At 40.8% G+C, this 70,658-nt stretch overlaps 4 protein-coding genes across 11 annotated transcripts in view; 2 read left to right on the top strand and 2 right to left on the bottom strand.

Moving 5' to 3' along the window:
* Positions 1-19,233, top strand: part of slc11a2 (solute carrier family 11 member 2) — a 26,319-nt gene extending 7,086 nt beyond the window's left edge. For 2 of the 7 annotated variants that reach the window (XM_015959731.3, XM_015959733.3), the window contains exons 2-17: positions 4,217-4,298; positions 5,277-5,413; positions 5,523-5,642; positions 5,952-6,071; positions 6,765-6,871; positions 6,947-7,017; positions 7,098-7,165; positions 7,241-7,396; positions 7,525-7,683; positions 7,774-7,860; positions 8,551-8,670; positions 8,766-8,915; positions 8,996-9,069; positions 9,567-9,720; positions 10,163-10,216; positions 18,964-19,233. In XM_015959731.3, the coding sequence (XP_015815217.1) occupies positions 4,217-4,298; positions 5,277-5,413; positions 5,523-5,642; positions 5,952-6,071; positions 6,765-6,871; positions 6,947-7,017; positions 7,098-7,165; positions 7,241-7,396; positions 7,525-7,683; positions 7,774-7,860; positions 8,551-8,670; positions 8,766-8,915; positions 8,996-9,069; positions 9,567-9,720; positions 10,163-10,216; positions 18,964-19,041 (1,737 nt within the window). In that variant the 3' untranslated portion in view covers positions 19,042-19,233. Of the gene's footprint in view, positions 1-1,548; positions 1,617-1,803; positions 1,905-4,071; positions 4,091-4,216; positions 4,299-4,654; positions 4,789-5,276; positions 5,414-5,522; positions 5,643-5,951; positions 6,072-6,764; positions 6,872-6,946; positions 7,018-7,097; positions 7,166-7,240; positions 7,397-7,524; positions 7,684-7,773; positions 7,861-8,550; positions 8,671-8,765; positions 8,916-8,995; positions 9,070-9,566; positions 9,721-10,162; positions 10,217-18,574; positions 18,630-18,963 lie in introns of those variants that run through there. The other 5 variants (XM_015959732.3, XM_070549256.1, XM_054749442.2 and 2 more) reach the window with 5 other exon arrangements.
* A 12,916-nt stretch (positions 19,234-32,149) lies between these two features.
* gpr84 (G protein-coupled receptor 84) lies at positions 32,150-34,639 on the top strand. Its single transcript, XM_015959739.3, has 2 exons — positions 32,150-32,280; positions 32,678-34,639. The coding sequence occupies exon 2, from the start codon at positions 32,679-32,681 to the stop codon at positions 33,903-33,905; it is 1,227 nt and encodes a 408-aa protein (XP_015815225.1). The 5' UTR covers positions 32,150-32,280; position 32,678; the 3' UTR covers positions 33,906-34,639.
* Positions 34,640-37,303: 2,664 nt separating this feature from the next.
* Positions 37,304-49,783, bottom strand: stat2 (signal transducer and activator of transcription 2). The gene is made up of 24 exons (XM_070549254.1): positions 49,615-49,783; positions 49,254-49,385; positions 49,013-49,157; positions 48,690-48,785; positions 48,349-48,441; positions 48,171-48,249; positions 47,955-48,034; positions 47,730-47,881; positions 47,471-47,629; positions 46,436-46,525; positions 46,124-46,183; positions 45,983-46,003; positions 45,808-45,901; positions 45,627-45,674; positions 45,465-45,548; positions 45,293-45,391; positions 45,034-45,169; positions 44,367-44,419; positions 41,180-41,265; positions 40,313-40,449; positions 40,053-40,241; positions 39,905-39,959; positions 39,692-39,783; positions 37,304-38,090 (listed from the first exon to the last, which is right to left on the bottom strand). Exons 2-24 carry the CDS (start codon positions 49,382-49,384, stop codon positions 37,864-37,866), a joined length of 2,406 nt encoding a protein of 801 aa, XP_070405355.1. The 5' UTR covers position 49,385; positions 49,615-49,783; the 3' UTR covers positions 37,304-37,863.
* A 3,183-nt stretch (positions 49,784-52,966) lies between these two features.
* On the bottom strand, positions 52,967-55,564 carry apof (apolipoprotein F). Of its 2 annotated transcripts, none has more exons than XM_070549259.1 (2): positions 55,443-55,564; positions 52,967-54,464 (listed from the first exon to the last, which is right to left on the bottom strand). In XM_070549259.1, the coding sequence occupies exons 1-2, from the start codon at positions 55,536-55,538 to the stop codon at positions 53,100-53,102; spliced, it is 1,461 nt and encodes a 486-aa protein (XP_070405360.1). In that variant the 5' UTR covers positions 55,539-55,564; the 3' UTR covers positions 52,967-53,099. The 2 variants fall into 2 exon arrangements, with proteins under 2 accessions (XP_070405360.1, XP_070405361.1); XM_070549260.1 differs by lacking the exon at positions 55,443-55,564 and adding an exon at positions 54,579-54,718.
* Between the last annotated feature and the right edge of the window lie 15,094 nt (positions 55,565-70,658).

Genomic DNA, 70,658 nt, shown 5'->3' with positions numbered 1-70,658 from the left:
GTTTAAATTGCATCCAACCGGCAGCCATTTTCACTCTCCTGTTAGCTCTGCATTAGCCTGCTAGCCAACCACTCAATATTATGGTGTCTGAATTCCCCTGCTGCCTTAAACTGTGCGATGTTGATGTCGTCTTTGCAACAATGAATACTGATGTAGTGGAACTTCTCCAAACAAAACTAAGCCATTGTTATGACGTTGTTCATCTCAGGATGAATTATGAGGTCTTGCATGTTGTTTTATAAAAGTTTTTTGATTCAGTCTTTTCCACCGGTTTTCGGTCTTTTGAAAATCGCTCGATCTGGTCCGATTCCCGATCATGTGAGTAAATTGGAGCATCCGTAGAATGAACGAAGCCTAACCCGAAGGCTTTATCGGCTGGATTGATTTATTTGTTAAACAAATCAAGCAAATGCCCTTTAAGGCCTTCCAAGGTGAGATTAGACAAATTATTATGTTGAACTGAATAATCAGATAACTTTAATGTTTAGAGTGAAGTGTGGGAGTCTTTAGGGGGTCCTTCGGTGGTATTTTACCTGTTCCAAGTTGGAGTCACTTCAGAAGTCATAGTTTTGGTGTGTGGAGTTTTTAGTTTAGGGTTGTTGTTTAACTTAAAAGCAACACTAATGGTGCACAATAATAGGACATTGTTGGCAGAACAAATTTGATTTTTAATATTCATTTTTCCACCCAGTGTCTTTAGCAACACTGTCTGCTGACTGTGATCACATGAAAGCATATGACAAGTATTTGGTGTAAGTCGGAGAGGATTTAAGGGTTCTGTGGCCCAGTTTTGTGGCAGTATTTGACAAAATGATGGCTTGCTCTCTGTTTTATTTCTTCTTTTGATTTTTACTTCCAACATCATCATGATTAATATATTTATAGAAAAGTACAAAAATGTGCCAGAATTCTTGTTTTATAAATAGAAAAGTTTTCCTTCTTTTTGAAGAGTAGAAATTATTTGAGGAAACCTCAAAAATAATGTTTAGTTTTCCTAAAAGAAAAATATTCTCATTGGTGCAGAGAGCACAATGCATTCCCTCAAATAAGCGATTTGTTCCTGCTTTTCTTCTCATTTTTGTAATTAATCAGTGATTTTAAATGTTTCCAGTCATTTTTAAAAAGAGAAACATGTAAAGGACTAATGCGTCTCTAAGTGTGGATCATTATTCCAAGCACTTGTTCAGCTTGAGGAGGTGTTTGTTTGCTGGAAACCTTGAGTGCTGGAAAAGTTGCCTCAGCTCGTCCTTTGCCTCATGATCCCACAGTCATGTGCTGGGGTTGCAGTCTGATAAGTCAGAGTTATAAAATAAAGCTGATTTATTTTGCTGCGATTTTTGGGTATCATAATATCAGTGATTAGTAGGGTTGGGCATTGAGCATCGATTGGAACCGGTTAAACTGTTCATTTTTCCCGGAATCGCTCAACGTTTTTTTTTTTTTTTTTTCGATTTCCAGAATGCCGGTGGAAGAGGAATCCGCGGCCGATCTCCATGAAAAATAAATGTGATCTGCAAATTGTGATCAACGCTTTTCAGAGCTGATCACACCAGCCGTCTGTGTGCAGCACCGAGCCCCCCCCACCCCACCCGGTGTCGGTGCAAGATCGGCTCGGGGTCCGTCGACTCTCTCTGTTTGTCAATGTTTCACACCCTGTACATCGATGTTGTTTTGTCAATATGTTATGTCTTGTCTGCTGCAAATGTGTCAAAGATTGTTAAAAAAAAAAAAAGATCTTGCACCCGAGCAGATCCTGTACCAACACCGGATATAAACAAACGTGTCTGCCGAACTTTTACTCCGTATGTAAACTTTAATTCCTGCAGCTTAGAGGAAACTTGTTAAATACGTCAACACGGTGGATTTCATAGAAGCTTTAAAGAACAAACTCTGGACGGTGTGAGGTGAGTTTGTCTTACTGCAGAAATAAAAACACACAGAGCATCAGCAGTCAGACACGTGAGCGTCAGAAGGCTGAACAATAACCTGTAGAATAATTAAAGTCATCATGCTAGAGAAGCTTCTCTGTGGTGGACCACACCAGCTTCTGCCACATTAAATAATAATAATAATAATAATAAATCACACACAAAGTTGTGAACATTTTAATTTCCTTTTTGAACTAGTTCTGTTGAGAGTTTTAATGTTTAAAATCTGTTAGATTGTTACTGACAGCAGCTACATTTAAGTTTCACTTCCTGTTCTGACTGAATGCTGCTGCAGCATGGAGGTGTAGTTCTCAGTCATCCTGGACATGATCATCCTGAGAGTTTTAGCTGAAAACAGCTGCACGTTTCTGGATATGTGGGAGACATTTAGCCTCTCATCCCAGAGGCTTCTTCCAGACTTTGGTTGTGGTCAGAAACAAACACACTGGTTGTGCTGCAAGTCTTTTTCCTTTTTTTCCTCCAAATCATGTTTCTGTCTAAATGAAGGTGATGTTATTGTTCATAGAATTAGAATTCATGTTGAAGTTAAGATTATTTCATCAAGTAGGACCTGTGGTTAGCTAGCTCATGTAAAGTATGTCATGTCTTCAAAGAATCGGAATCGGGAATCTATAGGAACCGGAATCGAAACGAGGAATTGGAATCGGAATTGTTCAAAATCAAACGATGCCCAACCCTAGAGATTAGGTAGGAAGTACATGATCTATAGAAAGTATTTGTTTCATGTGGTTTGGGACGAAAAGCTGTTTTTTAGAGGAAATGAAACTCATGTGTCTTTAGCAGACCAGAGGGTAGCTTGTGAAAATTCTTGTTTTCCTGGAGCCTTTTGACTCATTTTTGATCTGCTTAGTCATTGGAGTAATTTGCAAAACATATTTTTAAAGGAGGAAATGAGAACAAAAAGATGCACAGTCATGTTCTTTTGACCTCTGTGTGTGTGTGTGTGTGTGGGGGGGGGGGGGGGGGGGGGGGGTTTGCCTGAAGAAACGTTACAAATGTTGGCCTAAAATTAGCACTGTTTCATCTGCATATAATATATATCATTTGTTCCCTTACTGTGGCTGCTTGTTATAATGTTATAAACTGTATGCAACATTTACAACAGGCTCTTTGTTGGACAGCTAAGGGGGAACGACATATGAATTGAGCTGAAAGCATCAGCTATTAATCTTTTACATTCATACATGTTCACATTTGAGATGAAAGTGAATTTAATGAGCCTTTAATGATCATTAATTACAGTTTAGTAAATTAAGCAGATTTTTATGCTAATATTAGATATTACTTTTTAATTGCTTATTAAAGGTTGAATGTGGAACATGAACACCAAAGCGACATCTAGTGTGTGGCGGTTGTCTTTGCAACAATTGAACAAGGTTTCCAGCTGTTGGGATACCAGGCTCGCTGCCGATACGTGAAATTTTTTATTTGGGTCCATCTGCTGTAGGCTTCACCTAAACTCAGGCCCAATCCCAATAATCGCACTTCCACACTTGCGCCCTTCAATTGCGCATTTCCAGCCAGGGTGGATCAATGTGTGGGAGTCCCGATTCTCAAGTGCAGAAGTTGATCACGCCCCTTTTGCACCCTTGATCCAATTCACCCAATTTCACATTGATGATGGTGGCGGCAGCGCCTCATCAACAAAATAAGTAGAAGCATTTCCTCCATTTTCAACTCTCTCTGTTTTGTTTATTTTTCTGACATGCAGACAGGGGGCTGCCATCTTGGAATCATGTGCACGTAGAATACGCTTTGATTGGCCACTAGAATATTTCACCTCAACAGGCAGCTAACATAGAGTGAGTTTCTTCCCCCTGTGAGGCAAAAAAAATCAAACCGGTTTGATTTTCACCAAGTGGCTTTTTTTGACCCGAGTTTTTCTGTCTATTTCCTATTGGTGGCTAATGCAGGAAATGGGGGTTGAAGACTATTTTCACGTTCAGCCTGCATGTGAAACTCAGCATGACTGATCAAATATCTAAAAGAACATGAACGATACATTTCTCAGGGAACATCACCTTTAAGTTCAAGTTGAAATTAATACGTACTTAATAAGGTGGTCACCCTTTTGATTAATATTCGGTTACATTTATTTCAGATACCGGACAGAGACAAGCTTGTTAAAGAAGAAACAAACTGTGAGGATTTGGAGTGTGTTTAATCATTAAAGCCAAGTTAACGGTTCATCACTCTCTGATCGGAGTGTCTGTGTGGATGAGCTGTCCCAACAAACACTATACTAAAGCTTTTGTTAAACTTCACAGGGGAGGTCGAAATTCATCCCTCAGTTTCCCAGGGAACCCTGCAACCTGATGACGGCCGAGCAACACAGAGACTTCCTGGAAGGTAGCTTCTTATAATAACAGAAACATCACACTATGTTTCCTTCCGTCAAACCCACCTAGTGTCTTGCAAAGGTTTTGAAATTTCTTCTTTGTCAGCCTGCAGTGCATGCTGTCGCTCATCTCATATCCACACGTTTCACCCTGGGTTGTGATTCTCTGATCGTGGTAAAAGTGCATTGGTGTTTTTACAGAAAACTGTTTAGGTATTCTGAGTGAGTGAAGGAGAGGTGTTGTCTTATTGACATTCTCCTGCGCACGTTTGCTGTGCTGATTGGCTTTACTTCTCCTTATCTGAGGGTCATTTTTTCCAACACAGTGCCAGATGTCTTTGTGACATTTAAGGCACCTCCTCCCCCCACATCAGCCATCAAAAAAGGAAAAAAAGTCAGAGGCTGTGTCACGTAAAAGCAGTCAGTCTTAGGCAACGGTGGACTTTAGGACCTGCAGTGAGAGGGAGCTTATGGGTGAAAAGATGGAAAGGTCCAAACGTAGTGAGTAGCATTTACCGTCCTACTTTTGTTGTGTTAAACAGTAATTATAAGACCAGGAAAAGCTTTTTCCTGGTTTTATTCGAATCCTGTTTTTATTGTGCTCATAACATATTTTAGTGGAGTCGGGATGTGGCTAATTAAAGGATCCTGCTGAATTAAGTTGGAACGTTTAATTTTAGGGTTTATTCTAAATTGCTTGTTCATTGTTGCTTTTGCGTTCAGTCTTTTCTCCTCACATCAAAACATCAATGCATTTAGGATGGCTTAAATAAAATGTCTCAAAAAGTTGCACGATTATCTTTTTCTACTAGTGTTTCTGTCCACTTCCCGAAATCTCAGCAATAATCTGAAATATGTGGAAAATGATGTCAAATTGAAACTGTAAAAGATCATTTTAGTTCTACAAGCAGATTATTGTTTCTTGATAATCTTCCTTCTCCCTCATCACTAGCTCAAGAGCCAACGCTTTCCCTTTCTGTTTTCCTCAGAGGACCCCCAGCAGGAGAATGGAGTCCACACGAACCATTACAGCTCCATCTCTCCTCCTTCCTCACCCGTGGTCCAAGAAGAACCTTTCTCCACGTACTTTGAGGAGAAGGTGCACATTCCAGAAAGTCCCAACCAGGTACCACCAAACAGCTGATGTTTTCTGTAATATAGACCAAAACTTGACATAATCATGGGCACAAGTAAAATATGTTTGGAAATAAAAAGAGCTGCACTTCTTTACCCAGGTATTCAGTTTCCGTAAACTCTGGGCCTTCACTGGACCGGGGTTCTTGATGAGTATTGCTTATTTGGATCCAGGGAACATTGAATCAGATCTGCAGTCTGGAGCTAAAGCTGGTTTTAAGGTAATGAGTAAAGATGGTTTTAGCTTGTTTTTTCTGACATCCACTAAATTCAGTGTCTGTTCAATATTTCTCTTGATTTATATTTGTTACATTTCACAGACAGATTTTTTTGTACATGTCTGCATTTTGTGCCTGACTGTTTATGGCTCTGGTGGGTTCATATAGTTCTGTTGGTATTTACTAGATAGTTTTATAGCATCTCAAAGTCCAGAATGTATATGAAAAATATCATTCTGGTAAATTATTATTAAAGGGTGATGGCCAGCTTGTGGGATGTAACCACATGTGCTGATTTGGTCTTCTTTGCAGCTGCTGTGGATCCTTCTTGTGTCCACCATCATCGGGTTGTTGTTACAGAGGTTAGCTGCGCGCCTCGGAGTCGTCACTGGAATGCACCTGGCTGAAGTCTGCAATCGCCAGTATCCCACTGTGAGCATCCTCCCTTTTCTGATTGCTCACCTAAATTCCCTCAATCTAATCATGCATTTTTTTTATATAAACTGGTATTTGTTTTCTTTTAAACAAATTCTGCTCTTTACTACGGAAGAGCATTAGGGCCACTGAAAGGAAAAAAAAGTCTGACCTTTTTTTCAGAATTCTGACTTTTTTTCTTATTATTCTGACTTGTTTCTCAGAATTCTGACCTTAATCTCAGAATTCTGACATTTTTCTCAGAATTCAGATGTTTTTTTCTCAGAATTTTGACATTTTTCTCAGAATTCTGACATTTTTTTTCTCAGAATTCTGCCATTTTTTTCTCAGAATTCTGACCTTTTTTTTCTCAGAATTCAGACTTTTTTCTCTGAATTCAGACTTTTTTCTCTGAATTCAGACTTTTTTCCCCAAAGAATTCAGACTTTTTTCCCCAAAGAATTCAGACTTTTTTCCCCAAAGAATTCAGACTATTTTTTCTCAGAATTCAGATTTTTTTTTCTCAGAATTCAGACTTTTTTCCTCTGAATTCTGATGTTTTTTTTCTCAGAATTATTAAAGTTAGAATTCTGAGAAAATAATTCCTTCTCTTCTTTTTTTCTTTTCAGTGGCCCTAATCCTCTTCCGTACTTTCCTGACATATTGTTTATTACATTTCTAAAACTAGACTGTTATTTTTTTCTTTTTCAGATTCCTCGGATCATCCTGTGGTTGATGGTCGAACTGGCGATTATTGGTTCGGACATGCAGGAGGTCATCGGCTGTGCCATCGCTTTTAATCTCCTCTCTGTGGGCAGGTACTTGAGCTGTGAATTCTGCAAAAACAAATAAAATATTTAAAGAAAATTAACTGTATTTGTCTTCATCTCTAGGATCCCGCTGTGGGCCGGAGTTCTCATCACCATCACAGACACATTTGTGTTCCTCTTCTTAGACAAATATGGTTTGTAATGATCCTGACAAAGATGCAAACCTCTTTCTGAATGTGTCTGTCAGTATCTACACACGTTTAAATCTCTTTAGGTCTGAGGAAACTTGAAGCTTTCTTTGGCTTTCTCATCACTGTAATGGCTGTTAGTTTTGGTTATGAGGTGAGGTTCCTTCACATTTAAAACACAAAGTTTTAGTGATTTGTGACTTTTAACATTTATTTCTGTCCACTTCAGTACGTGCTGGTGAAACCAGACCAAGGAGAGGTTCTGAAGGGGATGTTTGTGCCGTACTGCGCCGGCTGTGGGCCAGTGCAGCTGGAACAGGCCGTGGGAATCGTGGGCGCTGTCATCATGCCCCACAACATCTACCTGCACTCGGCTCTGGTCAAGGTCAGAAACATTTATGTAACAACTGAATTCCTAAACTTGGCTGAAAAATGCCTCGATCTCAGATTTTTGTAGTTATGTATGGAATCAGAGATGCAGTTCAAGTGGTTTCGCTGCTATTTTTCTTTTAGTCTCGTGAGGTGGATCGCAAAGACAAGAAGGAAGTTAAGGAAGCCAATAAATATTTCTTCATCGAGTCATCCATCGCGCTCTTCGTCTCCTTCCTCATCAACGTCTTCGTAGTGGCCGTGTTTGCTCAGGCCTTTTATAATAAAACCAACATTGATGTGGTGAGTCTGTGGAGCCTGTGCAGCTGAGCAGAATGATAGTTCTTGGTGTAATGGAGTGGAGGTTGAGCTGATTCTGAGTATGCTTTGCAGAATGCTATGTGCAACGCTACTGGCAGCCCTCACACCGACCTCTTCCCTCTAAACAACGGCACCCTGGAGGTGGACATCTACAAAGGGGTATGCTCATACACACTTCTACACATTTGAGACATGTTTACTTTATCCATGGAGAACACACACTCCTGACTGGGTCAACAGTGTTTGTTAGATGTGTTTTAGGAGTCGTACTTCAGTTATTACCGACTCACATTCATGCTTATTAAACCATGGCTAAGTAGGAGAACAACAGAAACTGTGAAAACAAAACATTTTCCTCACATTTTTGATAAAACTTCTGCTTGGGAATTTATCTTGAGTTTGCTTCTGGGGAAAGGTAAAGGAAAACATTTTGGCTCTCAGCTCAGTCCAAGGGTCAAAACCGTTGTACAACTCTCATGCTGACATCATTACATGGTCTTTTATGGGCGTGCACAAACTAGTAACTAGAGTTACACTGAAAACACTTAGCTAACACTTATAATTGGCTTGTTTTTGCAAGTTTTAATCCTACAGTTATTTCCGTAACAGATGCATGAACTCTGAAAACTGTGATTATTAAAAGAGGCTAGTAGATAATTAGCGTTGTGAGCTATTGGGTGAAAAACACAATCAGCTGTTTTCCAAGTGTCCCACCAAATCCTGCTTCTGCTTTAATAGCATGGATACTAATGAAAGCTTACAGATCAAAAGATCAGAAGGGATTTTTTTTTTGGCTTCTGTTTGACTTTTGGTAATGGTTGAAAATTATTATTTTTCCTGTCCGATCAGGGAGTGGTGTTGGGCTGCTTCTTTGGTCCTGCAGCTCTCTACATCTGGGCCATTGGGATTCTGGCAGCGGGTCAGAGCTCCACCATGACAGGAACCTACTCTGGACAGTTTGTGATGGAGGTAAAAAAATATATCAAAATTGCTTTTTCTTCTTCTGAGAAGCTAAACCGATGTTCATGAATAAATTTCTACATCTATTTTCGACTCCTTTTAAGGGTTTCCTGAACCTGAAGTGGTCTCGTTTTGCTCGAGTGCTGCTGACCCGCTCCATCGCCATCACACCCACGCTGCTGGTCGCAATTTTCCAGGATGTTGAGCATCTGACTGGGATGAACGACTTCCTCAATGTGCTCCAAAGCATGCAGGTCAGAGCAAACCCTCTCAGTCAAAGCTCGTCACAATGGAACGTAAAATATTTACCTTCGTTCCTCCTCTCGTCCTACAGCTTCCATTTGCTTTGATCCCAATTCTAACCTTCACCAGTCTGACGTCCATAATGGGCGACTTTTCTAACGGAATGTAAGTAAAATATACAAGTTTTGATTCTGATTTAGTTTCTCCTCTTTGAGCACAAGACAATAGTTGCTCATTTTTAAGCCACAGCTCATTTTCCACTGGGAGAAATCTGTAAAATTAAGACTGAGACACAAGAACATTTTCTCACACTCTTGTGTTATTGTCTAAATATAAAACCTGACTGTTTTTGTCAAACATGTTTAGACAGTAGATCAGCATAATGGAGAGGAAGCGAAACAACGCTGAAGTCAGTTTATCTGTTTAAACACCAGACTGTTTGTCTTTCTCAGATAATTTAGTTCAATATTCAAAACAAACCTGAAACGTTAGTTTTAAACCAACAAAAATAAACTACTGTCAAACTAAAACATGGTTTAACTTGTAACCCTGAGTGTGTATTTTCTGTTTTTTAGTATATATGAGTGTTTTCAGACTTAATTTTAAAAGTAACGTTATGTTTTACAAGCGTGTGTGTGTATGTGTGTGTGTGTTTGTTCAAGGATTTGGAAGATCTCAGGAGGCATCGTCATCCTGGTGGTTTGTGCCATCAACATGTACTTTGTGGTAGTTTATGTGACTGCTCTAAACAGCGTGCTGCTCTACGTTTTCGCTGCTCTCCTCTCTGTGGGATACCTGTGCTTTGTGGCCTACCTGGTGAGTTGAAGCCGTTTTTACTCAGACTTCATGTTTTTGGGTTACTGTCGATTCTCTAGCTACTTTCTAACAATCACAAAAAGATGAACTAATACCTGTAGATCTTGAACTGTACGTGTGTGATGGAGTAAATTCAATCCCATGAAAACATAACGACAGCTAACAAACCTGAGAGAAAGAAAAGGTAATTTACTCATCATTTAAATAAAACAGAAATCACAAACATGGGATGGCAGGTGACCTGGGTGACATAACATTTGATCTCTCCTCAAACATAAATTTATTATATATATTTATTTTTATTTGTTTTAATCAGTTTAGAGTTGCTTTAAAAATGGAACTGTGTGTTTAGAGTATACGATACTGCATTACTGTTCTCTCTAAAATGCATTCAGAAGTGCTCATGAAGTTTGATGTCTTCCCCTCTCCTTTTGTTCTGCAGTCGTGGCACTGTCTGGTTGCCTTGGGGGTTTCCAGCCTGGACTGTGGCAGCAGGGTAAGCAATCCACCTGCTGTGTTCATAGAGGACCAGTCTGAGTATGATTCCTAGAGCTGAACACCACAGTAACCACCAGCATGTCTCTGTTCTCTGGGAGACACTTGTACTCAACCAGGACTTTTTAGGATCATTTTGAAAGTGCATTTGGTGTCTTATGTGTATTTTTTGTAAGACTGGATATCAGATTTGTTGCTTTTTAGGTTCTCCAAAGTACACCAGCACATTAAGTACATCGCTGCTTCAGCCAGTTTATTAAAAGAAGAAGAAATCAGTGTTTTTATTTAAAGTCATGAAATCATCTGCAGTATTCACTCATAAATGAGTTGTTTTTTTAATACCTGAAGGCAGGTTTGCTGTTACTTACGCTAACATCAGCTAAATCAAAGCAGTCGACCTTTGACTGAGAGGCACAAGTTCGAGTCGTCGTCAGTGATGAGTCAGTCATAAAAAACTAGAACAATCTGAACCGTGGCTTTTATCTCAACAGCTGCAAGCTCAGTTGTTCTCTCACTAAACCTTTCAGCAATTAAACCTTATTCCAGAGGTCCAATACTGCTGCTGTGGTTAAGGAAAACCCAATAAACTATTAAGAAAAAAACTCAACAGACAGCAATGCAGAAATATATTTGCATCAAAAAGTAGTTTATTTGCACACATTCAATCATTTAATTGACTTTTTAAAACTACTGTTGCATCACTGATTGTGTTGTTTAGGTGTAAACACACCTGATCTAATGACGACTTCCTCAATGTTCTTATCTCACTGTAGCCTAAGGATTCAATCTGTTTTCAACCTGTAATTTTCTTTTCAAAGGTCTTTTTATGAAACAAAGTGTAAATTTAAGCACAGAAATTGCCACTTTTTGCAACTTTAGATTTTCTTACTAAACATAAAGCGGCAAATAATACTAAAAGGCAATATTCATGGATCCACAAACTATATCCTATTTTTTCTAAGACCATGCAAGACATGTATGTTTTTACCCATGGCAAAGGTGAATATTACTCACTTTGCTTCATATATGCTTGCATACTTCATATACTTGTTAGTATAGCACGCCTGCCCACTTTTAATGAAAAATTAAACGCATTGTGTTTGACAAGTCAACGTCTGGGGCCAATCAAAAATGGCAAACGATGGCTTTGGTTTAATTTAGTGCTGCAGGACTTCAGATATTGTATAAAAAAACAGAAATCCAATATTTGGATAGTGCAGGTCAAGAACAGTACATGTGAAGCAGAGAACCAGAAGCACTACTACTGCTACACCTTCAACAACTTGGGTCCACATCACATGTGCGTGCCAACTCAGCCCTGGACAAGTGCACATGAGGGGTGATTTCAAATTAAATAAGGGCATATTGATCTCATATTGATGCAAAAGATTCAAAATTGGCCAAATCAAGGTTAATGTAAATCAAGTTTAAAGTAACGGTCAGATAAAGTGGTTCCAACTTTCTCTTAGTTTTGATATTGGGTGTGTTATGCAATTGTTACAAATACAGTACAGGCCAAAAGTTTGGACACACCTCACTTTTGGTATTCTCTTGATGAGCTTCAAGAGGTAGTCAGCTGAAATGGTTTCCATTACACAGGTGTGCCTTATCAGAATCCGAATCAGAAAAAGCTTTATTGCCAGCGCTCCAGCGACCCAGAGCATAGGAACTTGACTCCGCAAGAGTCCGCAATATCGAGAGAATGCTAAGGGTGTGCAAAGCAGTAATCAGAGCAAAGGGTGGCTATTTAGAAGAAAATGGAATATAAAACATGTTTTCAGTTATTTTTTGGTTAAGTACATAACTCCACATGTGTTCATTCGTAGTTTTGATGCCTTCAGTGAGAATCTACCAATGTATTGAATTGAATGAGAAGGTGTGGCCAAACTTTTGGTCTGTACTGTATAATATTGGTAACTTCACAACAGGACTGAGTAATAAGTCGAAAATTTATCGTAATCGAAATTTCTGACTCTTATCTAGATCATTTTTCCCATTTCAGTAAATGTTTGATGATTAAAAAAAATGAAAAGATGTGTGTGGGGAGCCAATGTTTTACACAACCACCAAGAATGACCATAGTGCTGAACACAGCAGCAGTAAATTACAATCATCCAATCGCGATATAATATAGTACCTACCAGTTTAAATAAGATAAAATATAAAGTCAAATTACAAAATAAAAACACAATAAAATTACGTTTTAAAAAAGGCATCAGCCAAAAGGCAACAACAGGATAACCATGTGCACAATAGGGAAATGCTAAACAGTAAAAGTGGGTTTTCAGGCAGATTTTAAAATTCTAGAGCTACAGATCTTTTTTGACTCTCTTTGGTGATGAGTGTCTTAGTATTGGGGCCAAAATGGCAAAACCTCAACCTCCTGTGAACGTCCGTCTGAGGAGACCTGAGAATATGCCTATGACTTAAATCCGAACATGACTTGAAATAGATTGCTTCATTGTTCTGGGCGGTTCTTAAACACAAGCTGCTCTGACTTCATAGTTGTCTGAAGCAAATAAAACAAACTAAGACTGGACATTTGCGCTGCTGATGTAAACGCAGAAAGCAGCCTCTAACTTATGATCACCATGGTGTCAGGAAGGCTACAAATAGTCATTTTTCCATCTTTATTAGTGCTCGTTGGGGTGAGACACCATTGCTCTTGGAGATACATGTTGCTGCTTGACTCACTTCTGCCAGTACCTTTTGAACAAATGGGCTCCTTTAGCGGGTCACAAGCTTGGGAACACCCTTCATAGATGTTTTGCTGCTTTAACCCAGTACATCTCCTGGTGGCTGAGCAGTGGCAGGGATCACCCCCTGCTACCCCATGCTGGTGCCATAGGTGATATTTGGTTCCCAACTCATATCCTTCCTTAGCCTACTTTGCCTCCACTACCAATTTTTTCATGGCCCTGTTCCTGTGCATCCCATGAGCAGGAGAACAGTTGAGGACCTAATGTAGACCCTGCCTCCTAATTCAGCAGTGTACGTGATGGCATCCCAGATGGCCCTCCCTGTAGTCTTCTGCCAGGTCTGTTTGCTTGGAATGCATCCCTTCATTGGCAGCTTTGATGCCAAGGGACTGAGTACCGCCATCAGCATTCCAGTCTTTCTTGGCTCTGATCATATGACCAGGTCTGGCTGGAAGGATGTCTCTACTGTCACCTTGGGGAATTGGAGCTTGGGACATTGTTTTTCAAACGTGCTTCGACAGAATTATTTTAAAAATAAACTAATGGAACAGGCCTGGACAATAATTATATAATATTTTGTTGCACAACCTTTTGAGACAATCACCACAATCAAATGGTTCCTGTAACTATCAATGAGACTTTGGCAACTTTCAGCAAGTATTTTGGCCCACTCATGAGCAAACTGCTCCAGCGGTCTCAGGTTTGAAGAGTGTCTTTTTCAGATGGCATGTTTCAGCTCCTTCCAAAGATGCTCAATAGGATTGAGGTCCCGACTCATAGAAGGCCACTTTAGAATAGTCCAGTGTTTTCCTCTTAGCTAGAAACACCCAAGAATGGCTGTGTGTTTTGGGTCATTGTCATGTTGCAAGACCCATAACCTGTGACTAAGACCAAGCTTTCTGACACTGGCCAACCCATTTCTCTCTAGAATCCCTTGATAGTCTTGAGATTTCATCGTCCCCTGCACAGGTTCAAGATGCAACAAAGCAGCCTCAGACCATAATAGAGCCTCCTCCATGTTTCACAGTAGGGTCAGTGTTAATTTCTTGATATGCTTAATTTTCTATTTGTGAACACAAAGCTGATATGCCTTGGCAAAAACTTCCATTTTTGTATCATCTGTCCAAAGCACATTCTTCCAGAAGCTTTGTAACTTGTCAGCATGTAGTTTGGCATATTCCAGTCTGGCTTTTTTTATGATTTGTTCTTAACAACTGTGTCCTCCTTGGTCATCTCCCATGTAGTCCACACAGGACAAACAACAATGGATGGTGCGATCTGACACTGATGTTCCTTGAGCTTGAAGTTCACCTTCAATCTCTTCAGAAGTTTTCCTTCTTTTGTTACCGTTCGGATTATCTGTGTCTTTGATTTGTCATCATTTTTCCTCCTGTGGCCACGTCCAGGGAGGTTGGCTGCAGTTCCATGGATCTTAAGTTTCTAAATAATATGGGAACATCTAGCTGCTTGGAGATGGCCTTGTAGCCTTTACCTTTAATGTGTTTGTTTATAATTTTATTTCCAATCTCCTAAGACAACTCTTTCCTTCGCTTCCTCTGGTCCATGTTTAGTGTGGTACTCACCAAACAACACAGTGACTACCTGGCACCCTATATTTAGGCCAACTGAATGATTACAAGATTGTAGACACCTGTGAGGCTAATTAGTGGACACACCTTTAATTAACATATTTCTTTGGTCTTATTTTCAGTGTTTTCTAGGGGTACCATAATTTTTGTCCAGGCCTGTTCCACGAGTTATTTTATTTATTTATTTATTTATTTTAATACTTCCATTGAAGCACGGTTAAAAAGCAAAGTCCAACTTTCATTGGATACATTTCATAGAAATTTTAATTATTATTACTTTTGTCAGATTCAAGTTAGTTTTGTGACCATTGTGGGTTTTTCTTTCATTGACCAAGGGTATCATCAATTTTGTCCACGTCTGCACGCCTTATGATCTGCCTGATTGAAAAAGTTGTAAACCCGTTTCCCAACCTTTGCTTCACCAAACTGTGTGAAACAACAATGTGTGTTTCAGGATCTTTGAAAATAAGTCCAATAAATATGATACATTTGCTTCAATAATGGCTAGATGCATCACAAGATGTGGTTACAGTATTTCACCTTTATTTATAAATGATGTTGGCGTTTCCTTCTCCGCTAATGATCTCTGCTCTGTTTTGACTGAACTTTTAAATATCATGAAGGTTTTTCTCTAAAAAGCACCAAATGATATCCAGCCTTCATTGTATCCCAGCATCTATGTTCAGGTTGTTTGTATTAGAATCTCATTCCTGTTTAAAATGTGAACCAAGTTGAAGGAGTGAGTTTCGATGTGAAGCATCTTCAGATGCTTACCGTAATTTCCGGACTATAGAGTGCACCTTAATATAAGCCACACCGGGCTAAAAGCCGCAGATATCTACTGAACTGGAAATGTAGTTTAACTGAACGTAACTGAACTGATCAGTATCAAACAAAACAGAAAAGTTATTGATTAGTTTATTCATCGTCCTGAAACCACTGAAGTCCTCTTCTTCAGTGTCGGAGCTGAACAGCCTCAGAAGAGCTTCGTCACATACCTTTTCTGTGGCGATGTCAGTGTCGCTGTCCATGTTGCTGTCATCATCCTGGGGTGAAGCTGGGAAAACGAGCAGCACCGTTTTACTGTGAAAAAAATCCTCCCGGGCGCTTTCCGTAGCACTCCTTTAACATTCCTTCATTAGACTTTCCAGCATCCATCCTTTCTGGTTGACTAAAGCCGCACCTCATTATAAGCCGCATGGTTCAAAGCGTGGGGAAAAGTAGCAGCTTATAGTCTGGAAAATACGGTAATTTGTCACTTTGTTTTGTCTCTTTTGCACAACTCTGATCAGATTTGACTGTAGTATAGAAGTATTCTCACCTCGGAGCTACAGAGCGTATCCAGTGCCTCAGTGCTTGGAGAGGTCATAGATGCTTGTTTGTTTAGAAACATGGCAGTGGCCTCTGTTTGTACCATATGTATTGTGTTTTATCTTCTATAAAACATTATTTAGCATCGAGAGCACGGGGTTTGTTTTCTAATCTTGTACAAGGTTTAAACATTTATCGTAGTATTTTGTAGGAAAAGTATTTGTCTACTGACCATAATCTTATGTCTACAGTACTGTAAAACCACCCTTTATTGGTCGATTTTCTTTCCAAAAGCCCAGATTTTATTATAATATTTAAAAACTAATCCTGATCAAGATTTTCTTCAACTTTCTGAAGACCGTCTACTGGTTTTCTTTGCATCCTGCCTTTTTACTAATTTTAATGTAGCCCTTGATAGGATGTCTAGCTTTGTTTTAGTTATTCATTTCACTCTTCCCTATAAACTTTCCAGACTGTGTTCCAATTGTATTGTTTGATTCTTTTGGGGGGGAAAAAACCATCAAAGGAAACACAGTTTGGCACATAAAATAACATTTTAGCACCAACAACCAGATATTAACCAAAATCTTGACTTTCAGTAGACGATCAACTGAAGGATGATGCATCTTTCTGGACTTTGTCCTCCACTCGTCCTCTTCCCTTATCTATTATGTTGGACAGAAAACGAGTGGAAAAAGTCACGGTGCAAAGAAAACTGTTTAAAGACAGGAAGATCTAATTGTCAAAACCTTTCATAAAGACATAGTGGTTTAACTTTTTTGCATAATACCGTATCAGATGGGTATTGGGTGAGGATGGTTATTTCTGCCTAAACAAAGGCTTCTGTTGTGTTACTGTGAATTCTACATTTGCTTAAACATGTTTGTTCCATCATCATTCCATCATCTCAAGTAGTCATTTTGTTGAGCTTCTGAGAAAAGTACCGTCCAGACAGATGAACTCCGCTATTTATAAAAGTAGAGAAATAATGACGTTTGTTGACTTTGTTCTGATTTATTTACCATGAAGGAGCCTGTTGTCCACCGCTTTTACTGAACGTAGGTGATTTTTGTTATTTTCTATTGAAATATGTCTGTATGGTTTGTTTTGTTTCCAGTGTAAAGCTGCTGTTTTACCTCCTGACCATTTTGCAGGTCAAACGGTAAACTTCAGTCTGTCCAAATGTGACTAAATCATTCGGTAGTTCAGCAGAAGCTGAATGATGTTTAGGCTTTAGTTCAGGAGGTGGCGATGATGCTCATATTCAGCAGTATTCCGATTATGATGCAGCTTCCTTCTCATTACTTCCTGTAGGTGGTCTAACACCAAACCGGGCACGCAGCTGCAGAGTTAAGTGTTTTAAAGCATGAGCGATATCCAAGTAGTGTGTGTGGTGTCAGAAATAAACGTGCTGGAAATCAAAGCAGTTCAGTTTTTCTTGGGAGTTTTGTTCTCAAAAGGAGTTTGTTCATAAAAACAAAATGATGAAATATTTTCATCCAACCTCACGTCTAGAAACTGAGAAAGGCACATGTGTTGTTGACTGAGCTCATGGTGGTGATGTCATGTTGTCCTTTCATTTCTGCTGTTTGAAACTGAATAAAAACTGTTTGTTTTGCTTTTGAAAATGCACCAAAAAAATAAAAGTTAATAGTAAATTTATAGAAATTTGTTGGAGTCTTCTGTTTGAGTGTGTGAGGGCTCTGGATCAGCTCGAGATTTCAGCAGAAATATTGAAACACGAGTTTATTTACTTTCCGGTTATTGTAGACTGTAAAGTTGCTTTAGAAGCAGAATATAAAAACTGATTATATATATTATATATATATGTATATATATATATATATATATATATATATATATATAGATATATATATATATATATATATATAGATATATATAGATATATATATATAGATATATAGATATATATAGATATATATATATAGATATATAGATATATATAGATATACATATATATATATCTATATATATCTATATATATATATCTATATATATATAGATATATATAGATATATATATATATATATCTATATATATCTATATATATATATATATATATATATATAGATATATATAGATATATATATATAGATATATAGATATATATAGATATATATATATATATATATATGACAGAATAAGGTTGGTTTTAACCAACAGAAGCTTGCAGGTCTAGACAGAATAAAAATATCTCGAGTGCTAAAGTATGATGTATGAAATACCCGCGGATGTGAGTGCTGATCCACAACCATAAAACTGTCATAATGGATTCATTCTGGAAATGATGGGAACGTTTTGATAACACTGTAGCGTCGCGCTGTCCTGCAGCTCCATGTTTGTGTCTTCTTTGAAAGCCACTCAGTAGTTTATTCATCTTTAAAAAAACAAATCATGTTACTGCTGATCACGTGTCAGCTGGAAGCTCAAAACACAAAATATTACTATACCTAAAAGTTGCATGTCTAAGTCAAATTTTACTTTTTTCTAAATTCCTATTTATTTAAATGTTGTAGGTTTAATTGTTTCAAATATTTTTCTTAGTGTTGAGCCAAATCCAGTATTTAGTTTTCTGTCAACAGAAAAGGTTATTGAAACAACTCCATTGTTAAAAAGTGAATACAGATGATTTGATTTGATTTTAAACTTTTTCTAATATTAATCTGTTCATTTCTTCTGTGTAAGAGCTAAACCTTCTAAAAATATATCATGTTTACAATAAATACTTCAATTTTTCAGGAAGTTCCATTTATAAATGAAGAACTATGAGTTTGGAAAATAATATTTCTCCAAGGTGAGCATTTTTGATTAATCTGGCAATCAAAAACAATCATAATATTTGGCAACTTACACAAAAATCACCTTTTGATTTACTGATTAAGTTATTTATTTATCGCATGTTTTCCAGGTTGCAGCATTGAGACGATTTAGTGCATTTAACTGCTGCGGTCCTACTTTAATAAATTATGTCATTAAATGAAGATAAATCAAAACACGGATGCAGACGACTTTTAAGAGATCAAATATTAAAAACTCAAATCATACAATAAATCATTTTTCCACTTACTTTAGTGTAGGGTTTATTTATGACGTTTTCTTTGATAACATGTCTTTATCGTCTCCTTCAGGTCCCCCTGAGTCTTCGACGCCACACAGACATTTTCTTACTCAGCGATATGGACTTTGACACGCCGGTGGACAGATGAGAGGACGCATGGAGCTGCTGCTGCTGCTGCTGCTGGTCTGTGGTGGCTGCAGTCAAACAACCCGTCTGATACCGGGGACCAGGAAGTCTGGCCAGTGTGTTTTAGTCCAACAGGTTTTAAAGGTGCCCTTACAGCCCATCCAACTAAAAACACTCCTGCAGAGTTCAGGGACAACATCTTGAATGGTTAAACATCTGGACCTCTAAAGGAGACACATCTAGACTTCTACAGAGAAATAACATCTGTAATACGTACACTACAGTATGAAGCCTTAATAACACATAATAAATGAAACAGTAATTGATCTAATGTAGACGTTCTAAGCTGCAGCTGAACAAACATGGGAAAGAAAAACCGTTTAGAGAAAAAATCCTTTAATGTCTCTGATGTTGATCACCTGCTGCTGGATGTTTCTAACCTTTGTGTTGAAGATGGAGACCAAACCATTTCCCTTAATTCCACATTTTAAAGCACAGATAAAATAGATATTTGTTGGTGTCATGCAATCATTTTTAAAATTTAGGTTTAGTACAAGAAAAGTTTATTTTAATCATAAAGTTATAAAAAAAAAACCCTGGCTCTGTTGGGTTTGTTTGGGTTTAAAAAAAACTGTGACGTGACGTTGTTCACCTGAGTCTCAAAGCCTGGTTTGTCCTGAAAGATTAACTTCAGAAGGACCTACTAGATAAATGCTACTATATTAAATATGTACATGGTGGTTTATATGAGAGTGATTTTACTGTCATCCTCTCTTTCCGTTACATTTGGGTAAAATATTTAAAGATCCTCTAAGGGTCGATTGTTTAAATATTGGTTAGCATGCTTGAATGTGAAGAACAACCCAACCTGTCACCAAAACACTGTTATGGTCCAACTTTATTATTAATATTATTTAATAACTCAACAGATTTGTGCAGAGTAGAGCCGAATCAGACGTACTGATGGAAACGCAGCATGTTTCAGCTCTAATATAAGTACTACTTCCTGCTGTAGTAAGAGCCTGCTGCTCGTTGTTTGTAAAGTGCCAAACTAACATTCAGAGATGTGTTACTCCATCTGTGATGTGGAGGAAAAAGTGGACATCTGTGGAAGAAAAGAACTACTTGTATAATAAATGTCCTGTTTTAACTATACAAAAACAAATTTACTGTGTTTAACACTGATGAGAAGATATAAAATATAATTAAGCTTTATTTCCAAAGGACATGACCGCAAGCAAAATCCCTCATTTGAATTAGTCACGTGTCGTATATAAAATGGTAAATTCCTGTTTGTCTGAGATTGTAGATTTATTTAAGCTGTTTTTAAATTGTAAATGTTACTTTGTTGAAAATAGTTCATTATCTCTGCTTTTTGAGTAGTTGGGCCGCAGTTTAGCTTGAGCTAAGTCAAATGTGACGTGTGACAACTCTGTTACAGAAACATGTAGCAGGTCTTTTGGAAATGGATTTGAAAGATTTCCTAATCTTTTGGTGAACGCTTCCCCCACCCTCAGCGAAACGCCACAGGAATAAATATCTTTATAACAGGAATCCTGTAGGATGAATGAGGACAGTTTGGTCATTTTTCCCCGTTGACACGTGTCTGTTTTTTGTTGTTCATGATCACCAGAAGTAAAATAAAGACACCAAGTTACTTGAAATCTATGAAATGTTTAAGGTTTGACTATGCACTGCTGATCTGAATAGTTTTCTATATCAAAACTTCCCTTTTTGACCAAACTGAAGCTGTGCTGTGAATCCTAACGCTCTTGCAGACTACTGCAGTGCCTCTCTTTGTTCACCAGGGTGCCTCAGCTTAAACGACATTTAGCACGTTGGTGTTTCTAACACATCTAGAGAAAACTAAACATACGAGCACTTGATGACTTGAGAAAAAAGCCAAAGTGAATTTAACAGCCTAAACATTGGCACTTGATGCTTTAAACATTTTGTCTGACCAAAAGAAAAAAAGTAAAATTTGTTTCAGAAAAGTGAGGTTGGTCCTTTTGGCCACATTCATCTAACAAAGCATTTAGTTAAAAAAATGCGTTGTGCACACAGAAAGACTTCGTTTAAAATGTGTTACACAGATTAACTTAATTTCAGCACACTTGTTCCTGCAGATTTCTGTTCTGTTTAGAGAGAAAGCTGCTGTTGTGGTAGGGCTTTAAATCATGCAGAGTTCAGTACATAAGGTTTAAATGTTTTAAATATTTTGAGTTTGTTTTATCAGAGAAAGTAGAAACTGGTTCTTTAAATGTTCATATAAAACATGTTTCTTCTATAAAAAAAACCTAGTAAATATCACTTTTGCAAAAGCGAGTGTGACTCTCTTCATTTTAATTTTTATTTCTGTGTGTGTGTGTAACAGAGAACATTAGGTCTAACCAAAATGAGTCTGGCAGAAAAAGTTCAGTTTTAGCCAGTTTGGGATTAATTAGGGTGATGTAAATGGCCTGTATTTATATAGTGCCTTCTTAGGGTTCTACCCCCCCCCCCCCCCCCAAAGGTGCTTCACAGTAGCCATTCACCCACACACACTTTCACGCTCTGGTGATGATGAGCTGTGATGTAGCCACAGCTGCCCTGGGGTGCACTAAAATAGGCTAGGCCTGCAATACACTGGCACCACCACCAGCAGGCAAGGCAAGGTGGGTTAGGCGTCTTGCCCAAGGACACAACAACATTCTCTGGTGGAAGCCAAGATTGAACCTGCAACCTTATAATTGCTGTACAACCCGCTCCACCTCCTGAGCTATTGCTGTCCCTGTGATGTGTTGAATAAATTATGTCAGAGAGAAGTAAAGATATTAAAGCAAATTTTATTTTACAGAGGCAAAATAGATACTGTAATCACATTTTTCTATGTAAAAAATAAACCCCACGATATTTATTACATATGAGGTAAACATGTGAAATGAAATTGGTAAAATGTGGAAAAATAATTATATTCATGTACTTAAATGATACATTTATTTTCATTTCAGGACACTTATGTCCCATTCTGTATTTTTATAATAGTATACAGGTGGCCCAGTCTTATCAGAAAATATATTTTGATAATATTACATTCAGGGTTAGATACTGTCAGGATTCATGTTGGACTGTTGTATTAAACATCACCTACTAGAAGGTTTTAATGTGAATGAAGGATTCAGAATCCGAATTTAAAATGTTATTTTCTTTTTTGCCCTTAAAATCAATTTATAATATATTGCAAATAACTTTATATAATAAGTTTATTAAATTAAATCAGCTGTTGTGATCAAATCTTTACTAATTTTCAGCAGCCTTTTAACCAAATTAGGATTAAGAGTCTATTCTACTTTAATATATTGCAGAAAAGCTACTAAAGTACAATTAGGCTCCTCTGCTTTCCTCTGGTCGTCGTCGTCGTCTTCCTCCGCTTATCCGGGTCTGGGTCGCGGGGGCAGCATCCCAACTAGGGAGCTCCAGACTGTCCTCTCCCCGGCCTTCTCCACCAGCTCCTCCGGCAAGACCCCAAGGCGTTCCCGGACCAGATTGGAGATGTAACCTCTCCAACGTGTCCTGGGTCGACCCGGGGGCCTCCTGCAGGCAGGACATGCCCGAAACACCTCCCCGGGGAGGCGTCCAGGAGGCATCCTAACCAGATGCCCAAACCACCTCAAATGGCTCCTTTCGATCCGGAGGAGCAGCGGTTCTACTCAGAGTCCCTCCCGAATGTCTGAGCTCCTCACCCTATCTCTAAGGCTGAACCCGGCCACCCTACGGAGAAAACTCATTTCGGCCGCTTGTATCCGCGATCTCGTTTTTTCGGTCATTACCCAAAGCTCATGACCATAAGTGAGGATTGGGAGGTAGATCGACCGGTAAATCGAGAGCCTGGCTTTCTGGCTCAGCTCCCTCTTCACCACGACAGACCGGCTCAGAGTCCGCATCACTGCAGATGCTGAACCAATCCGCCTGTCGATCTCCCGATCCCTCCTACCCTCACTCGTGCCAAGACCCCGAGATACTTAAACTCCTCCACTTGAGGTAGGACCTCTCCTCCGACCCGGAGTTGGCAAGTCACCCTTTTCTGGTCGAGAACCATGGTCTCAGATTTGGAGGTGCTGATCCTCATCCCAGCCGCTTCACACTCGGCCGCGAACCTACCCAGCAAGAGCTGAAGGTCAGAGCTGGATGAAGCTAGGAGGACCACATCATCCGCAAAAAGCAGAGACGAGATTCTCCTGCCACCAAACTCAACACACTCCACACCACGGCTGCGCCTAGAAATTCTGTCCATAAAGGTAATGAACAGAACCGGTGACAAAGGGCAGCCCTGGCGGAGTCCAACCCTCACCGGGAACAGGTCCGACTTACGACCGGCTATGCGGACCAAACTCACGCTCCTCTGGTAAAGGGACTGAATGGCCCTTAACAGAAAGCCACCCACCCCATACTTCTGGAGCGTCCCCCACAGGTGCCCGTGGGGACACAGTCATAAGCCTTCTCCAAATCCACAAAACACATGTGGATTGGTTGGGCAAACTCCCATGGCCCCTCCATCACCCTTGCAAGGGTATAGAGCCGGTCCACAGTTCCACGGCCAGGACGAAAACCACATTGCTCCTCCTCAATCGGAGATTCAACTATCGATCGGACCCTCCTCTCCAGTACCTTGGAGTAGACCTTTCCAGGGAGGCTGAGGAGTGTGATCCCCCTATAGTTGGAACACACCCTCAGGTCACCCTTCTTAAAGATGGGGACCACCACCCTGGTCTGCCACTCCACAGGAACTGCCCCGATGACCACGCAATGTTGCAGACACGTGTCAACCATGACAGCCCTACAACATCCATAGCCTTGAGATACCCAGGACAAACCTCATCCACCGCCGGGGCTCCGCCGCTGTGTAGTTGTTTGACTACCTCAGCAACTTCTGCCCCCGAGATTGGGCAGTCAATCCCCAGGTCTCCCGGCTCTGGTTCCTCCTCGGAATGCGCATAGGTGGGATTGAGGAGCTCTTCAAAGTATTCCTTCCACCGCCCGACTATAGCCCCAGTTGACGTCAGCAGCTCCCCATCCCCACTGTAAACAGTGTGAGCGAGTTGCTGCCTTCCTCTCCTGAGGCGACGGACAGTTTGCCAGAATCTCTTTAGAGCCGATCGATAGTTTCTCCATGGCCTCACCAAACTCTTCCCACGCCCGAGATTTTGCCTTGGCAACTGCCACTGCTGCACCCCGCTAGGCTATCTGGTACCTGTCTGCTGCTTCCGGAGACCCACAGGCCAGCCACGCCCTGTAGGCCTCCTTCAGCCTGACGGCTCCCCGAACCTCTGGTGTCCACCAGCGGGTACGGGGGTTGCCATCACGACTGGCACCGGCCACCTTGCAACCACAGCTAGCAACAGCCGCCTCAACAATCGCAGAGTGGAACAAGGCCACTCGGATTCAATGTCCCCCACTGCTCTCGAACGCGGTCAAAGCTCTGCCGGAGGTGGGAGTTGAAGACCGTCTTAACAGGTTCTTCTGCCAGGCATTCCCAGCAGACCCTCACTATGCGTTTAGGTCTGCCAGGACTACGCGGCATCTTCCCCTGCCATTTGATCCAACTCACCACCAGGTGGTGATCAGTTGACAGCTCCGCTCTCCTCTTCACTCGGGTGTCCAAAACATACGGCCGCAGATCAGATGATACTACAAAGTCTTTCATCGACCGGCGACCTAGGCTGCCCTGGTACCAAGTGTACCGATGGGCATCCTTATGTTCGAACATGGTGTTCGTTATGGCCAAACTGCGGCTTGCACAGAAGTCCAATAACGAAACACCACTCGAGTTCAGATCAGGCGGGGCCGTTCCTCCCAATCACCCCCCTCCAGGTCATGTGAGCATTGAAGTCCCCCAGCAGGACAATGGAGTCCCCTGATGGAGCACTATCTAGCACTCGTCCCAGGGACTCCAAAAATGGTGGGTACTCTGAACTGATATTTGGCCCATAAGCACAAACAACAGTCAGGACCCGTTCCCCGACGCGAAGGCGCAGGGAAGCTACCCTCTCGTCCCCCGTGGTAAACCCCAACACACAGGCAGAGAGTCTTGGGGCTAACAAAAAGCCAACCCCAGCCCTCCGCCTCTCACCCGGAGCAACTCCAGCCAAAAAGAGTGTCCAACCCCTCTCAAGGACTTGGGTTCCAGAGCTAATGCTATGTGTCGAGGTGAGTCCGACTATATCTAGCCGGTACCGCTCAACCTCTGCCACAAGCTCCTGCTCCTTCCCCGCCAGCGAGGTGATGTTCCATGTCCCAAAAACCAGTTTTCTTGTCCGGGGATCGGACCGCCAAGGCTCCCGCCTTGGTCTGCCACCCGATCCACATTGCACCGGACCCTTCATGTTCCTCCTGCAGGTGGTGGGTCCACAGTTGGATGAGCCCATGTGTCTGGTTCGGGCTGGGCCCGGCCGGGCCCCATGGGAAAAAGCCCAGCCACCAGGTGCTTGCTCACGGGCCCCAACCCCAGGCCTGGCTCCAGGGTGGGACCCCGGTAACCCTCTGGGCCGGGTACTCCGACTCTTTGAATTTACATCCATGAAAGATCCTGTGAACCGTTCTTTGTCTCACCCTTCACCTAAGACCAATTTGTCATGGGAGACCCTACCAGGGGCACAAAGTGCCCCAGACAACATAGCTCCTAAGATCATTAGGGCACTCAAACTCCTCCACCACGATAAGGTGACGGTTCAAGGAGGAGCTTTCCTCTGGTGCAGCACAAAACACAAGTGTCACTAAAAGTGAGTTTCTGTTTGTCCCTGTTTTACTGGGGAATACACTGGTACCGTCTTGTTTCATAAACAGGGCTTTACGTGTGTTTTTAGCCAAATAAAACGAGTAAAAGACTTAGTGGATTCCTCTATTGCACAAGGGAAATTGATAGCATTTTATTATGAAATAATTTTCAAGAACTGTTTCTGCTACATATTATAACTTTCCTCCTTCTCTTCCTATTGGAAGACAGCAACTCCCCACCTCCTCAGCACCACTGGATGATGATAAAACTCCTCATACATAAACAGTCAGCTTCAATGAGATAAGAATAGTTTAACAGAACTTAAGTATAATTCCAGCTTGTCAACACTGGAGGGCAGCATGTCCCCATCATCTCCCCTAAACTGGTTAACTTACTGTAGAAAAAGAAGGTTTCAGCTTCAGATCCACACAATAGCATCAGTGATTGGTTAAAGAAGAGTTGGTACCCAAGTTGGCCTTAAAGAGTGAAGTCGTCTACTTCCAGACCATGGGTCCCCAGAAATAAGAAAGAATGAATACAAGTCAATGAGGCAAAAAAAAAAAAAATCTATTTCCTAATTCCGTTTGACAGGGTATCTGCAGGTTTAAGGGAGCCAAATTTAAGACTTTCTATGACCTTTTTTAAGGCCACTTTGACCAAATTTAAACTTTTTTTTTCAATTAAATTTAAGCTATAATTCCAGCTATTGCCTGGAACCGGTGCTAACCACATTGCGAACGTGGGATTAGCCATCTAGATACCATTAAACTTGCACTTCCCCATGGCGCAAGCTCCCACTAGCTTAACCAGCTAATGTGCTCATCTAAAAATAGCCCCTTTTCACAACCAACTGAATGTGTACGGTTCCACTTATGCAAATGTCATACACAAAAAATGCTGAACACACACTAGAAATTCACAAAAAAAAATTTAGAATTAAAAGAGTCTTATTAATTGGGTCTTTGGTCATTTAAGACCTTTGGAAACTGTATTTAAGGATTATTTGTCATTTTTAAGGCCTTAAATTTGGAAAAGCAAATTTAAGACTTTTTAAGGACCCGCGGATACCCTGGTTTGATATGTTCCATGGATTTCGTTTCACATATGATGTCTGTGAATTTTGAAGACACATTTTGATGCCAAGAAAGTGCTTATTTTCAAACAGCGGCAAGTTATTTTAGGTTTTGTGTGAAGACTTGTAGGACTACAACTGTTTGTCTCACCAAATTGACATCAATGAACCAGACACAGAGAAGAGGACAAGTTTAGTGAGGTTCAAAACCAGGACAACAGAAGGAGCATTAAATATGGAGAAAACCACAATCAGTCAATCAATCTTTATTTATATAGCGCCTTCCACTGCCTTTGTGGGAGGCCAAGGCACTGAACACATCATACACTAAAAACATATAGAACAATAAAAAGCACATAAAAGCAACATGCATAAAGTAAAAGCAGCATATAGAAGGTGATGCAATTAGATCTAAGATAAACCAAGAATAATACAAATCTAAAAACCATGTCACATAAAAGCTAAAGAATAAAAATGAGTTTTCAAGTGACTCTTGAAGTGACTATAGAAAAAGAGCAAGAGTACTCACACTGTAGCCCAGGGAGTAGACGCAGTCTCTGATGGTTTGTGTGTGCTATAGTTTTGACTCCTTCGGATTCTCAGACACAGGATTCTGGCCCTAATAAGTCAGATATGATGAAGCTGAAAGATGACACAATCAGGGCATTGAAGTTGGATTTCTCAGAGATGTTTGAAGCTTAACGGAGAAATGCTGAAGTAGAAGATTTCAACTTAATGAAGGGAGGGCTACAGTCGTGGCCAAAAATTTTGAGAATGACACAAATATGGGAAATTGGAAAAGTTGCTGCTTAAGCTTTTATAATAGCAATTTGCATATACTCCAGAATGATGTAAAGAGTGATCAGATGAATTGCATAGTCCTGCTTTGCCATGGAAATTAACTCAATCCCAAAAAATAACTTTCCACTTCCCATTTTATCGCTGTCATTAAAGGACCTGCTGAGATCAATTCAGTAACCATCTTGTTAACTCAGGTGAGAATGTTGATGAGCACAAGGCCATTATGTCAGGCTGATTGGGTTAGAATGGCAGACTTGACATGCTAAGAGGAGGATGATGCTTGAAATCATTGTTCTTTGGCAGCAATACGCCGCAAGGCATCCAGCCTACCTTATCCAAAGAAGAAGAAATCATTGTTCTTTCATTGGTAATCTGCAAAGAAATGTGTGCAGCCATCATCACATAGCATAAAAATGGCTTCACAGGCAAGGACATTGTGACTACTAAGATTGCACCTAAATCAACAATTTATAAAATCATCAAGAACTTCAAAGAAAGAGGTTCAATTCTTGTTAAGAAGACCTCAGAGCGTCCAAGAGAGTCCAGCAAGCGCCAAGATTGTCTCCTAATGAGGATTCAGCTGTGGGATCGGAGTGCCACTAGAGCAGAGCTTAGAAGAAGAAAATATTTCTATAGCGCCTCTTAAGATAAAAATCATGAGGCGCTTCACAAAAACAAAAAATAAAAAAATTGTAAAAATATAAAAAAGCATTTCGAAAATGTTTAAAATATATTTAAAATGAGCAAGAATAAGCTGTTGCAATTTAAAAGAAAATGTTAAGAAAGAGAGAGAGTGAATAGGAAAGAGGGAAATCAGTGGATCCTGAGGAAGGTGGAATAGGTGGGGAGAGCAGAATAAAGAGAGAGCGGTGAAGAAAGTCATACAAAAGCCAGCTTGAACAAGTGAGTCTTCAGCTGCTTTTTGAAGGAGACCACTGAGTCCACTGATCTCAGGCTCAGGGGGAGAGAGTTCCAGAGTCTGGGGGCCACAGCAGCAAATGATCTGTCACCTTTGGTCTTTAGCCTGGTGCTGCACAACCAGTAGGCTTTGATCACTGGACCTCAGGGACCTGCTGGGGGTGTAGGGACTGAGAAGATCACCAATGTAATATGGTGCTTGTCCATGTAAGGTCCTATAGACCAGAACCAGGATCTTTAAATGAACCCTGGAGTTGACTGGCAGCCAGTGAAGCTGGAGGAGAAGCGGGGTGATGTGGGTGTGTTTGGAGGACTTGGTCAAAAGCCGAGCACAGGCATTCTGAACCACCTGTAGACGGTTCAGGGAGGTTCTGCTCAGACACGTGAAAAGAGAGTTACAGTAGTCTAAGCGTGAGGAGATGAAGATGTGAAAGCTTACTTAGGAATGGCAGCTGGCAGGTGTGAGTGCATCTGCACACATTGAGGCAAAGACTTTTGGAAGATGGCCTGGTGTCAAGAAGGGCAGCAAAGAAGCCACTTCTCTCCAAAAACTACATCAGGGACAGATTGATCTTCTGCAAAAAGTATGGTGAATGGACTGCTGAGGACTGGGGCAAAGCCATATTCTCTGATGAAGCCCAATTGTTTGGGGCATCTGGAAAAAGGCTTGTTCCAGAGAAGAAAAGGTGAGCGCTACCCTCAGTCCTGTGTCATGCCAACAGTAAAGCATCCTGAGAGCATTCATGTGTGGGGTTGCTTCTCATCTAAGAGAGTGGGTTCACTCACAATTTTGCCCCAAAACACAGCCATGAATAAAGAATGGTACCAAAACACCCTCCGACAGCAACTTCTAATAATCCAACAACAGTTTGCTGAAGAACAACGCATTTTCCAGCACGATGGAGCACTGTGCCATAAGGCAAAAGTCATAACACTGTCTCGGGGACCAAAACGTTGAAATTTTTGGTCCATGGCCCGGAAACATGGACAGTTTACAAGTAAAAAGATAAGAAATACATTTTCAAACAGGTGTTAATAAGATGCCTACTGAGACACTTTATACCTGGCTCAGGTCCACCATCGCACCAGTCTGGATGGGTTAAAACAGAAATGGGAGCTAGACCTGGCTGCTGGATTGTTGGAGGCATTCAGAAATCCTCAATTTGTATAAGACACTGTGTCATCTAATTCAAAGTAGTGCACCATTTGCATTGGTCCAAAGACAGAAGCTCTTTGGTCTTGTCCAGGGGTGCCCAATCCTGGTGCTGGAGGGCCAGTATCCAGGAGTAGGTTTTGTGGTTTTTCTGCTCTAACACACTTGATTCAGCTAATCAGGCTCTGCAGAAGCCTGCTAATCAGCTGCTGATTGAAATCAAGTGTGTTGAAGAGGAGTTAAAACTTAGGCCCTGCCCACACGTAGCCGGGGATCTGCCAAAACGTAGATATTTTTCTACGTTTTGGCCTGTCATCCACACGAAAACGGAGTTTTTTCACACGAAAACTGATCTTTTAAAAAACTCCGGCCAAAGTGAAGATCTGCGTTTTCTCCGTTTTGGGTGTCTGCGTGTGGACAGACAAAACCGGAGTTTTAAGGTCCGCAACATCTGCGACAAAAAAATGCTGACATCACCTGTGTGACCTGTGTTTACACTAGCCGACAGCATGGATGCCCTCAGAGCTGCGCTCGCTTTATCAATGGTCCAAGCGCTTTTTGCTTGTTTGTTTTTGCAAGTGGAATTTCTGCTCCTTGTGGAAGACCACAGACGAAGGACGAGGTTAAGAACTGGGGAAGTACTACCGCCTACAGGTCTGGCATGTCCTTAACAACGTATTTATCCGGGTACGTGTGGACAGAGTTTTTTTTTTAAACGAGGTGGTGTGGATGCAAGTTTTTGGAGGGGCGGATATTCGTTTTTTTTAAAAAAAACGGCTACGTGTGGACTAGGCCTAAAACATGCTGGATACCGGCCCTCCAGGACCAGAATTGGGCACCCCTTTTCTTCTCCATATAGTTTGGAGTGTGACGTTAGAGGTTGTGGACAGGTGTCTTTTACACTAAGTTCCAGCAGGTGCCATTAATACAGGTAACGAGTTGGGGACAAAGGAGCCTCTTACAGAAGAAGTTACAAGTTTGTGAGAGCCAGAAATATTGCTTGTTTGTAGGAGATCAAATGTTTATTTTTCACCATAGTTTGCTGATAAATTCTTCAAAAATCAGACAGTATGATTTTCTGGATTTTTTTCCTCATTTTGTCTCTCATAGTTGAGGTATACCTGTGATGAAAATGACAGGCCTCTCTCGCTTTTAAAGTGGGAGAACTTGCACCATATGAACACATGACACTAAATGCTCAGCCAATACCCAACTAGTGAGTAGAAGCAACATTTTTATTTATGCTGCAGTTTCCCATAAATGTGTTGCCCTCTATGGTCCTATAGCACTTTAAATTTCAGCTGAGGTGTTCTATGAAACAGAACAAGATACGACTCCAGGTCTGAGTCATCATCGTCTCTCCTGGTGATTCCAAACATAAAAAGTACAACATCCATTAGACTTGACCTTCTGTAGTGAAAAGGTCTTTGCAGCAAAAAGGGCTAAAAAAAAAAGGTACATTTTAGTTTCTGGGGTCTAGAAACAGGAAGTCCACGTGTGGCAGTGGAGGAACACAACTGTGTCAAGAAAACTAATGAGTTAATCTTTTTTACTGTGGTTACACACACACACACACACACACACTTGTTCGTTTCTCATTATTTTGTGTAGCTTCACAAATATTTTGAATTACAAATTAAAGCTTGATCTCAGGAAGACTGACACAGATTTTTCTGATGCGTCAGTCAAACGTTTTGCAAAGCAAAGTTGGAACTTCTTACTTTTGTACTTCCATCAGGTCCTTTTACAGCTCATGCCTCTGTTCCTCTTTACTGGTGATCTGTTCCAATAACCCTGTTGCCTCCATAGCTTCCTTATATTTCATACATCACAACAGTTGTTTTATTCAGACCACTAATACGTAAAAAAGTGATTAGAAAATGGATGAATGCATTTGTGTTTCTGTCCTCACTAGAAAGATCATTTCTTACCTTAAACATAGAATTTGCTTTAATAAATTATTTTGAATATGATTAATGGGTGTATATTATACTGTAAGCAAAATGCATTATCTACAAAACGTCATTGAAAGAGAATATTTTTATAATCCTTGATATATAAAGATTATGAGTTTTTAATTCATAAAGGTAAGTTTCGGATCATTGGTGGCACTTAGAGAACTTTAACATATAGTCAGGTGTTTTTTATTTTTATTGGCTGGAAGTCTCAAAAGTTTGTACGTTTTTATATTTGAGGGAGGAAATGATGTCCAAAATTGGATCCCCTTAATGTTCAATAAACAAAGATCTTCAAAAAAATCTGGACTAGCTGGGGTTTTGTAAACATTAACCAGCATTTGGGTTATAAAAGTTGTCCTTGGCTAGATTCCTCCCTGCTTTTATGATGTTAAGTCAGCCGAGAGATTTCTTAACAACTCTGCCTTTGAAAGGGAAGAATTACACCCCCGAGGAAAACCCAGACTTGTTAGCACCTGCTACAGGGGATGTACAGGAAGGTTAGGGCTGGGTGATGTCAGCAGGAAGAGAGTCACTCAGCTCAGAACAACTGAGGAGCGATTGAGAGACACATCAACAACCAGGGCGACACACAGAACACTCTCAAGGTAAGAAATGTGTGTTTAGCTTCAAAAGTGTTTCGAACTTTTCACCAGTTTGTCTGTAAAATAACGATTAGTAATAACCTTTAAAGTTTTTTATGACCTTTATAACATTTCACTAGCCAAGATTCCAGATTCTTACCTGGTTAACAAAATCAAAAGTATTATAATATAGTCAACGCCATTGTAATGGATAAAATGTTCAGATTATTAAAACATAAGCAGATTTAGGTGAAACTACTTGATTCAATATTGAGCATTTTTCATAATTTGTGAAACAAAAAGAAACTAAATTGATAACGGTAAAAGCGCCAGAAGGAAGCGGTGAAGTTTAATCCACTTGTAACTTCTCTTCTAACACCACTGACATGTGAATTCAGAGGAACTGGTTTTATTTTCACAGAATGATGATGAATGCCACAAACCACACGGAGAACGATACTTTCTCCTGCTACAGCCCCTCAGTGGTCGGCTACCGGTACTTTGCGGTGCTGTGGGGGTGTGCTGTGACCATCACCGGGACTGTGGGGAACCTCATGACCGTTCTTGCCTTTGCTCTGGACCCACGTTTGAGGACTCGCTTCAATGTTCTCATCATCAACCTGGCTGTAGCTGATCTCCTGTACTGCACCGTCCTGCAGCCCATCTCCGTCGACTCCTACCTCCACCTCAGATGGCGCAGCGGGGAGCTGTGGTGCAACATCTTTGGCCTGCTCCTCTTCCTCTCCAACTCTGTCTCCATCATCACCCTCTGTTTGGTGGCAGTGAGCAGATACCTCCTGGTTGCAAAGAGAGCCGTTTTTGCACGTGTTTTTTCTAACTATGGACTTATTTTGCTCCTGATCTCAGCTTGGGCGCTCGGCCTGGCCAGCTTCGGCCCACTTTGGTCCGTCTACACGTTCGTACCTCAGGTGTGCACATGTAGCTTCCATCGTACCAAAGGTCGCCCCTATACAACCGTCCTGCTGTTTTTCTATTTCTTTTTTGGTCTGGGTGTTGTTGGGGCATTTTACCTGCTCATTTACAGACGAGTCCGGATTGCATCGAAAGCTCTGCTCCGCTACAGACTCAGCCGGCGCTCATCCAGGAAGAAACCTGCAGCCGTAGATCAGGAGACCGATGACAGTGGGGTTGAGAGTGGTCCAGTGAAGACGTGCAGCTCTGAGATGAGGAGCCAGGATGAACTGGATCACAACACAAATGATATTAACAATGAAAAGTCCTTCCTGTCGACCCAGAACTCAGCTACACCTGACAAGTCTGCAAGTGACAAGTACCAATCACCTGCTCCCACCTCTGCGCCCCCATCCTCTGGAACTTCTGGAGATGATAATGAATTCAAGCGTGTCACTCGCATGTGTTTCACTGTTTTTCTGTGTTTTGTCTGCTGCTTTGTTCCCTTTCTGTTGCTGAACATCGCAGACAAACATAACCGCGCCCCGCAGGTTCTGCACATGTTTTGTGCCAACCTCACCTGGCTAAACAGCTGCATTAACCCTGTGCTGTACGCAATCATGAACCGACAGTTTAGGCAGGCCTACAACGTGCTGCTCAGCAGAGCTGCTGCTCCCTTCTTACACCTCAGGGCCTCCTGTCAGAACCTGAGATCTGAAATCCTCAAGCCTGCCTAAATACTCCCATTTTGCACATGCAAACGTTAAAGTTGCTTTTCAAATGAAGTATGAATTTTTATCCACGTGATATTCTAGTAACGTTTTTTTCAACTGTGTTTCTCAGGTATTGATAATTAAAGTGTTAAACTTTGCAGGGACTTTTACATTAGATGACGCATTTTGTTGGTCATGCAATTAATTATGTTTTTAGTGCATGTGTCATGAGTTCATTCAGAATGTGAATCAGAAATGAGACAACCTGGAAATGTAATGTGAAAGTGCTGAAAGTACCCATGTTACACAACCAGTGCAGGACATTCCCTGTTAACACAACAGTCTATTTTAAATAATGCAGAAGCATGTGACTCTGCACCGTCTCAACTCTGTACTGTCTCTGTTGATGGTGACTGACTGGCTGTTTGGACTTATCTGGTCAATCCATGCACAAACAGGTTTGTAATGACATACATTTACTCACTGAGGACTGAAAATGTATGCTATCACCCCTTGGCTGATGTGTAATGCCTGAGGTAATGTTTTTAGAGACGACACTTCCTCAGTCTAACCAGATTCAGTGTTTTACAGCACAGTTGTGTATAAAGCAAACACAGGAAGAGTTTTTCAGGTTAAAAACTCAATGTGAAAAATAATGTCAAAAGGAAACAAAACTCCCCTAGTGGCTAGGTTTGAAAAGTCTCATTCACTTGTTTTTTTACAAAAATAAAATGGCTGCTGTTTCTATGATGAATAAATGCATTGTGATTTGTTTTCTGTGGGGACAAAAAGCTCTTGCACTTCAGTTTCAGGGGGTGGAAGTTTTTTGGAGGAGTGGAGGTCAGAAAACAAGTCTTACTCATTAAAGGGGAACAAGGCGTTTGTCTTTGTAACACCTTAATCTGACAGCTGAAGTGTCTCCCAGCCTTCTTTCCTGTCTACAGGTGTGATTCATCACTAAATTAAACTAATCAGCTGTGCTCGTGATCTAAAACATGCAGGAAACGTACTGGAGACTGCAGCGTCAGGTATGTCACCTCAATTTCCCAACAGACCTGAGTGGCAACTCTGATGTTGCAAATGCGGCATTCTGGCCACAGGGGGGCGTTAGAGGCCAGGTGGCCTTTCGTTAACCCTGTAAAGCAGCGTTTCTCAGTTCCGGTCCCCAGGACCCCCTGCTCTGTACGTTTTCCATGTTGCCTTTGAAACACTGGTGTTTGCCTACTGCCACACGCCTGATTTAAGAATAAGTGATTCATCTGTATCTGCAGCACTCGATGTCCTCCTGAAGGAGGCAATGCAAATATGAAAATCAAATAGAAGCGGAGACATGGAAATCATATAAGACAAGGGGTCCTGAGGATTGGAATTGTGAAACGCTGCTGTAAAGGGTCATTTTAGCCATTATGGCTCAAGAAAATAATTTTAAAATATGAAAAAGTTGCAAAGTAACACTTTCATATTCATAATACTTCGCCTCTGTACGCGACTCTTCGCGGTCTCCGTTTGCTCTTTTAGGTAAAAGATGCCACATTGATGTTTTATCTCCATTAATAACAAAAGCCTGAGCGTGTTCTTCCATGTTGTTGAGTTGCTAATGCTAGTAGCTTCTACTCTGCTCTCTCCTGGTTATTGGGTGAGTCCATGCTAATTCTCCCTGTTACCTAGAAGAGGCCGACTTTTACTGACACACCCGTCTAGTTCCTTTCTGCTGCTAATGCAGGCGATGTGTTTCAAGAAGAGCGAGTATCACATGGTTTCTCAGTGGAGGAGACCTGTATGTCTCGCCCCTTACGTGAAAACAACTAAGACCTTTTTCTAATTAAAATACACCTAAGATGTTTTTTTTTTCCAGGTGTTGACTTTTGTTTGTTCACATATTTTACCTTCCAGCTACATGTTCAAATATCACATTTTCTACTTAAGCTTTGGTTTGGTTACTTGAAACTACTTATAACATGTAAGATATCCATTAATTTATTCAGAAATCAAAATATCTTCAGTGGCAACATTAAATGTAACTTTGACTGTTTAGTTTTGCTTTTGTGAAACCACTTGGATGACAGCTGTGTGACCAAACAGGAAAGCTTTCAGATACGAACATGGAGTAACCTGGTGCACAAAGAGGAAAAGCGTGAATGGCTGCAACACTGACTCATACCTGACTGACACATATCAGCCAGACTCTATTATTGTGCATTCAGTTGATCAGAATAATTAATGAGAACTGATTTTAATTGATTTTACCATAAAAATAAACTTAAATGACAGTAAAGTTTATATAGCACTTATCACAGATAGAAAAATCCAAGTGCTTCACAAATAACAACAAAGCAAATCATAAAGACATATGACAAACAAAACAACAAAATATAATGAAATCAAAATGAATTCAAATCAGAAAACACAAATGATTGAAAGACACATAAAAATAAGATCACTAAAACTAAATTTACTTGACATAAACATTATTGGTGACTTTTTGTATTGTTTTCAGTAAAAGCTGAATTATTTCCCCCCCCCCCCCCCTTCAGCTTTTAAAGCAGATTAAATGAGACTACATTCAGGTGTGTGTGGTGTTGATAATTCACCACATCACTTAATATTTAATATAGCATCGTCTGAATGCTTTTGCAATAAACAAGTTTCTCTTTTTAAGCATTAATAAGGAGGAATTATAACCAGAAACAATTAATAGGCCTATTAGCAAAACTAGAAATCTGGGTGGAAAAATACTTTGATATTAACACGTTTGTTCAACTGGACTGTTGAGAAGCAATGTTTTCTTTAACTAAACAGTATTCATGCAGGACTGTAATGTAATCCGTGTTAAACATGAATTTGTTTGTTACCCTCATGTGTCCTCTGTGGCAGCCATCTTGAACCAGCTAAAGAGGAAGCCCGCCTAATGCTGCCTTTTTATAGTAAAATGCCTGAGTGGAGAAATTTTAAAGAAAAGCATAGAATGAATTCTTTGTAAATTTGATGTGTTTTACATGTAGACTATCTAATCATCGAAACTAGCTGAAGGTGGTATGAATGTTAACATTTTTTTTTCTTCTGTGAAAGGCTGAGGTGATTGGCCGACCTGAATTGGAGGGGGGGTCGGAGGGTATATAGGTGGACTGGGTGTGGCAAGAGCGCTCTCTCTGAAAGTGACTGAAGAGAGATGGATGGGTGGCCATTTTGAAGACGGCTGGACTTTCTGATTTATTTTTTTTTTGACCAGAGGAAATTAAACTGGTTTTCCTTGTTCATCAGACAACCAAGTCAGCATGTCTCTTTTGTCCTCACTACACTTCACTGTGTAACATGGACCAACTCTATAAGAAAATGAAACATTGGACGAAATTCATGAATTGATTCACGTTAGGACCACACACCAATCTCATGTCCAGGTAAAAGAAAACGACTGGCACAGCTTTTCTTTACAAACGTTTATTTTAGACACGGGGCCGTGGCACAGACGGGAAAGGACTGGGATCACAGCTAAAAAGTACAACAAAAACAAGCCAAAAGGGGAAAAAACAAAGAGCAAATAAAAATGTTCTCTGGGTATTTTTGAAAAACCACCATTTGTTTGGAACGAGCACATAACATTATTTGACATTAATAATAACAGGATTGCCATGCTCTGGAACAATCCTTTACACGCTCCAGCTGCAGACATTAAAACACTAAACGGGCTTCACAACAAACACCATAACAGTCATTTAAGTGCCATCGATGTGATGTGGTGTAAAGTGCTTTATGCAATACATCTCCACAGTGGTCAGTTTGTTTTCTTCAAATTCCTCTTAATCTTCATATGGACAGGTATTCCATTGGCTCAATCAGTGATCTGTGTTTTGCTTGCATGATATTAACTACTACAGTGATTATGGGATAGATCATCAGTTAACGCAGAGAATTAGTTGCAAGTTCATTAAGACCTGATTATGAAGCTAAAGCGAACGTGATGAAATACGCTGTGGCTAAACATCTACTGGAAAATGCCTCCACAGGGTTGAGGGGGAGGCAGGTTAAGCCCTGGAAGGGTAAAATCAGGAAGCAGTGCTTCATGCTGCAGGAAGTCCGAGTCGCTGAAGCTGTTGGGGTCGTTGAGAAACATTAGTAACTCGTTGTCCTGGTGTTCAGCGATGTCACTCAGCATGGGATCATGGTGAAACGTTTCCATCCGTGACTGCAAAGGAAGATCCACCCCTTGTTCTGAGAGCAAAGAGACGGAAAGAGAAAGGTTTTTTTCTGTTGTTTTGGCGTTACTGTTTATAAAATGTGCTGGTTTCTAATGGGAAGTGAGAGGGATAAAAAATAAAATGTGCTCTGAAGGAAGAAGCAGTACTTCTGTTTTAAAAATGGATCATTTTGTGTAGAAAATCCTTACTCAAGTTTATATTTTACTTTGATCATTTTTGATTAAACCCATTTTCCAAACTGAGATCAATCAAAGTCTCATCTACAGCAGGTAAAAACAGCAATAATTTAAAAGTATAGCGGAGGATCCTGTTCTGGGTGGATCATCTGAACCACTGGTCCGCATAAATGTCACTCAGGGCCGTCGTCCTACGTACTAGTTCCTGGGTTAGTTTTCACTTCTTGCGCATGCGCGTTCTGTTTATGTGTAGAGCAATGCACCTTCATTCTTCACCGTTCTCGCCGGGTTCTTTTGAAAATGGATGAGAGTCGAAAGAGAAAAAGTGTCCTTGAAGTCTACGATAAGAAGAGAAAGGCCTCCAAAGTGAGAAGACCAGTTTTTTTAGGAGACTCTTCTCAAAGCAAAAGTTGGGCTCCCCACAGACGCCTCTGTCGCTGGTTTTCTGCTCGACAGGTAAGCTAAAGTTCCTCATCTATTTGGAGAAATTCATTTCAGATTACTGCTAGAAGACGTTATCTACGACTATATTCTAACTTTCCATGGAAGAACTGTTTGATTCTGATGGGAGAATCAACCAAGTGGTGATTAGCAGAGAAGTTTATCCCACTGGAAAAACTTTTTTGATCCCACGGGGGGATAATCATGTTCTACTGAAGCATAAGCAAATCAGAAAAGGAATAAGGTGCAGAGTTAGACAGACAGCAGTAGTACATTACAGGTGGATGAGGAAATAAGTCAAATAAAATGCAAAGAATTGGAATAAAAACGGAACTGCACATAAATATAAATCTGACATTATTGAAAAACACAAATCTTTTTTTCTTGAATAAACATGTGCTGCAAGGCCAGCAGCTACTTGTAAACAGAGCACGCACAAGGACAACTGGGTGTTCTCTCTCAAGCGCATTTTCTCAAAACGTGCCGAGGGCGGTTCTTTCTTAGAATTCAGAAACATCCTCCACCACACTTTTAACATCCCCTCTTCGAAAGATCTAGGCCTAACTTTAGTCAGGCAGGTCTTGTAGCGCATTGCCTAAATATGTTTTCATAAGTGTAAAATGCTTGAGTGAACTTTAATCAATAGAAGAGGACGACAAATTGATTAGCAATACAAATTATTTAAAATCTCCATTATTATTCATGCAGGTTCACTGGATTATAATTAATCATCTAATAAACACAGAAGGATGAGAAAGCAGGTTGAAACACTGCTAAAGGATGTTAGTAGCCAGTCTGGATAACGAACACCTCCAGGACGAAGCGATTTCTGAGCACAGCAGACAAACATCACACGTTCATGCAGACATCAGAGGTTTGATGGCCGAGGTAGTGATCACCACAGGTTTAGATTAGACAGTGCCGATGGGAGACGGGAGAGTGTTTTGATCAGTGAGGATTTTAGCTGGATTGGACAGCAAGGAGAGCCATGACTCACCCGCTGCCTCTCCACATGGGCCACTGATTGGCTCCAGGCCTTCACCCTGTGTCATGTCACAGGACATGGGTGACCTGGCCTCCAGTGTGTTCCTACACGGCCAATAACAAACAGCCGTTACAACCAAAAGGTGTGGATAAACTGGTTTTTAGATCGGGTCGCTGTTTTCATCATTTTACAATTTCAAATTCAAACATGATGAAGCAGCCTTACTCTTTAGAGACAAACACCAGCTTGGTTTTGATGTACTTTATGTAGGGGCTGTCATCTGAAAGAGAAAGATCAGGTGGGAGTTTTCTGGAAGACAAGTTTTCTTTTGACAAGAAAAATATATTTTTTCTACATTAATTATTGTCCTTACCTCCACACTTTTCTGAGTAGTACTTCCCAAAAGCCTCGTCTTTTGGGATGTTGGGATACAGATAACGTAAAGGATTTTCTGGGATGTTATCAGCTTCCAAGATCTTGAAATTCCTGATGATTTCATGGAAAGGGATCTGAGAAAGGTCAGCCTTTGTAAAGGGTTGGACCGTCTTTATGTCGGGCTCATCTAAAGTAAGGAAAAATGATGTTAAAAACAAAACTCTGCTTCAAAGTGGTTAGACAATAAAATCATCTCACCAGTGGAGTTGATTTCCACCCAGGAGAAGGTGATTCCTCCGATGATGCTTTCACTGAAGCGAAGTAAGAACGTGCCTCTCATCATCTTCTTCAGCAGGGACTTCTCTTTGCCTCTGCTCACAAAACCCATGATGCGACTGCATTTGAGGGAAGGTGTGTGTGTGTGTGTGTGTGTGTGTGTGTGTGTGTGTGTGTGTGTGTGAGAGAAAAAAACAGAAACATATGAAAGAATTATTATCAGATGATTGAAGGGTTTTGAAGTGCTGTTAGAACCAAGTCACAAATATAACAAAGTCTATATTCATAATATAAATTTAAATAAGTCATAATATTATCCTGACACACAGAAATATGGAGTAACAACATCAGCCAAAAAATCAACCAGACAGCAAACAAAGAGCCTCTGGGTGACCGGTCCACGGGGGTCTTATTTTAGTTTTTCTTTACATAAATAAAAAAATAAGGAAATGTATAAAATAAATATCCATCACCTTCAAATAGTAATAATAATAATATCATAATAGTGAAATCACCAAATGTTTAGATTTAAGGTTAAATAAGTTACCTGCAGATTTGCTGAGGCTTGTTAAGGCATTAAAGCTGCTTGGTTTACAGATTAAGTTAAACTCTAATTTTAATTGCAAGCTTATGATTGTGGTTCTGTCTAAATAAAAAAGGTATTTTGCATCTCTGTTTTGGGCCTGACAGTTACCGTTAGTGACATAAGTGTGTAAACAGCAGAAACATGTCAGGATAAATATGAAACAAATCCAAGAGCTTAGTATGTCTGACATGGTGTCATCATATCCTGTGTTTATGTCCCTGCTGTGTTTGAAATCCAGGGTTAAGAAAATTTAGCACACTAACTCTTCTCTCCAAAGGTCCTCCAGATATGTTTTCACCATCACCAGGATGCCGTCAAACCAAACCCAGAAGGTCTCGGGAGAATTTTCCTAACAGAAGATGAAGGAAATGTTAAAAGTGCGGAAAACTCCTGCAGTGATCTGTAGTAGAAATGATTGCCTTGTAAGTCATACTCAGGGGAAAAGGCCCAGAAGCACCCGTTTCAGCACAGAGACAACAGCTGGAGGAAAAAGTAGCTTCAGAAGACCGGATTTGGAGTTTTATCTCCTGATATTTCACCTCTGATTGGATAACAGCATCGCGACTCTACCACGTGACTACCACTGACTCAGTTTGTTTTGCAACGTTGATGTTTTATCTCCACAAATAACACAAATCTGAGGGAAATCTGCTGTGTGGTGGAGTTGCTAATGCTAACGGTTAGCTTCTAGTAGTCGAGACGTTCTCTGCTGTTTCCTGGACGCTAAACCAACAACAGCCTTCCCCGTCATGAGTCAAGACGAGCGAGTCCATGAATTTTAAGTAGGGATGGGTACCTTTGACATTTGAATTGATTCGGTACTAATTCCCGGTACCTAGGAATCGATACCGGTACTTAAATGTACCAGTTTGATACTGTTGAGTGTTTAATATTTTAATTCTCTTTTATAATTAAATATATATTTTTCTCAACATATAACAATATTTGATAAATACCGTAAATCCTCTAATATTAGCCTGTATTTAATTAACTGCCGGGTATCATATTTTGGCCGGTGTCGGAGTCGGCGGAGGTGAATAATGGCCGGTTTTTTATTGTGGCCGGGTGGAATGTGGTAACAAGCAAGTACGGGGGGCGGTTGCGTCATCCGTCTCACTTTTGATTTGCCAGTGATAGACCGCGAGGGTAACTTTAACCGTGCGGAGACGAAGAGGAGGCGAAAATTTGATATCAAGTTCAAAGAGAACGTGCTGATTATGCTGCAGAACACTCTGGGGAGCAGTAGCAGGGGTTGTATGAACTAGTCACTAGTCGACTTCACTGCTCTATAGTGACTTGTTATGCCTGTCATCGACTAGTCGCTGTCATGTGATAATGACCGGCAAGATGCAGTCCTCGAAAAAGACAGCAGCCTGCTGTCAGCAGGTGACAAGCTCCTGCGCGTCTGGAGGCGACGCGCTGTGCCAGAGCATCGGCACTGACACCCGCCGTAAAATGGACATTTAACCAAATTGTGACCTTTACCCTCTTACAATTTAACCTTCCCCTCACCCCTATCCTAACCTTAACCAGCTTGTGCATGCAAAGCTCTGATTGTTGACGCGCTCCAGACATCTGCGTCCCGAGCACGGCCACAGTAACATTATCAAATCAGGTGTCGCCACCTCAAAAACTAATTTAACACGCGATCGTTCATGTCGGCTCATTTCCTTTTATGTTTTCTGTCTTTTATTCTTTTATTTGTGCCTGATGCTTTTCGCTGCTGTGGATCAGGGGCATCACCTGTTTTGTCCTCGGTGACGCACCTAACTGATGCGGCCAGCGAGCACTCCGCTGTTTTTGCGGTCGGTAGATCTTTTAGAACTGCAGTTCAAAGGTAACTCATGAGGTGAATATATATGAACCCAGGTAGCAGTTTCTCTTTAGGATTGAGAGGAGATGCAGGAAGATAATAACCAGGCAGGACAGAAAAATAGTCAAATAAAAACAAGTTAGTTTTTGTACCTGGTGGTTGCAACAAACAGACACCATTGAAGGTAATCAGAAGTGAGGAACAGAAAATGAAATAATTATTTTAATGTTTAGAGCAGCAGGAACTCAGAGGCTGCAGGTGCATCAGTGAGTTTGCGGCCGCTGCGCAGGGGGAGGGGGGAGAGGGCTGAAGCAGAAACTACCGTTGTTAAAAGAAATGTGTTTAACTTTGAAAATGTGGGCGCAATTTTAATTGTCAAAAACTCCAGCGAACCATTAGTTCATTTGGCCTGCCTCTAATTCTGGTCCTTCTTCCAATAAAGGCCTGGAGCTTGATGAGCTTGAGTCAAATACAGACCCGGGCCTGTATTAGAGGATTTACGGTATCACGATAAATAGCATTCAACTGTTTGTATTAACATCGTCCTTGTAGTTTTATAAGCTGATAATTAAACTGAAGCAAACATCTTTACTGTGAACTAAATTTACTGTGTATCTTCATTCCTTTTGCCGCCCTTTTTCATTTGATTTTTCCTACTGGGAAGTTAGAATTTCCGAGGAGAAAGCAAACGCACCATTAGCTGATAACAAGGGTGGCAATGGAAGCTAACATATCAAGCTAACGTTAACTTAAACAGTTTATTTAGCTGCTGGAGCAGATTAAAACGATGATGCCTCACACTTAAGATCGTTGTCACTGGTTTCATCTTCACCCAATCACCCGTCGCATTTAGTAAAGTGAAGCCAAACTTTAGAGCGCGTTCATGTTCTTCTAGTCGGAAAATCTGAGTTCCGAGGAGAAAGCGAACGCACCATTAGCGAAACAGAAGCTAACATATTAAGCTAACATTGTCTTAAACATTTTATTTACCTACCGGAGCAGATTAAGATGAGGATGTCTCCCTTAGATCGTTGTCGCTGGTTTCATCATCACCCAGTTACCCATCACATTTAGTGAAGTGGACCCAAGATTTAGCGTGCGTTCTTTCTACCATGCTGCTCTGTTTACAACTGGCTCGCAGCGACCGACGATATAACGCTCTTGCGCATGCGCAGCTGTCTAGGCAAGTTCTCGTTATGAAGGACGGGTACCGAAACGAGGCACCGTTTCAAATGACGTGAATCGGTGCTCAGTCGGTACTGTGGAATTTGGTCGGTACCTTAAAAAGTACCGAATTCGGTACCCATCGCTAATGTTAAGTAGCAGAGTGATGCAGATCTGTCAGCATTGTCAAATCCTAGTGTTTCACAGTCTATTTTCTATCAGAAGCTAATGCAGGAGATAGGAGTAGGAGACTATTTTCATGTTCAGCTTGCATGAAAAACTCTGAAAATAATCATTAAAAACAGTTTTTCAGTGCTCCACACCTTTAAGTCTAATGAAGACAATCAGGTAGGAAGGAAAAGATATGACAAATCTTTTTTGCTGAGGCGTTCAAAGGCATATTTCACATCAAGTGAATAAAAGTTATGTTAAAATCATGAAACCATTCTGAAACACGAGCTCTGCAGCCATACCTTAGTAAATCTTGACCATGGTACTTTGCAGATGTCATAGTTCTGCTGCTTCCCTGGAAGGTGAAAAACAAAGTTGTGTTAAATAAATATAATTCCAGCTAAAAACACATTTAAAAGCAGGTCAAGATCCTGGATTATGTTGTGCTTTGTTCTGGACATAATGTAATTTTAGATTCTTGGCCAACCCTAACATGTTCTGTTCAGAGAAAACATTTCCTCACTGCTATCCTTCCAAACAAACCCCCTTTGTTCATGTTTTGTCGAACAGTAAAGTCGTAAACTAATGGCTGAAACGTGACAAGGTCGACGTGCAGCATCGGCTCTACTTAGCTCTTTTGACCAATAAAGGATCATTTAATTGGTCTGAACTTGACGGAACGTGCACTCCTACATCTTGAATGTTTATTCAATTGTGAACAGAAAACAAACAAAATCAAAAAGATACACAAATGAACTAGACAGCGATATAGGCCGGTTTTTCAGTGCGGATCAATGTCAGTCACCATGTTCCCAAGAGAAAAAAAGTCCTCAAAAATCAAACAATAAGGGAAGCAGCACTCAGAAAACTCTTGATTCATTCACCAAGCGGTCACCTGATGTCATGTTTCACTCGCAGACGGATCATTTCAGACACACAGCTGAAGCAGATTTCAATAAAAGCATTTACCAAAGAGCTTGTGTGCGATCATTCCCAGCTGAGCATCATCCAGACCACGTTTTGTGGCAGACAGAAACTGCCAGCTCAGCATGTCTGCAAACTGTGGCCAAGGTGCTGCAGGGACATTGGCGAAGAACTTGACATCCTACAGAAGACAAACAATAACGGCAATTTGGAGAAAATCTGTCTCAGATGGCTTGTTGAGGTCCTCCAAAATAACTTAGCTGCAAAGATGCTTTGTATCGTGTCATGGAGCAGGCAAACTGACCTTGGGATCCTGGCTGAGCATGTTGAACCAGAGCACAGACGCCCACGCACTCTGCTGCTGGCTGGAGTTGGAGATAATCACCACAGGAAGGGAGGAGGCCTACGGGGAAGGGCAAGTCTTCATAAAATATCAAACTAATAATGTTTTTATCAAAAAAAGAAAGAAGCTTCACCTGCAACTCAACTGAGAAGCCTTTGTGCTCAAATACGGTGTTGAAGTGGATGATGTGCAGCTCCTCTGTAACACTCAAAGAGATCTGAAAACCACAAACACTCAGAACACACCTGGGATTTAATTATTGTAGAAAACCAGACAGACGGGATCTTTTACTTACATCGCTGACTCCTTTACCACCTCCTCCAGATTTCTGCTCCTTCAGAGTCTGAAAGACACAGAAAAACTCAAACGTCACAAAATAATGGGACATTTATGCATAATGTCTCTCTTTTAAGTGTAGGTTTTGTAAAACCCTTTCTGACTGGCTCTTAAGACATTTTTCTATCCTCATCACTGACCAGATGTCTGAAGTCTGCCACCATGCCCCCGCTGTGGCTCTCCGCCATGTTCAGCGCTTTAGTCTTGGTTCCCAGGACGTTGAAACGGCGGTATCTGCAAGCAGACCGGCGTTTTCATGAGAACAACTTCAAATAGAAAAAACTAAATTCTTCTAAAGCTGGAAAGAAGACTTACCCTTTGATGTGAGGAGCCTCCCTGATTTCAAAGTTGAGAAAACACAGCGGTGCACCCACAGGAAGGAAACAACATCACTCATTTAGACGAGTTAGGAAAGGAAGTGCGCAAAGGTAGTTAGGTCTGACGGAGAAGTCTCACCTGATCATGGACACTTCCACTTTCATGCAGTGGTTCAGTTCAGGGAACTTAACCAGGAGTCTAAAACATCCAGAAAAAGTGAAGAATTGAAGTCAGATTTCATGAAACTAGATATTAAAACAGTAATCTATATCGTTTTATTTGGATGTTTAGGGAGTATAATGTTGCAAAAATCAAAGTAAAACAGGCTTAGATATTTGTGCAGATATAAAATATTTAAAAATGTTTCTAACATCTTGGTCGGTGGCTCCTTCTGCATCCTAATCACAAGCATTTTAGAACAATGTTTTTATGAATCAATGCGGCACTGACCTGGTCTTGACAGAAAACTGGGTGTTTGTTCGAAGAACCAGAGGTCCTTTACCCTGTGGCATGGATGGCTGAGTCTCCACCACAAACGAGCTTCAGTTAAGAGAAAAATCTTCATTTCAGCGAATCTCACCACAACCAGCGAACAGCACATCAAGACACATTTAACCAACAACGGCGTTTATACTGTATTCTGAACAAGCAGTGTATTAAGCTAATAAATGACAGAACGGGACCGCTACTCACTGTGCAAAATTAACACCAACCAAAAATAGCACCATCAGAACACTGAACTAAGGACTAACGACATCCAACACAACACTGGCAACAAAATACTTAATACATTGGTAGTGGTCTCTAGTAGGAATAAATGCCTTGGAAGTCGTACTCGAGGGGGAAAAAAAAGCTCAGACGCGCCTATTTCAGGAATGAGCAGAATGCCACATCAGAGTCGAGGTGAACACAGCAGGATTTGGAGTCTTAGTTACTGATATTTGGACATCTCTCCTCTGATTGGATAACAGCAACAACACTCCCTCTGACTCTGCAATGTTGATGTTTTATCTCCACAAATAACACAAGCCTGGAGGAGTTCTGCTGAGTCAAAACGGGCGAGTCCGTGAATGTTTAGGGACATTGTGATGTAGACCTGTCAGGATTTTCTAATCCTAGAGTTTCACCGTCTATTTTCTATCAGACGCTAATGCAGGAGAAAGGTGTAGGAGACTATTTTCATGTTCAGCCTGCATGAAAAACTCAAGAGTGACCCATTTTAATCATAAATAATAATTAAAATATTTTTTTCATTGAACCACACCTTTAATAACTATGGTATTTACTCTCAACATGTGAAATGCCCCTCATAATTAATTAGTAGGGCAATCGGATGAATGAACAGTGATGTGTATCCTCTAAATTACACAGGGTGCTGTCTCACTCGCAGAACAGTTGGTAAAGCAGCACCAGAGCACCAAGTACTAAACACACGACCTGCCACTCTCAAAGAGCAAGGTAGTCTGACAGCGTAAAGAAACAGACCTCTTGAGTAGCTCTTCGAGAAGACCGTCTGTACTCCTCAGCAGATGAGGTCTCTGGGCCTTCACCGGGTCATTTTCATAGGACACTTTTCCTACCAGCTCCTCCAGTTTGTTCAGAAACTCCCGCACTTGGAACAGGCACACGGCCACACAGGTGAACCTAGCAAACAGAAGGAAAATAAACTTGCAAGCTCATCTTCAAAATGTCCAAATGCCTTTATGACTATGCAAAATTTCATCTGCAGCAGAGGTGAGCGCACCACTTCTCCAACTGATCCAAGCAAGCATTATCCGGAGCGCCGATGCAGGCTTTCTGCTGCCTCCTCTGCCAGTCCACTAGCTCTCTGTTCACCAGCAGGTTGATCAGATCCTCGGCCCGGCCCAGAAGCTTAGTCAGGTTTTTCAATGAGCTCTAAAAGCACAATGTGCAAAAAACATATTTTAAAAGGTAAAACAAGAAGTTACCCAACGTCAAAGGATCCTACCTTTCTGCTCTCATTCAATTTATTGACGAGTGACTGAAGAATTTGATTCCGTTTCTTTGTCGATGCCTCGTCTACTGCAGCTGTATAATAGTTTCCACAGTGGGATGAAAGTTTCCATATGACAGAAGAAAAATAGCAACAAAAAAAAAGTATAAAGCTGTGATTCACACCATTATATTACTCATTTTCAGACTGTAATGAGCTCAACATGCTAACCTTCCATTTTGGAAGTCTGAAATTTAAAATCAAACTCGTCTTGCTGTTCTTCCAGATTGCTGATTTCATTTTCCAAATACTGGATTCCCCAAAAATCCATCAGAGAGAGAGAAATGAAAGTGATATTATATTTAGTGTATAAACAGTGCAGGGTGATAACAAATAACATGATCTCCACCTGCACATCGTTCCTTAAACTGGCCATTTTACGTTCAAGTTCCTGCTGACAGCTCGTCTCCATGGGTTCCTGCTCGACTTGCAGCTGCCTCACCTAAAAGACAGGGAAGTGGACAAATTCACAATTTCATTTCTTTTAACTGACATGAAATTGGGTAGTAGTGTTATAGAAGGAATATTTATGGGAATCAAGGTGGCATTTACCCAGATGATCCCCAATATGTACAGTGGGTTTTATAAATAACGATTGAGCATGAAGGACCACAGTTATACATGTAAACAGAAACAAGTGAAACACGAGCTTAATACGTGTACATTTGTCAATGAAGGCGTTTCCCAAACCTGTTCATCCAGATCTGCGCTAGATAGGATTTTCTTCTCTTGAACCAAAAACCACAGGATTGTTTCTGCCAAAGAGCATGGCTCATCTTGATACATCTGTCAGACAGAAGGGTCGTGAAATTACATAACTGGCGCAGCAACAGCTGTGATGACGCTGAATTATTTTTTTACTGTTTTACTACCCAACACAACTACAGAGAGCGTGACAGTCAGAATATTTGTTGTTGACACAAGCAAGATGCAATATATTCAAGAGCCTATTCAACTCATAAGACGTCCCACTCTGAACATTGATGCTATTCATTTCTGTTTGCTTTGCAGACCTGGAAGTTCTGTTTGTAGCGCCTGATGTTGTGCTGCTGTAAAAACGACTCCTCCTGAACAAAGCGGCTGTGTTGGATATCCAAGTTCTCCAGCAGGACCTGGAACAGCACCACAGCATGTTCGTGGTCCTGTGCTGCTCGTGCCCTAAGGTAAAAACAAAAAAATAATAAAAACCAGAAAACAGATGGGTTATTTCATGTTCAGGCTCATGGATTACAAGCAGAACTCATGATGTCTTACCAGTCCTGCTTTTCTATCCAAGCTGACAGGTGATGTCTAACATCCATGGGCAGACCATCTCTGTCATAGAGATCATGGAGCTGTTGTATGTAACCAGTAGACAACAACATCAGACGCTCCCACTGACTCATCCTAAAAGTGGCCAAACACACACCAACGTACAAATACGTGAATGTGATCCACGAGAATGGAGAACTTGTCAGTGACACATGGTGGCCTGCGTGAAATAACAGGTGAGGACAGGACAAAGTGCGAAGTCTTTCACGATACCAATCAAAACAGCCACGACTGAGAGCACATTTGCAAGTTAGCTAGCTATAAAAGTGTCAACACAAGCATATAAAGGAACGCACGAACTTACTTTAAGTTAGGTCAGAATCCAACGCAGAAATACTTTGAAGCTAACAGCTACGCTAAGACAGGCGCATAGCTTCCTCTTGTATTAAACTAACTAAAATGCAACAGTCGCTTTGCTAAAACAAAATCAACAACCCGAAGCAGGCGTGGGAATGTTATTTCCTTTGTCTTTTCTCCTCAAGCTGTCTACTATTGGACGGTTAATAGTCCCTCCTGAATCGCTCTGGACTCTAGCTCGGGACGCCATTTCGGCTCTGATGCCACACTTCACTGTAGTCTCTGAGCCAAAATGTCCCTTTCACTAAACGCTGTTTCCTCACGAGCTCAGTGCTTGAGAGATGATTGGTCCAACTGCTTGGAGAAGCCCAGGGCTAATTGGTGAATTTGCATGCCAATCTTAAAGTGAGGGCGTGGTCAACAGAATAGAAACTTACGGCCCCACCGTTCAGAGGGAGAAAAATTTTCCAAGAAATGACGTCGAGAAAGTGACGAACCAAAAGTGTATGGCAAGCCGATGGGATCATTAATCATTAATTGCCAACTTAACAGCGGGGAATAGATGACACTCCTTTTGTGTCCCCAAATTTGGTCCACACATGTTACCTTTTTGTTGAATTTTCTGCTTTTTAAATACTATTTTGCTCATAAATAAAGAACGAAGTGCGGTAAATGTAGGTTTAATTTACTATTCACTTGTTTTGAAAGTGGTTCCTCTCCACCAAATAAAGACTATCTGTTTCCCCCAAATTAATTTTTTTTAGATTCATCACAAGATATATGATAGTTTAAAAGCCCATTCTCTCACAAATACTGGAATAAAAATATAGGCATAAAAACAAGCAGCATTAAGTTGTTGATATAATTTTATGATTTCTGTATATTACAAATTTGTGTTACACAAAAAAAAGCTGCTCGTCTTTATAGTAAATATAGGCTTATTGTGATGTCATACCTAACAGCAGTAAAAAAAAAGAATACATAACAAATAACTTTGTTCTTTTTTGTTCATTCTCAACATTCCCTTTTTACCTTTTGTAAATGCAGGTTTATTTAGCTTACTTCAGTTGTCACCAGTAGATGTCATACTTGCCAGACAGTTGGGAAATTATCTGATTTCCTTTTTAAAAGTAAATCATAATGACCAATTTTTGTTTTAGTCTTGTCTCAGTACATTTTTTAAGTATTTAATTTAATGATTATTGTTAAAATATGGTTTATTGCGTGCTTTAGTTATAACTGCACAAAATCAGTGACCTTACACCCAACAGTGTGGATTTATTTGTTTAGTAAGCATGTACACAGAGCAAAGATCAGAACAGGACAACCCACCCAGGTCTGGTGATATGTGGTCTTGACCTAGAACCTTCTAACATTCTCTGTAAAATGATCTATCTACATGAGAAGTTCTGAGCAGGTTCTGCTTGGAGTTGGATGTTTTCTGAAATAAAACCTTTCATCAACTCTGTTAAATCTCCATAAGTCACGAGAAAATTGTGAGTGACTTAGAAAATGTATATTATTTTGATGTTTTACACTTAACTTTTGCATTTTTATTAATGAAATAAAAGAGTGATTTTGTACAATGTATTGCATTCCATGTTTTCCCTCCAGAATTTGTCAATAGAAAATTTTTAAAAGATGATAATCTTATTTGTGTGAGAGTGAATTGGATTTTTGAAAACTTAGCATTAAAGGTGCAGTATGTACTAATATAGCAAGAGTTTTACAGTGAGAAAATCCCAAAAGACTAATGTTTCAGTCATTTTGGAAGGAAAGGTCTACTGAAACATTTCTCATATCCAGATGGCTGCGGGATTGTCAGTTTTTGTCCTTTCAAAACAAAGGAAGGAGGGACATAACAACTGTTTACCATCAGTGAGTGTGGGGTTGCTGTGTCTCCTGCGAGCTAATGCTGCTGCGCCGACAATTGTAATTTGACGACAGCCGGCAAAAAGCTCTAGAGTTGTTTAAAGTGGTTGCAGTAACCAAATTTTACCATAGGATGTAATTTTTACTTCTTTACTGCATAATTCAATTCAAATTCAATTAAAAAAAACTTTAATCATCCCTGAGGGCAATTGTTTCAGTACAGAAGAATTGGTACTGTGGTCATTCGCAACAAGTGTCGCGCTACCGTTAATTAGATGAAAAGGGGATTACATGAGGATAAATTGGGGGAGGGAAAAAAGGCATACCAGAGTTACTCCAGGCAGGGCGTATCTTTACTATGCATAAAAAAAAAACTCCTTAAACATGTAAGCACAAACATCAACAATTCACAACATGAGACACCGATAGCAAGGTGGGGGGGGGGGGGGGGGGTCGGGTCTGGGATCCTGTTTCCCCATCGAGAGCAGCCCTATGGCGCTCAGCCACTGTAGCCACAGGTGGGAGGGAGATCTTGGGAGGAGCGCAGAGCACATTGACACCTGCAGGTTGATGACCTCGCCAGGCTGAAGTCCACCAATCTGAAGGCGGGGGGGGGGGGGGGGGGGGGTTTCACAGCATCTGTCTGCATTCCTTCGTGGGGGTTTGTTGTTGGCATTCACAAGGCTGCCATGGCGTCAGATTCGGATAACAAGACTTTGTTTGGGTCAGGCAGAGATAATTTTCCTCTCTGCCTTGAAGTCTGTAACGGATCATTCAAGTCCTCCAGTGAAGCCAATTCAGGTTTTAAACATCTCCACACCGTCCGGTGACCCTCTCCGAGATGACATCCATTTTGCGCACTAATACCGGTATCGCAGCTAGAACATTGACCAGCTTACGATTCACCTCGAGTAACGTCCCAGTCTGAGAGGTCTCCACACGGACGGTGCTTTCCATGGGTGCGGGTCGCCCTCCAATCGCTCCCGTCTTCCCAAATTTCCAGAAAACCAGATATCCTCCCACTCCAATCAGAAGAAATCCAGTGATCATCAGGCCAAATATCCACACATCTTCGACATCCTCAATGGACAACTGAGAGAGGCATACGATCTTCCACTCCCTCCAGGAATCGAACATATATCCTGCTGCGTGTGTCACTTGCGGGCAAGTGGGAGCCCCCTCCTCTGTTCTCATAGTAGAAAAAATCTTGTCGATCGCGTTGAATGACCAATTAATTAAATCCGTTCTAAAAAATAGGATTTTTCAGAAGAAATGCAGAGAAGCGCTCTGTGGGCAGACAGGACAAAGAGACTTGGGAGAAAAAGATAAGGGAGCAAAAGCAGAAGCGTCTGTACTCTGCGAGTGCCGGAAGAAGAATGCACCTTTAAAAAAGTTCCAGTGGCATGCTTTCACCCCCAAAATGATGCAAAATTACATTTTTGTGCAAATTCACACAAGTAAAAAAACTAAAATGACTAAATGTAGATGGGATCATGAGCTAGTACATTATAGTAAATTAAAAACTTGCATTGCTGTTTGTTACTTGGCAACTCTCAGTTAACAGACACTGATAAATTTATGTATATTTATAATTAATTACACATTTAATTTAGTCACAGTCTACTGGATGGTGAAGGTGCCCTCCTCTATGCTGAGCTGGTTCACCAGGACTTCGTCCTCTTTCTTCATTGAGTTGAGCAGATACCTGACTCCAGCCTTCGCCCCGGTCTTTACCCCAGCCCCCAGAGCGTAGCCGGCCACCCCAGCGGTCCCGCCTGTGGTGACCATCAGGGCATCTGTTCCCAGATCGACAGCGCTGAGGAGGGCTCTCTCCTTGGCTATGGCAGTGCATTTGACCGAGGCGTAGTACACAGCTGTGCCAAGGTTGTACAGGGTGCTGACTCCAGGTATCCACTCCATTATATTGTACACACGCTCCTCGTTTTCATTGATGCAGTTCGTGTGGGGGCTGCGCCTCGTCCGCTGACCTGAGGCTGTGACAATTAGAACTTCTTCCTGGGTGCTACACAGACGGATCCAGCACTCCGACTCCACAGATGGAAAGATGCTGCTACCTTTCTTCAACACTGCTTGGTACAACCCAGGCATGAGAGGCCCGCCACTTGTGACCCCAGCACACAGAACCCCAAGTCTTTCACAGCTGCTCACAGCATCATCTAGTCCACCAGAAGCTCCTTTAACAGCAGTTCCCACCAGCATGGTCCCATTCACCTGGGTCCAGCCCCCACACTGGCCTACCTGTGAAGAGGTGCTGTCTCGCAGCAAGGCCAGCTGCTGAATGTTAAACATCACAGCATCTATGTGTCGACCTGCTTCTTCTCTTTCTGAAGGCGATGTTGCTGCGACTGATGACGCAGGTGCTGGTGTGGATGTGGATCTGCTCATCTTCCTCTCCATGAGAACCTCCACCTCCATCAGCAGCTCTTCTGTATCAGCCTTTCCTAGCAGGTTATAGAGCGTCAGCACAAGGGTCTGAGCCTCCTTTTGACATCCTGCCACCAACAACACCGGCACTAAAGAGAGACCCAGCAGCTCCTGAGGAAACCTGGAGGAAAGCGAATCGTCCACGGTGCTGGCAGACAGCAGCTCCTCACAGCTCACATTCTCTTTAATGTGGAGATGATCTAAAATCCGTCCCTGAAGTTTAGCTCTGAGGACTGATGTTATAAGTCGAGCAGATCGGACCCTGTCTTCTTCTTGTGAAAGTGGTGATTCGGGTCCAGATTCATCTGTGGATGAAAGTGTGGACAGAGAATTGGAACCCAGAAGAGTGTAGTGGTCCTGTTTGGCTTTCTCCTCCATGTCTTCATGGGGGCGAGTTCTGTGAAGTAATGGGTTCGTCTTCGTTAAAGGAGGCGGGACTCTGGACAGAACCTGTTCATTAAGCAGGAGCTGGATCACAATCAGCCACTTCCACTTGGAGAACATCTCAATCTCACAAAGGTCTTCTTCCAAATCACCAAACTGAAAAAAATAAATAAATTGAGATCTCAAGCTTTTTAAAGGCACACTTGGCAGTTTTGGCTTGCTTTTAGCACCCCCTAGTGTCTGTTTAGTAGAACCAAAAGTAAAACTTACCTCCTTGCTGCGCGATCAATTTTTAAACACCTTAATCTAACAGCTGAAATGTCTCCTCAGCCTTCATTAGTTTCTACAGGAGTGATTCATCAATAAATCAAACAAATCAGCTGTGTTAACAATCTGAAACATGCAGGAAACATGCAGGAGGCAGACTGCAGCGCCAGGCTCTCAGCTCCAGCTCCAAGTCCAACAGGTGGTGGGCCGCCACTCTGAAGTTGCAAGTGCAATGTTCCTGGGGTCTGAGTGAGCTTTCATTAACCCTGTAAAAGGTCAATTTAGCACATACTGGCTTAAAAAATGATTTAGAATTATGAAAAATTTGCAAACTATCCCTTTAACTGAACTAAATTTATTTACATAAATACATTTGTACATAAAAATAAAACTATGTCAAATATAAATACACAAAAATACATATGAGCAATAAAATAAAAATAAAAACAGTACAAATTTATGAAAAAAATATTTTTAGTTTAAAAATTTACTCAAATGAAAAGCTCATTTTAAGAAAGCGAATTTAACTCAAGTATGTTATAATATTTTCCTTTTCAGATTTCACCAATCAAAATAGGCTAATTGGTTTTACATGTTCGCAACAGATGTTTGAATTTCAACAGTTTTTGCAAAATAAAAAGGTAAAAATCTAGATGGAATTGGTTTATTTCAAGAGTATTTTAAATAATTTGAGCAAGCTAGAGGTAAAAATCCTATCATTAAAAATATAAATTATTAAAAAACACAAATGAAACTTTTTTTATGCAAAGAGGATGAAAATATAGTAACAGCAATAACTAAAACCTTTAATTCGTCACAATTCAGATGCAGTTATCATTCTGTGGCAGCTATTTCCTCCAAACCTACCTTAGCAATAATCACAACTGTGATCCTGGCGTTCAGAGTGCATTGGTACAAACAAGACAGGGTTCTTTCTCCTTTTACCCCCTTTCCTGAAAACATGCTTGACAATTTTTTTTCTCTCTCCGCCTCCAATGAGAATCTCCTTCTTTACACATGCCATCTCACAGCCCTCCCTTTGTACCATCAGTCTTTCAGTTCCCACTTCTCTTTGCCCTCGTTGCTCAACAGGGAGTTTGGGGCTTGAATATTGATTTATGAGGGGAAAGTTCATGTGCTCCAAAGCAGTTTTGTTTGTCTCTCCTGCTCATCCCCCCTCTTCCCTCTCGCTCAGTTGGGTTTTGTCTGTGACCCACATACTCGAGAGAAACCTCGTCTCATGCCGTGAACAAATTTATCTCTTTCACTGCCAAGAAAAGAAGGGAATAAAGCAGAGTAGTTTAAGGTGCATTGGCTTTTCTTCCATAACAGTGAGAAACTTAGTGTTTTACTAAAATACTAATGCATTATCAGCCTTATCAGCAGTCAGACTCATGGTTATGTTGCATTCTAGTTGCTTAGATGTAAATTAGATCATTGAAGAGATTGTTTACAACTGAAACAGCATGAAAAAAAGCCCTTGTGCCATTTAAACAGTTTTATTTGGATTTTTTGGGATATTTCTGCTTCTTAGAAACTCTAGGATTTGAAAAGCCTGATGGATCTACGTCACACTGCCACTTAACGTTCATGAACTCACCCACCTTGACTCGCGATGGGGAAGGCTGTTGTTGGTTTAGCGTTCAGGAAACAGCAGAGAATGCCTCGGCTAGTAGAAGCTAACCAGTAGCATTAGCAACTCCACAACAGCAGAACCTCTCCAGACTTGTGTTATTCGTGAAGATAAAACATCTTTGTTGCAAGTCAGTGGTAGAGCTACGTTGCAATCCAGTCTGGGGCGAGATGTCCAAATATCAGGAAACAAGACTCTGTTGTAGCAAGAACAAACCAGGAGGAAAGCTCAGAGGGTACCAAGCCTCATTAAGAAGCCTTGATGAACTGAGTACACGAGACCTACAGCTCAAACGCTGCACCAAGCACCATCTGAAAAGTCCACTAGATGCAGTCCCTTCTGGTACCATCACAGTAACCAAGAAGCTTATTTCCATCAGGAGAAAAGGGCTCTGCTTGGGCTGGACCTGACAACTGCTTCAGACATGGAGGTGGATTTACAAAAATCATTACAAAATTTTAAAAATTGCAACCAAGTTCCTGGTTTTGTTTCTACAATCTGGGACCATGGTTAGGGCTGAATGGCTGCAGCAAAAGCAGAGGAGACAAACATGGTAAACATGCGCTTGGCAGTGCCACAGGCCACAGGAAGCATTGTCTGCCATGGAAGAAGAGGATAGACAACACGGTGAGAAGTAAACCTGAAAGAAAGAATCTGTGAGGCTGTAGAAACCATCAAACCCCTCACAGATATGCTTCACACCTGAATGGATAAAAGAAGAAGCCATGAGCATAAACAGGATGTTCTGAACCGTACCAGTCAATGGGGAATAACAGACCTGCCAAGAAATGTGGCTCTGGAGCAGCCAACGGGAAGAGGAGGAATCACATACACAGACAGACTCTTATTTTTTTTTTAATAGGAATTAGTAAGATTTTAGTTTTGATGCTGCTGTGCACTGGTTAGCCTTGCAGCAAGGAGGTCTCGGGTTCACATCCTGCCCTGGGGTCTCTCTGCATGGAGTTTGCATGTTCTCATGTGCATGCACTCTCACTTCCTCCAACGTTCCACAAAAACATGAATGTCAGGTTGATAGGTGTGAGTGTGTGTTCTTGGTTGTTTGTCCTGCGAGTCCCTGTGTTGCTGTACTATGGACTGGCAGTCTGCACAGGGTATACCCCACCTGCATCCCTGAAGACTGCTGGAGATAGGCACTGTCAGGATGTGGGTTTGGAGGAAGGTTAGGACCCAAGATGCAGAACCAGACACACGAGGCAGGAGGTGGAAAAAAACGTAAAATTCTTTATTAAGGAGTAAATCCAAAGGAGGCAGGGAGCCAAAAACCAAAGTCCAAAAATCCTAATATCCAAAATGCTGCAGCTGGAGTTCTAATGAGAATTAAAAAGAGAGATCATATCTCTCCTGTCTTAGCTTCCCTACATTCCCTTTTTCAGAATAGATTTTAAGATCCTCCTTCTCATGCATAGCTCTTAATAATCAAGCTCCATCATACATCAGTGATCTGATTGTTCCATACGTTCCTAACAGATCACTTCGCTCTCAGACTGCAGGTTTACTGGTGGTTCCCAGCATCTAAAAATAAGATGGGATGCAGATCTTTTAGCTACGATCTGCTCCTACCTCCCTCTGACTCCTACTCTCTCCTGCCCCTGATTAGCTGTTTATTTATCTCACCTGCCCCTTGTTAACCTGCCCATGTGTTCCTGATCGTTCCCCGTGTATTTATACCTCCCGTCTTCATGTGTCCCTCGTCGGATCATTGATGTTGTTGTGTCTCATTGTTTCCCCGCTGTATCCTCTGCCATTAAATCCATTTTTATGTTATCTGAGCCTGCATTCCTGCCTCCTGGTCAGCTCCACCACGCATGGTCCGCCGCCACCCACACCTCTACATGACAGAACCAGCTTCCAGCTTTAGTCTGTGAAGCAGTACCCTTGTCTACTTTTAAGATAACGCTTGAAACGTTTTATTTGATAGGGTCTATAGTTAAAATCTGATGTTAACCCAGGTTTGGACAAGTGGGGGGGGGGGGGGGTAGAGGGAGATGGTGTGTACAACGGGAAATACAGTTCCATGCTGTAGTTCTTTTTTAAAACACAGAACAGTTTTGTTACCTGTTTTTCCTGCTACGCTTCGTTTGTGGCTGCAAACTTCCTCAGGCTGACGCTGATGGTGGCGTCACTTCCTTCTCCGTTTATCTGCGGGCAGCAGAGGAGGTTGTCCCCCTCTGCTGCCCGCTCTCCCCTCTCCGATGATGCAGTCCCATGTGCAATCCAACGTGTAGACCCCATCGTCCCTGCTCATGGTCCCACATCCACATCTCCTTATCTCGATTGCTTCTTTTATCCATATTTTGTATTTTTGTTGTTTGGTGTTCATGATACTTGTGTTGTCCCAGTCCATTACATGGTTTTCTCTTATGCAGTGATCTGTTACGGCTGACTTCTTTATTGTGCTTTCTGCTTCTTCTTTCGCTGCTCTTGTGTGTCTTCGACTTGTTTCTTTCTTGCACTCCTTTCTATGTTCTATTGTTCGTGTGTTGAGTTGGCGTCCGGTTTCTCCTATGTATGTTTTATTGCAGAGTTTGCATGGGATTTCGTAAATGACTCCACATTTTTGTCCAGCTGATATTTTGTCTTTTGGGTGTACTAGTCTGTTTCTAACTGTTGTGTATGGTTTTGTTGGTGTGTTTATGTTGTGTTTTTTCATTGTTACATTTTCTCTGTTATTTTGCCTTTTTCTTGTAGTGGCTTCAGTAATTTTTTCTTGTTTTTCTTAATGTTTTCTGTTGGATCTTTTTTAAGTATTTCATATGTATTTTTGTCCTCTAACATCTGGTTCATCTGTTGTTTATATTTTTCTCTGTCCATTACCACTGCAGTTCTTCCTTTGTCTGCCGGTAGAATAATTATCTGTTCATTTTTGGATAAAGCTGTCATGGCTGATTGTTCTACTTTAGAAATATTGCTGTGTTGAATTTGGCTGTTTTTTAATATCCCAACTATGTTATTTCTAAGTTCTGCTTTCTTTCCCTCATCTGTGATCTGTTGACATGCTAGTTTTGTTGCTACAATGAATTCATCATATGGTATTTCTTTTGGTGTGACTGCAAAGTTTAAACCTTTCTTTAATAGGCTGATGGTGGCGTCACTTCCTTCTACGTTTATCCGCGGGCAGCAGAGGATGTTGTCGCCTTCTGCTGCCCGCTAAACGGATAAACGGAGAAGGAAGTGACGCCACCATCAGTGGCAGCTCTGAGGAAGTTTGCAGCCGCAAACGAAACGTAGCGGGAAAAACAGGTAACAAAACTGTTCTGTGTTTTAAAAAAGAACCACAGCATGGAATTAGAAATTCGACACAGCAAGAACACACCTAAGATGTTCAAAGGGAAATACAGTTGGTAAAGACTTCCCTGGTCCTGCCTCCAACATGCCCCCATCTACAAGTCTATGTTTTCCAGAGTTATCTCTGTAGTTATGCTGCTATAGGCTTAGAATGCTGGAGGACATACTGACCACTTTCCACTCTGCTACTTTCTTCACTATTCTTCATTATTTCAGCTGTTAACTTTATTTTCTCTCTAAGTGTCTCTCTCCTCAGAAGAAGCTACAATAATCTGCTGAGATGTGGTGGCCTCATGGAAGGGGCCATCGACTAACACACTGCTGCTAACCACAAATTCTCTATATCCTGATAACATTTTACTTTCTTTGACATGTAAAGTGGTAGTTCAACAGTTGAATTAATTGTAGATTTACTCAGATAAAGAAAATATAGTTGATCTATTACAAAATATCATATCTACTACGAAATCACAATGACTACATTTACATGCAGCCAATATCCGGGTTATGATCGGGTTAAGGTCGGTATTCGGGTTTCTGAGTTGATCAGAATAACCCGTTTACAAGCATAAATAGAAAGAGTTACCCCTAACTTGCATAACCCGATTTAAATGCGGACGTTGGGGTAGCGTCAAGACGTATGGACTACGTCCTGACGCAATATGCCTCATTTCCGGTTCTTCTTGTTCCGGTATCCGTGAAAACAGCAACATGTTTCCCAGTTCGGAAGAGATAGCGACCGCGTTTGTTTGTGCTTTAGTTTCTTCGTCACTCCAAAAGTGTGGTGCTGTGCCGCAACTCGCCATGTTGCTCCCAACTTGTTGTTTACTTCCGGTGTTCTGGCGCATACAAGACGTCTCGCTACTCAAAAGACCAAGATTCCTTGCGAACAGAGCATGCGCAGAACACACGCTTTGATGAGGATATCCCGATATGCGTTTACACGACCAAACATTCGGGTTAGAAAAGGGTTACCCCAGGTGTAGTAACCGGGTTTTTAAATACCCGGTTATGAGCATATCCGGGTTTTTGGCTGTGTTTACATGGACCTGCGGAACCGGGTTATTGTGAATATTCGGGTTTTAAAAGGGTTACTGGCTGCATGTAAACGCACTCAATGTAGCCATAGGAACACTACTTGGTTTACATGTTATTTGCGTGTGTGTGTGTGTGTGTGTGTGTGTGTGTGTGTGTGTGTCTGCTCTATCTTCTTGATCCCCAGTGAGTCGTGGCGGATGGCTGCTAATACTGAGCCAGGATGCTCTGGTTTCCTCATGTTGTAAGTGAGTTTTCCTCTCCACTGTCGCTAAATGCTTGCTTAGAATAAGGATTGCTGGAAAGACACTGATTCTAGTCAGTGACTCGCTGCAATTTGCTGGGTTCCTTATATAGGAAACTTTTTACTGATTGGCTTAACGAACTGAACTGTATTGGAATGTTTATTTTGTGAAGTACCTTGAGACGACTCTTGTGGTGATTTGGTACTATTAAAATAAAAAATAAAGTACAATGAATTGAATTAAATACTGACACATCTGACACAACATTTGAATGGTAATGAAGGCAGCTGCAGGGCTTCAGGCAATCTAAACAAAATTTTGCCCCAAGAAAAGGTGCATTTAGACATTTTTCCTTTTCACATGTTTCATAGGAAATAACCTAAGGGTGTTTGTCAGAACAAACAAACAGATTTATAGGTAAAAGACAGAAAACAGCAAAGCTGCAACCAGCTGACTTGCTTTGCTTCTATAACACATGAAACAGTCTAGACCAGTCATGTTGGTCTTTCATATTCCCTGTATAAAGAACATCAGTCGCTGATGGGATAGCAGCTTAGAATTTTCCACCACACACACACACACACACACACACACACACACACACACACACACACACACACACACACACACACACACACACACACACACACACACACACACACACACACACACAGAGCTAATAGATCATTTGACATGTTTTAACGTTGCACAAAATCATACATCATTTTATTTTCAAAGGTGACAAAAGCAGCTGATGTCCCTAACTTTTCACTTTTTACACATCCATATTGTTACAGGTCCCAGGTATGTGACCATGCAACAGGTGATTCTGTTAAAACAGTCAAATGACCAGACAGGACATCAGTATGGTGTTACTGCGTCAGCTCCTCATTGCAGAATGAGGAAAAGTTAACGGCCAAACTCTGTCCCGGTCAGCTGCCAAGTATCATACTGCCCTCTACTGGCATTAAGGTGCTTTACCTTTACAGAACAGTTTACAAAGACTAATAATAACAATGTCCTTAGAGACTCTATTTAAGTTTTTTCTTTTCCTTTTAGCCTGGAATCCATTAAATATATATATTTTTTTCACACAGGAATACATTACATCAGATGGTTAAAGCGTCAATACGAAAAATGTGACCACATCTTTCTGTGTGCGTCACACATATCACAATTTTATGCAGCATAACATATTTCAGTGTTCAATAGAAAGGGAAAATTGTCATAAAACCAAAAGTTTTATTCCTGATATCATACCATCTTACAAGTTTTAAGGGTTTCTCTCTAGCCTCTTTTAGAAAACAATGCCGCCAATTTGCTGCATTGTTTACCATAATCCAAAGGGCACTTTTGGCGTCAGGGGTCTGACGTGGACGGTGGCTGACCAAGCGTTTGCTTTTGACGTGCTGGGAGTGAGAATGTGTTGCATGCAAACACACACTCAGAGATAGGTTGGTGAGAAGGAGTACTCACCCCGGCTAATGACACAGTGTTGTTGACAGAATCCAGTAAAAGGAGTGGCCTTGAATTTATGCTAAGAAGCCACGGCATCTTTTTGTTTCAGGTAAGAAGGGCTAATGCTGAGCTAATAATGCTAAAAGTGAATTAGAAAAAAAGGTCAGCTCTAATCTCAAGCTATTTTTTCATTTGCTTTGATACATGGACTGCTGGCCCAAATTTGACCACAGGATGTCATTCTTACTTATTGTTTAATTTTACATCTCCTTTAAGCCCCATGAGATGTCTAAGCTGCAGCTGTTACACACCTGCTTAGACTCTATCAAAACCTGGATGGCTGGGAGCTTTCTTCAGCTGAATGAAGATAAGACTGAGATCCTCATCTGTGCCCCAGACAAGCTGGTTCCCAAAGTCAGAGACTCTCTTGGTCAGCTTGCTTCCCACACCAAAACTTCTGTCAGGAATCTTGGTGTGACCTTTGACCCAGCTCTCACCCTGGATTCTCATGTCAGTTCTCTTGTTCACTCTTCCTTCTTCCATCTCAGGAACATTGCTAAGCTGAGTCCCATTCTGTCCCGCTCTGAACTTGAGACAGTTATCCACACCTTCATCTCCTCACGCTTAGACTACTGTAACTCTCTCTTCACATGTCTGAGCAGAACCTCCCTGAATCGTCTACAGGTGGTTCAGAACGCCTGTGCTCGGCTTCTGACAAGTCCTCCAAACACACCCACATCACCCCGCTTCTTCTCCAGCTTCACTGCCTGCCAGTCAACTTCAGGGTTCATTTCAAGATCCTGGTTCTGGTCTATAGGGCCTTACATGGACAAGCACCATCTTACATTGGCGATCTTCTTAGTCCCTACACCCCCAGCAGGTCCCTGAGGTCCAGTGATCAAAGCCTACTGGTTGTGCAGCACACCAGGCTAAAGACCAAAGGTGACAGATCATCTGCTGCTGTGGCCCCCAGACTCTGGAACTCTCTCCCCCTGAGCCTGAGATCAGTGGACTCAGTGGTCTCCTTTAAAAAGCAGCTGAAGACTCACCTGTTCAGGCTTTTGTGTGACCTTCATCACCACTCTCTCCTTATTCGGCTCTTTCTACGTATTCTGCTTTTCCCACGATTGACTGATTTCCCTTTTTCCTATTCATTTTCTCTCCCTTTCTTTACGATTATTATTATTGTTTTAATCACAATTTTAATTATTTTTCTCATTTTACACATATTTAAAATCTTTTTTTTATAAATCTTTTCATGGTAAACAAATCACCTGCTGTTCCTGTTTCTGACAGAAACAGAACAAAGGCCTTTCTTGAGAGAGAGAGAGAGAGAGAGAGAGAGAGAGAGAGAGAGAGAGAGAGAGAGAGAGAGAGAGAGAGAGAGAGAGAGAGAGAGAGAGAGAGAGAGAGAGAGAGAGATCAACTAAACACCTGACTCACAGCTTCAGAGACACACAGAGGACAAACTCAACCTGGGAGATGCCAGTGCTTATCAACCGAAAGTCATCTTCATTAAAACTAAAAGAAAAAAAGGAAAGACAAAGAGTTGTCTGCCATCGTTCTCCCAGGTTGAGCCCTTTCAAGCTCAGGCAGAAAAGAACTTGCCGATCACAGTTGGTTGATGTAATCAAACTTTTGAGTCAGTAGGAAGCAGAACTTGGTCAGAAAGCTTCATCTGGTCATTTCAAGGGTCACTAAGTCAGCGTGTGGGAGTTATTTAGTCCTCATACACCCAGCTAGAGAGAACATGACCAGAGCAGCAATATCCGCTTCTTACACTCGTTACAGAATCCATTTCCTAAGACTCACACCCTCAGTTATTTGACTTTTCAAGTTTGCAGTTGAAATGAACAACAAATAATAATGATGATGGTTGCTTCATTTCATACTTTAATGGCTGAAAGTGAGAGATTATCATTGCTGCATCCATTTAAAAGTTTCACATCATCGGCTGCAGATGCTTCCAAGTCTTGCACTCATGCAGAAATTATTGAAATTGTTTTAGCATTTTCCCCCTTTTCTTGGTTAAAGAAGGGGTTTATTCTAATGAATGCAGTGAATCTGTGCGGGCATGTTGATAATTTATATTTAAATACAACAACTCAAAAGCGTTGTTCTCTTAAACACATTTTAAAGCTCATATAATCTAAATGATCTCTTCTCTCGTGGCACAAAGTCAAGATGAGGAGATGAATGGTGTTAAAACAACAGTTAAGTCATTTCATTGTTAAATTCAGACTAGAAATAAAACCTTATTGGTTTTAAATTTCAAGGTTGTGTCACAGTCATAAGAAGTTGCATGTTTTTAATTGCAATGTTATCTGCTAAATAAAACACTCCCATGGGACCAGACACTCACATGTTGAGTCTCTGCTGCAGGCAGTGAGTTCTCAGGTCTCCATCATGTCCTCAGTTATGGACATGATGGGGAAATGTTACTCAGGGATGCAGGAAGGCTATAATAGCTCAGTTGAGATCATTATTATTGAAGCAAACACACATTCTGTGAAGGATGGTGTGTGTGTGTGTGGGAGGTGTGATGGTGGTGTCATGGTTGAGGGGGGGTTAAATGGATTGTAAATTAGCTCTGCAGCACAAGGACAGCTGAGAAAGAACGGCTGTGGAGCAGAGAATCTCCTTCACCCTCAGTTGCTAAACTGATTGCACAGCAAGGTAAGAAATGCTCATGTTCATTTATTTGCAGAGTGTAACCATGGCAACGTTAGCATCCTCGATAATATGTTGATGTCTCTGAAAAAAAAAAGATAATGGAATTATTCTCTCATTTCTGTTTACATTTTTTCCTTTTATCTGTTATTAACGGACAGGGCAGTAATAAGAGATCATTATAAGTATTTGTTTACCCATGCACCTGTTTACATTAAGCCAACGGACAAGATGTATTATAGTCAATCATTTATTAGTTACTTGTTAGTAGTTTTAGTTTTATTTCATTCTGAAATCAAAGCACAGCCCAGGAGTAGTAAATGAAGAAGAGTAAAAGCAAGGAAGAGAAAAAGCAATAAAAATTCTACTTATTAGATATTTTAAAAACTTTTCAGGGACAAGAAATACAACATAAACGTTTTGTTCAAACATCCTCATAGTATTTTGTTTTTAATGCATGTTTTAGTGTGATATTAAGAATGTTAACTGTTAACTAGAATTTTAAAATGTTTAAAATAATCTTCACAGGTAAGAAAACTTACCTGTAACATACTGAACTCTAAGCTGATTATTAACTTCATATTTATTAGTAGTGATGGTGTCTTCAGGTGACGTAAGAGAAAATTGTTTTACAAGTTGAGGAACATTTTAGAGAATTTAAAGTCCTTCGTGTTTTTTTTTGTTGTCACGTTAAAGTTTGATCATTAAAAACAATCTCTTGCAGGAGTAGCAATAAAGACAGAAAGAGCCTTTTAAAGGTGCGGTTGACTGAAAAATAATTTTTTTAAATGATTATTTCTAATTGTAATCGGTCACTCAGTTTTTCATGCAGGCTGAAAATGAAAACATGTATTTTACATCTATCTCTGTTTGTTTCTGATGGAAAATAGACAACAAAATGATAGAATTTGAAAATACTCACACTGTGAGGTCACACTGTGAATTAACATTCATGACGTTGCCTATCTTGGCCCACAGGAAGACTTTTTAAAAGTTTTTTTGCAGTGAGGAGAGAGAGCGGAGAGTTTCTTGCTGACAGCGACTGTAACATGGCTGAACTTGTTCTTATAGCTAATCAGAAGTGCGGTATACTCCTATCATTAATAATAATGAGTTATCCTGCTGTTTTGGGCCCACCTCTGCACCAGCAAAGTTCTGCATCTCAGGAGCATCATAGGTTTTTTTATACAATGACTCATAAGGCATTGATAAACAATAGAGAACACTGCAAATGTATTGAACAAATGAGTAAACCACACCTTTAATAAATGTTATATGCAGATAAACCTTCCAGTTTTATGACCCTGACCTCTGGAATGGTCTGCCAGAGGACCTCAGGGCTGCAGAGAGTAGGACCTAAAATGGTTCTTGGAACTATACAGAAAAGGTTCCTACAGTTCAAAAGCGCCTAATGTTCATGTTTTTAAGGCCATGCTCAAGACTCACCTTTTTAGTATAGCTTTTAGCTGAATTTGATCTATTTCAGCCTGTTTAGCCATCTTTTATATATTTCATCATTTGCATTATATATATATATATATATATATATATATATATATATATATATATATATATATATATATATATAATTGTTGGTTTCTACTTGGTTGTCTTTTATCAGTGTGTTTTAATTTGACTTTAATTTATCTGGTGTTTATGCTTAGTTTGGGTTTTAAGTTGTTGTCTTAATCTCTTTAAGTTTTACCAGTGTTTCCTTTGTGGGGGCCATCTACCCCAGGAGAGGGGGTTGGCCGTGGCTGCCTGGGTGCTTCTCGTGCCTCCTCTTGGTGCTATGTGGTGGTGCCCCGGCTGCTGCTCCCAGTGCAGTTGGCTCCTTTTGATGGCGTTTTCGTCTTCTTTGTTGCTTATTGCATCTGTACTCAGCCATTTGTCCTTTCGTGTGTGTGTGTGTGTGTGTGTGTGTGTGTGTGTGTGTGTGATGTGGTTGTTCTTAATATTGTACAGAGCTTTGAGTTGCACTCGTTGCATAAAAAGTGCTTCATAAATAAAATTTGATTTGATTTGATAATCAATTATAGGAGGTGAGACATCACTCCAGCAGAAATATCCTTAAAACAATTAAATACATTTGCCAACATTTTCAAATCTTTGTTCAAATAAAACTAAACCAAATACTTAGCACTGATATATTATTTGTCTTTTAGACAGAAAGGCTGCCATCTACAGACATCCCAGTCAGAAACAGAAGTCCTGAACATCCCTGCAGTAAGAAAACACAAAAGCAATCCTCTCACCTAGCTGGAGGAGTCTGGATCTCCAACCAGAGACAGGAAGAACCTACTTTGTGGAGCAGCTCGTGACATCAGCAGAACTTCAGACAGTGAGAGAAAGTACTTGTACACATGTCAGTACACATTTAGTCAGAAGAGGATTCATGCAAAGAGCTGCTTATCAGAACTGGAACACAAAAGAAAGGTGCAGCTTGACCCGGGATCAGAATACTCTATCACTAATCTGAACTACCTATTGAAGATACCGGTAAGTCACTACATCTTATTTTCCACCACAAAATATTTTGCATTTTTGGATAACAATATGAAAATCTAACATTTCATGTGAGATTATTTTTTTTCTTTGATTCAGCCAAAGAAGCATGTTGCATAAACTTAATAAATGAGCATTCAGAGGTCTAACACTGATTCCAGTTTCAGAGCGATGGAGGGAAACCCTTGCTGCACTCTGGCTGTTCTGATCATCCTTGTAATCTCTCCTGTCAAGTCATGGTGTAGAGGCGAGACCTTCAAATCACAGCGAGAGGTAGACTGCTGCACCCATGTCTCAGCCTCCAAAGCAACGCAGGAGATGTTTTATTTAGACAGTGAAGCTTAGCTACATAAACGTAATTATTTACTCTTGGCTTTGATCTCAGGGAAGTGAAACCGCAGTACAGAAGAGGATTCAGACCATAGATACTGACAGCTTTTTTGGTCTTATGGGAAGAAGAGACGTTTCTCCAGTCAGAAGTGAGTACTGGATTTCACTGAATGCTGCTTTCAGCATGAATAAATGAAGAATTAATAAAAAATAATAATGCACATTTTTTAAATAAAGAAAACAATGCATCTTATTAATTTCTGGTCATTTTAGTCCAAATACAATTTGGTGATTTTCTGCAAATGAACTTCTTTGTCATCTAAGTTGCAAAGTTTTCATCAGCTGATAGAGACAAAATAAGTAATCACTTATCTTTTTAAGTCACGTCGATCGCATTTTTACTGAACTTCTGAGGCAAACCTTGAGTGAGTTCACACAAGTGAATCAGTGCTCTGATGACATTTACACCAATAATCATAAATATTACACCCAACAAATAGAATGCCTGATCTCATTTGAACTGTTGTAAAAAATGCATTATTTTTAAGGCTTTCAAAAATAACATTTTTTCAAGTTTAATATTTTTCACAAATGCATTTTCTGTTATAGAAACAGCTGAATCATATAGATGTATACTTCTGTGTTTCTATCAACGCCTAACTAACAGAATTTATATTTTGTTGCTGTATCTCACACATTTGCACAGACTATGTTTGCAGCTCAAAATAAACGCAGAGTAAAACAACTGAATTAGTGAGTATTCAGGTGGAGGTAGTGAACAAAAATGTAAACGCAACACTTTTGTTTTTGCTCCCATTTTTCAGTGGGCAGTCTAAGGCACACCTGTACATTATTCAAGCTGTCTAATCAGCTCCGTGACATGTGTAGACAAATTTTCAGATGTTTGAGTTCAGCTCATAAAGAATGGGAGCAAAAACAAGTGTTGCATTTATATTTTTGTTCAGTGTATATTTCATGCTCTTCCAATAAGATTTACACTTTTAAAATAATCAAACGTCTAGAGACACTCTTGTGCTGTTAAGCTAAATTATAATAAATATACACGGAATTATTTTGTGAGAGCCAAGTGAAGAGGCAGCTTTGAGCTCTTTAGCAGTTTGCCATGTTTGTTTTTATCGGGTTTTTTTGTGATTAAAGCACCAAATTTTCACCTTAAAACAAGTATGTAACAGGTCCTAAAGTCACTGGGACAAGCATGACCTCCATATTCAGTAAAACCTGCAGCATGGTGGCGCAGTTGTTAGCACTGTTGCCTCGCAGCACGAAGGTTGCAGGTTGGAAACTCGACTGCAGCCTTTCTGCGTGGAGTCGCGTGTTTTCCCCATGCATGCGTGGGTTTCCTCTGGGTACTCTGGTTTCCCCCACAGATCACAACATGCCCTATAGGTTATAAATTGTAAGTCGCTTTGGATAAAAGCGTCTGCCAAATAAATAAACATGAACATAAAAACCACTGCTACGTCGTCTTTAGGGTCTGAGAAACATTAATAATCCTCTTTAATGCCACAGCTCAGCTTACTTTGTGCAAACAAAAGCATTACATTTAGCCCAGAAAGGCATCACTGGGACCTTTCAGGTGACATGAAAATTTGATTTAAATTACGATTAAAATGCACGATAGTAATGTCATAACTGCACATCTTCCTTTGTGCAACAGGAGAGTGCTGCCTGTCTGTGCACGTGATTCTGCAGAAGAATGGATGCAGGTTAATCATTTGTGAAAAGCAGAGGTGAGACTTTCAGCTGTCCTAAAATTAAATTTGCCAATAAAACGGTGACCTTTAAATCCTATTTGTCTTTCCTCAGGACCCCACCCTCGTCCTAAGGGAGGTGACAAACATCCTTGTGTGAAAAACAGACTGTAAATGATCTCGCCTTTCAAAGAAATACCAACTGTGACAGAGCTTATCAGGAGAGATCACAGGTTCAGCAGCCAGAGAGCTGAGCCACTCCTGATCATCTTTCCATGACTACTGGATAAAGTTCTTAGATAAAATAGTGTTTGCCAACAAACAAATGTGAAACACAAGAAGATTTACAATAAAATATGAATTTTATTTACAGTCAATCAAGTATTTGTCACTAAAAACGATCACACCAATTGTGTGCTTACACACTGTCAAAAGTATTTACACACTGATGATACTGACTCGATTGAAACGTCAATACTAACATAAATACATTTCAGATATAAATACACCACTGTACACATTGGAGAAAATATTCAGAACTATTAGATTGTCATGGAAGGGAGGTGCGGCATCGACGACGCGGTCAGCGAGGAACCTAAATCAGCAGCGCGATCGTTCGTTCCAGTAGAAACCAATGTGGAAAACATTTCTGCTTGAATACAGTTTTTAACTTGAGTTCACACACAAACCAAAAGCAAGCAGAACACAAAACTACTCTGATAGGCAACTGTTAGGTCGTACATGTAAAACATTAAAAATACAAATAAAGGCTTCAGGTGGTTAAAAAAACCAAACAAAAGTGCATCATGTTTCTTCAGTGCTGTCATTTGGATATATTTTACTGAAGAGACGCTTGGAAATAATTCGAAATCGATAATGCACAAACTATGAAAGAAATGCTCTGGTCCATTCAGAGTTTCTGGAGCACATGACCTTCATAAAACCAAACTAGAGAGGGAGGGAGAGGGAAAACGAGCATCCATAATCCTCTCACCATTCTAACATCACAGTGCAAAGTCGTGTGAGCAGCCGATGGCTCGTACAATCTCAGTTTACAAGGCACAGACGTGGGACATGCAAAACGCGTGAATCCAGCTCCACTTACACGGACAACGGGACGGTGGTTGTGGCTGGTTCGGAAGGTCGGGTTTTGATTTCGCAAGATACAAGTTCATTTGGTTTTCTACCT

This window comes from Nothobranchius furzeri, chromosome 3 (assembly GCF_043380555.1).
Source record: "Nothobranchius furzeri strain GRZ-AD chromosome 3, NfurGRZ-RIMD1, whole genome shotgun sequence".
Lineage (NCBI taxonomy): Eukaryota > Metazoa > Chordata > Actinopteri > Cyprinodontiformes > Nothobranchiidae > Nothobranchius > Nothobranchius furzeri.
The sequence above is the reverse complement of the archived record's forward strand: the minus strand, read 5'-3'. Positions and strand labels throughout refer to the sequence as shown.

Excerpts from the sequence above, each read along its gene's own strand:
- gpr84 (XM_015959739.3), top strand. The coding sequence starts at position 32,679 with ATGATGATGAATGCCACAAACCACACGGAGAACGATACTTTCTCCTGC.
- stat2 (XM_070549254.1), bottom strand. The coding sequence starts at position 49,384 with ATGAGTCAGTGGGAGCGTCTGATGTTGTTGTCTACTGGTTACATACAA. Across the intron at positions 47,630-47,729 it reads TTGGATCAGTTGGAGAAGTG|GTTCACCTGTGTGGCCGTGT; the intron begins GTGCGCTCACCT and ends TCTGTTTGCTAG. Across the intron at positions 44,420-45,033 it reads GATCGCACACAAGCTCTTTG|GGAAGCAGCAGAACTATGAC; the intron begins GTAAATGCTTTT and ends TTCACCTTCCAG.
- apof (XM_070549259.1), bottom strand. The coding sequence starts at position 55,538 with ATGTTTTCAGGAAAGGGGGTAAAAGGAGAAAGAACCCTGTCTTGTTTG. Across the intron at positions 54,465-55,442 it reads CAGTTGTGATTATTGCTAAG|TTTGGTGATTTGGAAGAAGA; the intron begins GTAGGTTTGGAG and ends TATTTTTTTCAG.